This window comes from Lolium rigidum, chromosome 3 (assembly GCF_022539505.1).
Source record: "Lolium rigidum isolate FL_2022 chromosome 3, APGP_CSIRO_Lrig_0.1, whole genome shotgun sequence".
Lineage (NCBI taxonomy): Eukaryota > Viridiplantae > Streptophyta > Magnoliopsida > Poales > Poaceae > Lolium > Lolium rigidum.
In genome coordinates, this window is record NC_061510.1 from 384,396,450 (window position 1) to 384,468,538 (window position 72,089).

At 48.5% G+C, this 72,089-nt stretch overlaps 1 protein-coding gene across 1 annotated transcript; it reads left to right on the forward strand.

Annotated features, from left to right (window-relative positions):
• The first annotated feature begins 35,738 nt into the window (after positions 1-35,738).
• Positions 35,739-36,800, forward strand: LOC124702132. Its single transcript, XM_047234241.1, has one exon. The coding sequence runs from the start codon at positions 35,739-35,741 to the stop codon at positions 36,798-36,800; it is 1,062 nt and encodes a 353-aa protein (XP_047090197.1).
• The last annotated feature ends 35,289 nt before the right edge of the window (positions 36,801-72,089 follow it).

The window sequence follows — 72,089 nt, forward strand, 5'->3', positions numbered from 1 at the left end:
TCAAATTATTCCGGGACTCCCATCTCCGACCATACATATCTGTAGCTCAAAGAACAATTGTGTCGTATGCATGAAAATGGCATCCGATCGGTGGTTCTAATTTCTAAGAGGCCTACAGCGCACCATCATAGAAGGCCAGAGGTCGATCGATACAGACATGGCGGTCCCGCGTTAGGTTTCTATCGTCCAAGCTCGCACGCATGCCACTTTTAGCAATAATAACCAAATTATAGAAACATAAGATCCAGGAAACAAGGCCACCACTGCTTCAAGCGTAACCAGAGCGCATACTTTTTGTATACGGTCGATGCGATCAACGGCGACATGCATCCGTCTTCACACTGTCATCGGCCAAATCAAACCCCCTAGGCGACGGCGACAAGGGCAATAGCCTTTTAGACGCGATTTAGGGCACGCTGAGCGACCGTTTGTGTCCACCGTGATCGAAAATGCGTCGTGCAGCACCTCCAGCGGCGCGACGCAAAGTGACTGGGCCGTCCGCGGAGACGCAAACATGGCCCAAAAATGCGCCAGGTTTGCGTCTCGGCGGACGCTCGGTGGTCGCGGAAAATGTCCGCTCGATCCTCGCACGGAGCCCGCCTGGCAGCGGCACAACTGGTTCGTCTTCCGTGGCATTACTTCCGGGCGGCGCGCTGCAGCCTTTGCAGGGCCGCGTTAATTGCGTGCCTCGGCTTCCGCGAGCGTGCGCAGCGTCGATGCGTCTTCTCCGCCAGTACTGGCACCGAGGCGTCGCTTCGGCAGTCTGCGGCCGCGTTAATGGCGAAGCCTCGCGTGCCGCGCGTAGTAATGGCGATGCCCCGCGTGGCGCGGCCGTCGCCCTATCTCCGACCTATATAAACAGGGGCGCGAGCATCTCATCTCCTCCCCACTAAACCCTAGCCGTCGGTGCCGTAGCGCCGCTTCCGCTCAGCCCTAGCAGATCTGCCATGAGCAGCGCCGGACGTGGCCAGGCTGCCGCGCCTCCACCTCCACCTTCACCTCCCACTTTTATGCATTTTTATGTACTACTTTCAATGTTTTTACTATATGTTGCAATTCAAAAAATGGGTCGCCCCGATGGGAGCACACCCAGACGCAAACGGACGAGCGGACAAAATTGTCCGCGGGGCGACGCAAACGGACGCTCGCGACCACTTTTGGGCGTCTGAAATGCGTCGCGCCGCTGGAGATGCCCTTAGAGGAAGCCGAGAAGGGCCCGCCGACGGCTAGGCTGGGCAAATACAACCGATGGCCAAGGGCGTGGTTTTAGTGGCGTCCATTGAGATTCGTCCACCGATCGATCACATTAAAACTAGACGAATACAGGGAGACAATAAATTTATCATCAAAAATATGCACCGAAAAGTGTCTTTGGTTCCTAGGCACCAATGCTCCTGCTGTTAAAAAAAATAAAAATCATGCATGTTTGTTTTAAAAAAATCTAAAAAGAAATTTGGATATAGTAAATAACGTAACCTACAAGTATGTAAAATTTTAATATGAAACTTTTTATATTGTAGGCTACAGAAAAAAGACAAAATCTGTTAAACTATGAAGATTTGAAATATGCATACACATATTCACATGTTTTTCATTTTTGTGTAGCCCAAAATTCAAACTAACGAAAAGAGACTAGGCGGTATTTATATTCAACGGACTCAACCGAACCTTAAAACACACGGACTAGTATACCTAGTTACCTACACGACCAGGCCTTACCAAAGAGAGCTGACCGACTAGCTATCTTAGGAAGAGGAGGCGTTTTGGCTCATAGGAGCATATGCTCCCATTATACAAAATAATTTTAAAAATAATTTTAAAAATAGCAAAAAATTCTGACATAATTTTTTTGGTGTACATCATGACATTCTATGTTAGTGCACAAGTTTTTGTGGAGAAACAACATTTTATGTGCCGTGTACAAAAAATACAAAAAAAATGTCCTATACGTAGTCATGTTACAGCATCAAAATTTGTCTTTTTTACAGGAGCCACACATTTTTTTAATTTTTTTTGAAAACTTGTGTACGAACATAAAATATGTAGATGTATATGTAAAATTTTATTTTAGAATTTTTTGACACTTCAAAATGTTGATTCACATAATGGGAGCAAATGCTCCTATGAGCCAAAGTGAATATCCCCACAAACCGACTCATACATGATCTCTAGTCTATACTCCTGGTATGGTGCAACAATGAAAACTCATCTAATTAGAAAATCTAAGTAGACTAGATAGGTGATTACTTTAACATTTTTTTCTTAATCTTGAGTTATTGTCTCCTCGTGCTCCTTCTAATCTTGACTCCATGCAGATTCATAACCTGACAAGCTGAGCGCAGTACACGTCAACGGATCACACATCGCGTCCTGTAGAGATAGGTTCTCATTAAAGAGACTCCCCTTCACTGATCATCGTCCTACTATACGCTTGAGCATCTTTGCGCTAAGACACACTTTTTCATGCATGCACTATCACTGACACCCAGCACTGAACAACACTCGACATGACGCGCTTCAACTGCAATAGATCATCATGAAAATAAGCACATGGATACAACGACGACCGACAGACTCAATGCCCAGACACAACATACACAAACGTGCACACACTTGACTCCTTGATCCACACTCTCCCGGACAACGATCTCGACGAGACTCCTGGCACCGCACCTTGGCACCACCCCATCCATCAATGATCATCCACCACTACCGCCTTGCCGACGACAAAATCCGTTGTCTCCTCCTTGTCGCTCCGCTGAGTAGCGATCGCCGAGACTCGTTTACGACGGTGTGTCGCCGTCTCAATCCGATCGCTCCGCCGAGCGACAGTCGCATGCCCTGAGGCGCTAGTAGGGTCAAGTGTTCCTTTAAATCCTCGACCTTGCTTTGATACCAATCGATCACATAAAAAATAGACGAACATACACGGACAACAAAATTCATCGCCAATAGTGTGTATCGCGCCTTGCGTCTTCCGTTGGCACAAGAAGAATATGCTACGTGGTGGTCAAAAGAGCACATGTAGCAGGATCTGCGAACCGTTGGCCATTGATGTTGCACTTTTACATAGGCCTCGTTCCAAAGTTTGCTGCATGTTCAGGTCACATCTGCTTGCATCGATGCATCCTATGGCATATACGAGTCTGTCCGATGAAAACTGAAAATAGCAACACGGGGTAGTCCATGCCAGTTGTCCACGTAACAAAAACGTCCAAAACGAAGGACAAAGGACATAAGCATAAGTTTCTGCGAAACAAGTTGCCGCAGATGCTGTCATACATGCTGTAGTTCGTGGTTCTTCAGGACTACTACAAACTTGTGAGTTGTGAAAACGATCGCGTGCAGCAACAGACAGTACATGGCGCTAGCGCATTGCTTTCAGTCCCCTGAGAACCGAGGCGAATTATTTTTGGCCCATGCATTTTTGCCCCGACATCCAAAGTCAAATCATGGGATTGCTTGTGATTACTGAAGCATATCATATTGTGCTTTCAGTTAGTGTTAATCAAAGATATACTAGCTAATGTCATATTCAGGTTGTTATGCATGACAAATGTTTGACGGTAGGCACTAATTAAGCAGGGACAACGTGCCTACCGCTGACATCACTTTGCATTTCAATGGTTCTGGCGAAACAAAAGGTACTTGACAAGGTTGAGGGATAACATCAAATCAGACAAATATATACACAAAATTACTTGGACCTTTCGAACAGCTTCCTCGCATCTTTCTGACGAATAGACTAATTATGCATGCTTTTGCGAGGATAAATAAACTAATGTAACCATGATGATACACAATCCTACTGAAGAGTGATATGTTCAAGCGCACATGTGATGGCTGCTCCTGATCAAATGGCACTGAATTTTCTGTAGACGGGGTACCGCTAAACCAGCATATCCGCTAGGGATTTGAATACCAAGTCAAATCGATCATGGTACTCTCAGCAAACCCTCATGTTGTCCGTTCCTTGCCGCTTTCGGGTTGAGCCTTTTGGTACACGCAAAAGCAGAAATCGATATCATATATCGGCCGCAACTGACGACAAAATGTGGAGTTGTTTACAGTCTTGAAAACTCTAGCATAGGACATGAGATCAAGTTTCCTCGATCGCAATTTTGAGTCATAAGATACTCCCAATATAAGAATGTAGCATCGATGTCAACCTAATGGAAATCGCAAATTAGTGTACCTTTCTTTTCTTGTGCGGCTTAGCTACTGCCAATATGAATAGCCCCCCTTGCAACAAAAATTGGATAGAAATACCAAGTATTTCTTGTGTATAGAACTGAAATACTACTAAGTATTGACAACAGTCCGAGAGAATCCTCTATGATCCGGCGTATATAAACTTTGAGCTTGTTAGTCAAGAGATTAATGGGGCAACTGTGCGACATGGATGCTTTACGTACTTGTACATCTCAATGCTCATTTTTGTACTTAGCCGCCTGAGAGTCGCGAATTGATTCTTGAACTACTTCACTAAGAATGTGGCGTTGTTTACAGTCTTGGAAACTCTAGTGTAGGACACGAGATCAAGTTTCCTCGACTGCAACTTTGAGTCACACAAGATACTCTCAATAAAAGAATGTAGTGTGCATGTCAACCTAATGGAAATCTCAGATTAGTACCTTTCTTTTCTTGTGCGGCTTAGCTACTGCCAAGTTTTTCTTGTGTATAGAACTGAAATGGTACTAAATATTGACAACAACTCGAAAAACTCATTTATTATCCGGCCGGCGTATAAACTCTGAGCATCAAGACATTAATAGGGAAATTGTGCGACATGGATGCTTTACGTACTTGTACATCTCAATACCTCATTTTAGTACTTGGCCGCCCGATAGTCACGAATTGATTCCTCAACTACTTCACTAAGTCAATACTATTGTACTAAGTTGCTAGTTACTGATCACTAGCTAAGCGTTAACTAGCGGCACCAATTTTCTTCAGCTTTTTTCATACTATAGAAAATCCGTTTCAACTTTACTGTGACTTGAAGTCCTTGATCTTTCGGCGACTATCTTTACATGTTTGAAGGCTTACATTACACTGATACATGGTACAATGCGGCGTGTTTGTTTCACCTGCAAGTGTCGGTCAGGATACGATAATTAAGAGTACTATCGACGCCACGAGGAACAGCAGCATACGAGCCCTCCAAGCTCCAAGTCACTTTCAGATTATTCCATGACTCCCACCTCCGACCATACATATCTGTAGCTCAAACAACAGTCGTGTCGTATGCATCGAGATTTTTAAACAGAAGGCTCAAAGAGCCCGACTTTGAATTAACAAAGCCCTCAACCGGCCAGGAATACAACACCCCTCGAGCACACACACACACGCACACCGCTGGGGTTACCAGCTTACAATACCAGCACAGGGCAGAGTAAAACGACTCCTACACAAGAAGAGAACGACTACACTAAACAGAGAACTTGAAGCCTTGGGGTCGTCGTCTCGAACAAACGAAGAACAGAGGAAGCCGCCGGCGAACACCACCGGAATCCCCACCAACTGACTACCGAAGTGCAGACGCCAGGCACAAGAGACCACAGAATGGAAAGCAAGGGAACGCCAAAGTCTCAGAAGCAACGCCTCTAGGAAGGGGAGTGACACCATGGTGACACCGTTGCTCGATCCATCAAGGGTCAAGGTTTTCACCTAGAGACATACAGCCGTGATGGGGCCAGAGCCGAGGCTCAACGAAGACGCCTCCAAGGAGGAAAATGGCGCCCACGGGCGTCACCGTCATCGGCTCCGGGTAAACCGGCCATGGCTTTCGCCCGAGCCGTCGACTACAAACCCACACCAGCCACTCCACGAGCGGGGACATCAATGCCCACCCACCGTAGTACAACTTCACCGGAGAAGCACCGGAAGCCCGAAAGTTGGGACCTTTTCCTCGCAGGACCAAAGAGAGCCGTATGCAGGCCGAGTGGAGGTTAGGACAGCGCATTCACTCGGCGACACCGGTGAGAGCAGCCATGGAAGAGAAGAGCTGGACCGAGGGAGCCCCTGCTCCGGTCCTGGCGGTAGCGAGTCACCCTAGACTGCGCTGGCACAACCCTTCTTCCCAAACCCTCCCAAGCCAGCGCACAAGGAAGCGGCCGCGCCGCCGGACCTCACAAGAACCCACCACCACAGCACCGTTGGTCCAAGCCGGCCGAACCTACCTCCCATCGGCCCCAGATCTGACCATCTGCGCACGCCGAGGTGGCCTCTCCAGCAGCAGACCGAGCCACACCGGCCGGATCCCGGATGGAGCCGCCAGATCCGCCGTCGTCCTCGCTCCCCTGCCGGCGCCCACGGCCAGGCCGGCCAGCAGCCACCCCCCTGGGCAGGACAAACACACACCACACACAGGGACCCTTACCGCCGGAGCGGCCCATAGAAGCCGACAAGACGCAGCCGACGCCCGTGAGGAGGCGACCGCGCCGCCGAGCTCCGCCGCCTCGACCTCGAGGAAGCGCCTCGTCACGGCGCGCCGGCCCGCCGCACAAGGAGCCGTCGCTTCCTCGTAGAGGATCTCCACCGCGCACGGGAGAGGCCCCGCGCCACCTCCACACGAGCAAGATCCAGGGGGCCCGCCGCCGCCGGCACCACCAGGGCTTTGCCCGGCGGCTGACGCCGGCGGCGGCGGCGGGGGGAGCGGGGAGGAGGGAGCTGGGGCTAGGGTTTGGGGAATCGCCCGCCCGTCGCCCGCGGGGAGCGACGGGTCGGGCCGAACCGTTGTGGGGTCTAGTATAGAAGATTGTATGCATCGAGATCGTAGCCGATCGGTGGCTCAAGAGGCGTACACCGCGCCATCGTAGAAGCCTGAGGTTGATACAGACATCCCGGACTCAGCGTATCGTCCAAAGCTCGCAAGCATGCCACAGTATGACATTAATCAAAGCTGACACAGGATCCGCAAAACAAGATCGCTACTGCTTCACGTGTAACCATAGCGTATGCTTGTATGGTCGATGTGATCAAGGGCGACATCCATGCGTGTTTATACTGCCATAGGCCAGATCACCCCCCCTGGGCGATGGCGACGGCAACAAGGGCGATGGCATCATGTACTCATGGCCTGTGAGACTCGATTCGGAGAAAGCCGACCAGGGCCCGACGGCCAGGCTGCGACAAATACAATCAGTGTGGCCAAGGGCGTGTTTTATCGCCGTGCATGATTATGCATATGCTTCAGCTGTTCAGCAACCAGGTCCATGGGAGTCTGATTCGGCTTGCATAAGTACGGCAGATATGCATAAGGGATAAGGTCATAACCACAACAATACATTAGCTGTTCAAGAGACATAACTGGCAGTTATCACAATGTTCACCAACAACACAAGTTCAACAAAACATACTACATCTTGGTCGTTTAGAAGCACTACTTAACAAGATTACATAAATAATCATCTACGGCGAGGCAACAACATTGGAGTGCGGTGAAACTTAATTCTTAAAATGGAGACAAAAGTTTTGCCTCGTTTCATAAATTAAGAAGAGTTTAAAAACATAGAGAAGGCCATATAAAAGTCTTGCGGCATGGCAGAATTCAAATGTTTGGCCCCAGCGATTGTCTAGTTGGCAGCGTCATTTTTGATCTTGTTGATAATAGAGGTTGGCATGGAGCTAAGAGCATCTCCAGTCACGTCTCCCAAACCGTCCTCCAAACGACGCTGGATTAAGCGTTTGGGGGACGTGTTTCGTTCGTGCCGGTTTGGGGGACGTTACTCCCCAGCCGCGTCCCCTAAACGCCGCCCCCAAACATTAAAATACTTTTTTTTTGTTTTTTTGCATTTTTATTTCAATAAAAAGAAGAAATATTCCACAAACTAATACATAATTATTGGGAGCGTGGTTTACATGAAGATATAGTTTGGAACATGGTTTTCCACAAACTAATACATAGTTTGAACCATGGTTGACACAAATATAAAACATTGCAAAAAACCTAAACCTAACTAGGTCGGGCATCGAAGGTTTCGTGTGTTCGCTGCCAAGAAAGAACACTCGAGGGCACACCCAGTCACCCAAACTGGAAAATCCAGCTGGTGAGGGTGCCTCTGTTGGTTCTTCCGAGGAAGAACATCCAGAAACCTTCGTGCATATATTCGCTGCGAAGAAACAACACTCTCCAGTCATCGTCCTCCTCGGTGTTGTCGCCGTGGTAGTTCCGGCGGCAACGCGTCTCGTCGAACACCTTGACGCTCATGTCCCTGTCGCATAAGTAGGAGAACACGAGCACGAAGCCGGCTTCGAGGCGGTGGTAGCGCGCGAACTTCTCCTAGCCGATGTGGAGGTACATCTTAACGCGCGCGTCGTAGATCACGTCGACGATCCATCGACAGCAGCCGCAGTCATCCTCCCGCAGATGCAACGAGCCGGGGCGCTCGTCGCCGGCGACGAAGTCAGCGAAGGTGTCCGGTAGCCTCTGGATGCCGTGTGGGTCGCCCTTGAGGACGACGATGCACTCGAACAGCACGGGCCCCTCCTCGTCCTGCATGTCCGACGATGAGGATGACGACGGCGTCGCAGGCAACGACGAGCGTGCAGCTCTGCCGTGGCCGCGGCCACGACCACGACCACGGCCGCGAGCACGACCTCCGCCTCTACCAGCCATGGCATCGACTCTTGAGATGGTGGCGGCTAGGGTTGGGGAGAGAGGCACTAGGGTTTGTGTGTGAGAGGGACGATGAGAGGTGGCCCTTTTTATAGGCCGGAGGGAGGCGGGGGAGCGGTGGCGCTCATTAATGCTGACACGCAGAGCTAGGCGTGATGAGACGCTTCGCTGCGCCTCTGCGGGAACTGCACCGTCGCTGCGCGCCAATAACTTCCGTCGCGAGGTAGGTGATGGTTAGGTTAAAATTCAATGTGCCGCTGACGGGTCGGCTCCGCCACTCCCCGCCTCGGTTTTCGGTGTGTCCGGCGTCCCAGGTGCGTCCCCTGTGGAGCGGGATGGGCTCGGGGCGCCGGACACCGTATCGGGACGCGCCCGACAAAAAGCTGCTTTGAGAGACGCGGCTTGGGAATTTTTTTTGTCCAGCGCGCCCCAAATCGCTTTGAGGGACGGTTTAAGGACGCGACTAGAGATGCTCTAACATTCCAAAATAAATGGCTATTGCTCTCATTCCGAAACAACATGGCAAGCGAGGCAATCGCTCTCCTTCTTGCACCATATGTGTTGATGACCGAAAACCGCCACTCTTTGGCCAAGCCAAAAGCAGCCACAATGGATGTATGAGATATCTCGAGATGGAGCCATGTTGAAATGCCATTCCAGATAGGCAAAGTGTACTGGTATTTGAACATGACGTGTGCTGCCATCTATAGTTCCTTTTTGCCAAGCTAGCAAAGGTCGCAATTTGGCAAACCTCGCCGCTTCAAATTGTATGCCATTCACACCTAGTCTTGCAATATTAGCCACCCAAAACGGTTGTATTTCAACGTGCCAAATTTCTCCAAATAATCAACTTCATGATTGTAGATGTCACCCCCTCAAATGGGCATGGTACTGAGGCTATCCGGTATTCCCCCAAGGCGGTGAGGTTCCAAATGATGTAACCCGGCTCCGTTTTACTAAGATGTCGGCGACTGGGACAAGGGGTGGCATTTTGCTCCTCCGGATGCTAATTAAAAACATTAAAACCACTAGTTTTGTTTCTTGGCAATCGTGCACATCATCAACTCTGATGAAGAGTTCAAGATTACCATGGTGTATGGTCCATCCACTTCGAGTAGAAAATATGACTTTTTTCAATGAGCTTCGTGGACAAAAAGACACAAAGTGGATTCAAGTGGTTGGACATTGGAGGTTTTAACCAAATCCACCGAGCTCGCACCAAAAACAAGAGGAATGGTAACCATAACCGCATCAACCGCTTCTAGACCGCTTTGCAAGATTGAGAACTTAAAGAGATCCACCTTCAAATAGTAAGATAATCACTTGGAGCAACAAGAGACTAGAGCTGACCCTTTGCAAGCTAGATTTTTTTTTGTGCAACTCCCAATGGGACTGATAACGTATCGATAATTTCTTATGTTCCATGCCACATTATTGATGATATCTACATGTTTTATGCATACTTTATGTCATATTTATGCATTTTCCGGCACTAACCTATTAACGAGATGCCGAAGAGCCGATTGTCGTTTTCTCGCTGTTTTTGGTTTCAGAAATCCTAGTAAGGAAATATTCTCGGAATTGGACGAAATCAACGCCCAGGGTCCTATTTTTGCACGAAGCTTCCAGAAGTCCGAGGAGTAAACGAAGTGGGGCCACGTGGCGACGACATGCCAGGGCGGCGCGGCCCAGGTGCTGGCCGCGCGGCCCTGTTGTGTGGGTCCCTCGTGACCCTCCCGAGGCTGCCCTTCCGCCTACTTATAGTCTTCGTCGCGAAACCCCCAGTACCGAGAGCCACGATACGGAAAACCTTCCAGAGACGCCGCCGCCGCCAATCCCATCTCGCGGGATTCAGGAGATCGCCTCCGTCACCCTGCCGGAGAGGGGAATCATCTCCCGGAGGACTCTTCACCGCCATGGTCGCCTCCGGAGTGATGAGTGAGTAGTTCACCCCTGGACTATGGGTCCATAGCAGTAGCTAGATGGTCGTCTTCTCCTCATGTGCTTCATTGTCGGATCTTGTGAGCTGCCTAACATGATCAAGATCATCTATCCGTAATGCTATATGTTGTGTTTGTCGGGATCCGATGGATAGAGAATACTATGTTATGTTGATTATCAATCTATTACCTATGTGTTGTTTATGATCTTGCATGCTCTCCGTTATTAGTAGAGGCTCCGGCCAAGTTTTTACTCTTAACTCCAAGAGGGAGTATTTATGCTCGATAGTGGGTTCATGCCTCCATTAAATCTGGGACAGTGACGGAAAGTTCTAAGGTTGTGGATGTGCTGTTGCCACTAGGGATAAAACATTGATGCTATGTCCGAGGATGTAGTTATTGATTACATTACGCACCATACTTAATGCAATTGTCTCGTTGTTTGCAACTTAATACCGGAAGGGGTTCGGATGATAACCTCGAAGGTGGACTTTTAGGCATAGATGCATGCTGGATAGCGGTCTATGTACTTTGTCGTAATTCCCAATTAAATCTCACTATACTTATCATATCATGTATGTGCATTGTTATGCTCTCTCTATTTGTCAATTGCCCGACTGTAATTTGTTCACCCAACATGCTATTTATCTTATGGGAGAGACACCTCTAGTGAACTGTGGACCCCGGTCCATTCTTTTATATTGAATATAATCTACTGCAATACTTGTTCTACTGTTTTCTGCAAACAATCATCATCCGCACTATACATCTAAACCTTTGTTACAGCAAGCCGGTGAGATTGACAACCTCGCTGTTTCGTTGGGGCAAAGTACTTTGGTTGTGTTGTGCAGGTTCCACGTTGGCGTCGGAATCCCTGGTGTTGCGCCGCACTACATCCCGCCGCCATCAACCTTCGACGTGCTTCTTGGCTCCTACTGGTTCGATAAACCTTGGTTTCTTACTGAGGGAAAACTTGCCGCTGTACGCATCACACCTTCCTCTTGGGGTTCCCAACGGACGCGTGATGTACGCGTATCAAGCTCTTTTTCCGGCGCCGTTGCCGGGAGATCAAGACACGCTGCAAGGGGAGTCTCCACAATCCAATCTCTTTACTTTGTTTTTGTCTTGCTTTATTTTATTTACTTACTTTGTTTGCTGCATTATATCAAAACACAAAAAAATTAGTTGCTAGCTTTACTTTATTTACTGTCTTGCACTCTATATTAAAAACACACAAAAATTAGTTACTTGCATTTACTTTATTTAGTTTGCTTTCTTTACTATTGCTAAAATGGCTACTCCTGAAAATACTAAGTTGTGTGACTTCACAACCACAAATAATAATGATTTCTTATGCACACCTATTGCTCCACCTGCTACTACAGCAGAATTCTTTGAAATTAAACCCGCTTTATCGAATCTTGTTATGCGAGAGCAATTTTCTCGGTGTTAGTTCCGATGATGCTCGCTGCCCATCTCAATAATTTTGTTGAATTGTGTGAAATGCAAAAGTATAAAGATGTAGATGGTGACATTATAAAATTAAAATTGTTTCCTTTCTCCTTAAGAGGAAGAGCTAAAGATTGGTTGCTATCTCTCGCCTAAGAATAGTATTGATTCATGGACTAAATGCAAGGATGCTTTTATTGGTAGATATTATCCCCCTGCTAAAATTATATCTTTGAGGAGTAGCATAATGAATTTTAAACAATTGGATAATGAGCATGTTGCACAAGCTTGGGAAAGAATGAAATCTTTGGTTAAAAATTTCCCAACCCATGGACTCGACTACTTGGATGATCATCCAAACCTTTTATGCGAGATCGAACTTTTCTTCGCGAAACCTATTGGATTCAGCTGCTGGAGGTACCTTTATGTCCATCACTCTTGGTGAAGCAACAAAGCTTCTTGATAATATGATGATCAATTACTTTGAATGGCACACGGAAAGAGCTCCACAAGGTAAGAAGGTAACGCTTATCGGAACAATTCTAGTAATAACTATAGGCCATATCCTTATAATAATGGTAACGGTTATGGTAGTTCTTATGGGAATTCTTACAACAATAATAGGAACACACCCCCTGGACTTGAAGCTATGCTTAAAGAATTTATTAGTACACAAACTGCTTTTAACAAATCTGTTGAGGAAAAGCTCAATAAAATTGATATTCTCGCTTCTAAGGTTGATAGTCTTGCCTCTCGATGTTGATCTTTTGAAATCGAAAGTTATGCCTAATAAGGATATTGAAAATAAAATTGTTACTACAGCAAATGCCATCCAAGTTAGAATTAATGAGAATATAAGATTGATGGCCGAATTGCATGCTAGGTGGGAAAGAGAAGAAAATGAAAAACTTGCTAAAGAGAATAATGTAGCTAAAGTTTGGACTATTACCACCACTAGTAATGTTAATGCTCCACATGTTTCTGCACCTCCTACTAATAATGGTAAAATAATTGGTGTTGGCAATGTTATTACTCCTAGTGCAAAGTGTGCAAAACTGCCGGAAACTGCTAAAACTGCTGAAACTGCCTGTGATAAAACTGCTGAAATTTTTTCCAACATTGGGGATGATGATACCATTGCTGTAGATTATAATGGTTTGGATTTTGATGATTGCCACATCTCTGAAGTTATAAAGTTCTTACAAAAGCTTGCTAAAAGTCCCAACGCTAGTGCTATAAATTTGGCATTTACGAAACATATTACAAATGCTCTCATAAAAGCTAGAGAGGAGAAACTAAAACTTGAAACTTCTATTCCTAGAAAGTTAGAAGATGGTTGGGAGCCCATCATTAATATGAAGGTCAATGACTTTGATTGTAATGCTTTATGTGATCTTGGTGCAAGTATTTCCGTTATGCCTAAAAAAATCTATAATATGCTTGACTTGCCACCATTGAAAAATTGTTACTTGGATGTTAATCTTGTTGATAATGCTATAAAGAAACCTTTGGGGAGAATTGATAATGTTCGCATTACCGTTAACAATAACCTTGTCCCCGTTGATTTTGTTGTCTTGGATATTGAATGCAATGCATCTTGTCCCATTATATTGGGAAGACCTTTTCTTCGAACTGTTGGAGCTATCATTGATATGAAGGAAGGTAATATTAAATATCAATTTCCTCTCAAGAAAGGTATTGTTGACGTCAGAAACCCCCTGGCGGGCAGAGACGGGCAACACATTAGAGCCGGGAACAACTAGGGCTGCGGCTGGCCCCAGTCCCTCAGAGCGACGGCCCGCAAAGCCTCCTGGTCGCACGTCCGATGCTATCGCAAGGGCGTGCCACCTGACCTATACCCGGTCGGGAAGGTGTGGATGATGCCTCGCTTAGTTTCCTGCATGGCATACACGTAAACATTAAATACGAGCCTCGATCGGCTCTCAGGTTATCCTATGAATCGGCTCAAAGAGCCGATCCACCCATGATTCGAACGAGGTGTCCGAATATATGGTGGTCCTGCTTGATCAAGATAAAGCTGATTAGATCTACGACGATTTAGGGTTTTCACCGCATAATCGGATCATCCTACTCACGATTGGGCCTCGCGCTCGCGCACGGTGACCGTAAGCTCGATCCTAGACGAGGCCTAAAAACCAACACGAGGTTGATCCCCGAACATCCTTTCTAGGGCTAGCAAACGTCACCCTACACGCCGCCGGATCCTCCAACCCTTTGTAAGGCCTAACTATTGCGGATATTAAACTAATCCTTGATGAACAAGGAGCAACCGTAACGGATCAGATCTACTAAACTATGATCAAGCGGGTGCCGCCCTACACCTAAGATAGGTGTAAGGGCGGCTAGATGTGCAAGGGCTGCATAACGAAAGCATGTAATTCGAAGAACAATGCTAACCCTAACACATCTAAGATAACTACGTTACTCGCCATCAAAAAGGCTTCAGCACGAGCAACGCATGAACAACGTGGGCAGGCTTGTGCTGCCTAGATCGCAAGATGCGATCTAGGCAGCATGGTGCTTACCGGAGAAACCCTCGAGACGAAGGAGTTGGCGATGCGCCGAGATTTGTTTGTGTTGAACGTTGGTTGTTGTTTATTCCATAAACCCTAGATACATATTTATAGTCCAGCGGACTTTCTAACGTGGGAAAAATCCCCACCGTGTACGAGACAAACTCTAACTTTTAATCTAGATACAATCTACTATAATTAAAGATACAAGGGCAAACTAGCCCAAACTTTGCATGTAAGGCCGATTCACGTATTTCTTCTATATATATTCTTCAAGTCCATCTTGATCGCGGCCCACCTCTGACTCGGTCAAATTCTGGTGATAACACATGCCCCCCTGGTTTTGGGAATGACATTTCCAAAATCATTACGCTTTCCTTTCATCGGGTCATGTCGTGGCAGAGCAAAAAACCTCCGCAGAATCCTCATCATGATGCCTTGCCCTCTCCACTTCTCCACGTGGCCGTAAAACTTTCCTCGTTGGGCAACATCTCCTCGAAACCGCTGTGGCATTGAATGTCCCTCATATCCCCTTTATTTAACCGTTCTCAACAGCTTGCGCCTCCTTCGTCCTCCTCGCCTTAGCACCAAAAAACCCTCTGTGCCACCATGTCTTCTTCCTCCTCCTCCGAGCTTTCCTACGGGTCCGACTCCTCCCGCGAGACGCCGCCGGAAATCCGTGCCCCAGAAGAATGGGACGAGGAGAGCCACGCCTCCTCCATTTGGTCCGAGGACGACAAGTCCTTGACCAGCGGGGACGAAGATCTTCAGTTCCTCGCCGATGGAGAACTGGAGTCGGAAAGCAAGGACGACCGGTTCCCCTGGGACGGCTGCCCCACCTCTGAAGAAGAGGAAGAGGAAGACGACGACGACGACGACTCCCTCGAGGGCTACCCGCCGGCGAAACGCCTCCGCATGTGGTGGGACGACGACATCAGCGACGATGAAGACGGGGATGAAGCTCCCGTAGAGGGCTACGGGAGTAGCGACGAGGAACCCATCGGCAGCAGTGCCGATGAGAGTTCTGAGGATGACGACGAGGGCAGTGATGGCCCGTAGATTAGGATCTACTAGTATAGGCCTAGCAGTAGTAGATTGGTCAATAGACCCTTCTTTTGTTCTCCCTTCTTTGAGCAATCGGTTCTTCCTCTGTAAGAAATCCTGTTTATTAATGAAGAAATTTCCCCAATTTGGTATTGCCGATTTCTTTTGAACCGATTCTCAATGAGCCGATGGCAACGTATCGGTCTCTCGTAATCCGCCCTTTATCTCTTCGACCACAGGGTGACTGGAATCTTAGTCAGAACTCAATAAGCCGATGTCAACACATCAAGTCTTCATGAATTATCCTTCATCCTTTCGAATAATGAACTTGAGTTCCGCCAGATCACCACCCTTGACGAAAATCGCGGCGCAGGACTAGCCGATGGCCACCCAATCGGCTTTAAACGGAGCACCCATCAGGCCAGCTGCCCCCCGAGTCTCAGTCAAGGCGAACAGAGATGAGGGCATGCCATTCAGACAGATGGACTTGGGCTAGACCATGCCTGAGAGAACTATCATGCAGAGCTAGCCGATTCCCAGCAAAATCAACTCCCCGGAACAAAGAACCTTTTGGGTGAGTTGCCCCCCGAGCCTTATCCAAGTTGCAATGCAGAGCCAGCCGATTCCAATAAAATCGGCTCCCAAGAGCAGAGAACCTTCAGCGCGAGCTGCCCCCCGAGCTTCTTTAGTTCAATTCTTGCGCCTTGCTGACCAGATCAGCTCCTTTCCTTTGGCGGATCTAATGCAATCCATCCTTGACCTGATCTATACGTCCAGGCTGCTCTTGGCATTGTTTCTTGAAGAGAGGATCCGAGCCATTAAACCACTCCATTGAGGAGTTCTTCCATTAGAGTCTCTCTTCGTGGCCCACTTCCTGCTCCATTGATCCTCTGATTATAACAGTTATACCTCTTGAGTCCTCGGCTTTATATCCTTAAGTCGATGTCTGCTGCATCGGCTGTGCTCAAAATTTTCCGAATTTTTGAGATTTTTTACAGCCGACTTATGCATCGGCCCCCATACTTCAATACCCATCACCAAAGGATGAGACACTTCTACTGCATATCCTCGTGTTTTATCCACCTGGGTGCCCCCCCGAGCCGATTCTGTCAAGAGAATTGATGGTATCGGCTCTGTTGGATAACATGTTGAACCAAGGCAGAATGGATGGTGAGGATAATTTTGGCCGATTGCTGGAATCGGCCTCCACGTTGCTTGCTCGGTGAAGGTTTCGTGATGTCCCTTCATAAATTTTTGGGGCCGATCACAAGGATCAGCCTTGCCACGTTTTCTCATCGACGTGCTCTTGCTACTTGTTCAGGCCGGTAGATAAAACCAGCCCAATCTCTGACTTTATCATGTTGGTGCGCTTGCTCGTCGTCCACCTTGAGTGCATCGTGTATTCGTGGAGCACTAAGCTTCGTCGGAAGAACGAGCACCATGTTTGTGCCGACCGATGTTTCATCATCGGCTTTCCTTGCTTGGGGCGCCACTCCATTTTCCGTGGACGACCCTCTTCATCCGGGGTTCGCTGAACCTTCGCAGCCGCATCGGGCCTTGCCTTCCTCAATGTATGCAAGTATAACCTCTCGGCTTCCTCCGGGCCGCGCAATCGTTGAACCCTCGCGTTTCGGGAACGGCTGAGTCCATCGGGGCACCACCTTGGCCGGTGGTACCTGTCTTCTTCTTCTCCCTCGTCTTCTGAATCTTCGAGATCTTTCAACCGAGGGGACTCAGCGCGTTTGCTTTGTGGCGGGAGAGGCCCTAGGCGCTTGAACACGAACACGTTGGCTGTCTCCTTCTTCTTCTGGTTGCATTCTGGGCAGTTGCCGATTGTGGGCAATCGGCTCATTCCTGAATCCCAGCAGTGTCTGAAGAAGGGACAGTCCCAGTGCCTATCCTCGTCGACTCGCTCCCCCAACTTTTCCTTGGCACGGCGCTCGTGCTCCTCCTCCTCGCGATCATGCCGACGACGTCTCCTGTCGTCCCTAGCCGGACGATCTTCTTCATCATCGTCGTTGTATCGCCGGCGTTGGTCATACTGACTCACATACTTGTTGAGGAGTTGGTCAGAGAGAGGTCGTTGATACCTTATGTTTTTCACCTCTCCCTCTGTGACGTAGCGCTTGCCGTCTTGGCGGAGCCGATCGCGTGGAGCGGCTTCCTCTGTATCTTTGCTATGAGAGCAGCTGCCCTCATCTCCGTCCTTACCGAGTGGTGTCCAGGTCCTACCATGTTGATATTGCACGAGAAATCCGGCTGGCACCCTCCATGGTAAGTATACTCCACCATGTTTACGGCGGGGAAGGGGTGTGTGTCGACCTTCATGGCGTATTGGTTGAAAATCAACCGTCCGTTTTCTATCGCCATTTGGATCTGCTGCCGCCACACCCTGCGGTCGTTGGTGGTGTGGGTGAACGTGTTATGCCACTTGCGGTATGGCTTTCCGTTCAGCTCTTGCACCGTGGGGATCTTGTGGCCTTCGGGTACCTTTATATGCTTCTCCGTGAGTAAGAGATCAAAAATCTGCTCAGTCTTGGTCACGTCGAAGTCGAACCCTTTTGGAGGGCCTTGTGGCTTCACCCATTTGCAGGTCACGGGGCTTGTCGCTCGAGTCCATTCAGCCACTGCTACCTCTCGATCTCCCGCAGCACCTTCATCCTCGTCTGCCTCAACCAGGGTCACCGCACGCTTGAATTTGTCCTGGTAAACATCTGGGTGACGCTGCTCATATGCCGACAGCTTTCGCACCATGTGCGCCAATGAAGGGTAGTCTCGCTTGGGAGGCCACGTCCTTAATCGATGATGAGAGACCCACCACCGCCAACTCGACTCGCTTCTTTTTCACTTACATGAGCCGAAAAGCATCGGTTCCTAATGGTCCTGAAGCGCTGGACGTATTCTCGACACTCGTCTCCCCGCGCTTGTCGTACTTGTGCTAGATCGGCAATACCAACCTCGGAAGCCTCGGAGTGATACTTGCTCATGGAACTCGTTCTTCCAACTGCTTCCGGGTCCGGATGGAGTTCGGTGGCAGCGATGTGTACCACCCGAAAGCCGATCCTGTGAGGGATCGTGCGAAGAACCTCACACGCAACTCGTCCGATGCCGAGATCGTGCCCAGGCTGTGCCAAATATCGGCTCACATGCTCGATGGAGCTGGAACCATCCGATCCACTAAACTTTGTGAAGTCCGGGAGCCGATATTTGGGTGGTAGCGGGATCAGTTCGTAGTCGTTGGGGTACGGCTTGGTGTAGCCGAACGTCTTCCTTTTCGGCATCATGCCGAACCGATCTTTCGAGATTGCACAAATCTGATCCGCTGTGATGGCTGAAGGTGTCGAACACCGAAGATTCGCCGGGTGGCATACTTAACCAGCCATGCTTGCTTTTCCGGTTCTAAGCCAACTGCAGGAGCTGGGCTCTGGAGGTTTGTCGGAGTGGCGTACTTAGCTAGCCACGTTTTCTTCTCAGGATCGGCTCCCGACGTTCCTCCTGCCGTTCCAGAGGCCCCTGACGTTGCAGCCTGGTTCGAGAGTGCCCAGGTGTTGCAGTCTGGTACGTATGCGCACGCGTATCCGTGCGGGATCTCCTTGGGTGCCTCAGGTAGGAATTGGTAGTCACTAGGATCACCACCAATCTTGTAGACGACGTATGCCGATGAATTCCGCAGTTCCGGTGCTACCCATGCGAACGGCTGGGGCTGGAGTGGCATCTCTCCTTTGAAAGTCCCCAGAGCTGGTCCCGACGGAGAATACCGGTGGCTCATGATTTCCTGGACCACGCGCGGAGCGACACGCTCCAAAGTGTTCACCAGGCTCTCGAGTGGCGGTGCAGCGAATGAGCCACCATGTAGTTGATTTCCTGCCGCGGCGACACTGGTGCGTTCTTCTGACGGGGCGGACAGGTCCACTCCATCGAGTGCGCCTTCAGGTGTGAAACCCTTCCACCTGACGCCATGGGAGCGGGTTCGGTGAAAAGAGCCGATGAGTTCGGTTTCGAGGGTTGCCTTGATCTCGTCATGTTTCTTCTCGAGCTCATCAGGCAGATCCTCGTACTTGACCGGAGTGCCTTCCGCCATCTCGGATGTAGATGGCGATGTTGTGGATGTCGAAGGTTGTCCCACCGGGCGTGCCAGAATGTGTTGATGTCAGAAACCCCCTGGCGGGCAGAGACGGGCAACACATTAGAGCCGGGAACAACTAGGGCTGCGGCTGGCCCCAGTCCCTCAGAGCGACGGCCCGCAAAGCCTCCTGGTCGCACGTCCGATGCTATCGCAAGGGCGTGCCACCTGACCTATATCTGGTCGGGGAAGGTGTGGATGATGCCTCGCTTAGTTTCCTGCATGGCATACACGTAAACATTAAATACGAGCCTCGATCGGCTCTCGGGTTATCTCGTGAATCGGCTCAAAGAGCCGATCCACCCATGATTCGAACGAGGTGTCCGAATATATGGTGGTCCTGCTTGATCAAGATAAAGCTGATTAGATCTACGACGATTTAGGGTTTTCACCGCATAATCGGATCATCCTACTCACGATTGGGCCTCGCGCTCGCGCACGGTGACCGTAAGCCGATCCTAGACAGGGCCTAAAAACCAACACGAGGTTGATCCCCGGAACATCCTTTCTAGGGCTAGCAAACGTCACCCTACACGCCGTTGGATCCTCCAACCCTTTGTAAGGCCTAACTATTGCGTATATTAAACTAATCCTTGATGAACAAGGAGCAACCGTAACGGATCAGATCTACTAAACTATGATCAAGCGGGGTGCCGCCCCTACACCTAAGATAGGTGTAAGGGCGGCTAGATGTGCAAGGGCTGCATAACGAAAGCATGTAATTCGAAGAACAATGCTAACCCTAACACATCTAAGATAACTACGTTGCTCGCCATCAAAAAGGCTTCAGCACGAGCAACGCATGAACAACGTGGGCAGGCTTGTCTTGCCTAGATCGCAAGATGCGATCTAGGCAGCATGGTGCTTACCGGAGAAACCCTCGAGACGAAGGAGTTGGTGATGCGCCGAGATTTGTTTGTGTTGAACGTTGGTTGTTGTTTATTCCATAAACCCTAGATACATATTTATAGTCCAGCGGACTTTCTAACGTGGGAAAAATCCCCACCGTGTACGAGATAAACTCTAACTTTTAATCTAGATACAATCTACTATAATTAAAGATACAAGGGCAAACTAGCCCAAACTTTGCATGTAAGGCCGATTCACGTATTTCTTCTATATATATTCTTCAAGTCCATCTTGATCGCGGCCCACCTCTGACTCGGTCAAATTCTGGTGATAACAGGTATGGAACACTTTCCTAGAAAGAGAATGAAGTTACCTTTTGATTCTATTATTAGAACAAGTTATGATGTTGATACTTCGTCTCTTGATAACACTTGATATACACTTTCTGCGCCTAGCTGAAAGACGTTAAAGAAAATCGCTTATGGGAGACAACCCATGTTTTTACTACAGTATTTTTATTTTATATTTGAGTCTTGGAAGTTGTTTACTACTGTAGCAACCTCTCCTTATCTTAGTTTTGTGCATTGTTGTGCCAAGTAAAGTCGTTGATAGTAAGGTTCATACTAGATTTGGATTACTGCGCAGAAACAGATTTCTTTGCTGTCATGAATTTCGACCTGCCTCTTTGTAGGTAGCTCAGAAAAATATGCCAATTTACATGCGTGATCCTCCGATATGTACGCAACTTTCATTAAATTTGGGCATTTTCATTTGAGCAAGTATGGTGCCTAAATAAAATCCGTCTTTACGGACTGTTCTGTTTTGATAGATTCTGCCTTTTATTTCGCATTGCCTCTTTTGCTATGATGGATGAATTTCTTTGTTCCATTAACTTTAAGTAGCTTTGTGCAATGTCCAGAAGTGTTAAGAATGATTATGTCACTTCTGAATATATGAATTATGCACTGACCCTCTAATGAGTTTGTTTTAAGTTTGGTGTGGAGGAAGTTTTCAAGGGTCAAGAGAGGAGGATAATACAATATGATCAAGGAGAGTGAAAGCTCTAAGCTTGGGGATGCCCCGGTGGTTCACCCCTGCATATTTTAAGAAGACTCAAGCGTCTAAGCTTGGGGATGCCCAAGGCATCCCCTTCTTCATCGACAACATTATCAGGTTCCTCTAGTGAAACTATATTTTTATTCCATCACATCTTATGTGCTTTGCTTGGAGCGTCGGTTTGTTTTTGTTTTCTTTTTGTTTGAATAAAATGGATCCTAGCATTCATTGTGTGGGGGAGAGACACGCTCCGCTGTTGCATATGGACAAATATGTCCTTAGGCTTTACTCATAGTATTCATGGAGAAGGTTGAATCTTCTTCGTTAAATTGTTATATGGTTGGAATCGGGAAATGCTACATGTAGTAATTCTAAAATGTCTTGAATAATTTGATACTTGGCAATTGTTGTGCTCATGTTTAAGCTCTTGCATCATATACTTTGCACCCATTAATGAAGAAATACAAAGAGCTTGCTAAAATTTGGTTTGCATATTTGGTCTCTCTAAAGTCTAGATAATTTCTAGTATTGAGTTTGAACAACAAGGAAGACGGTGTAGAGTCTTATAATGTTTACAATATGTCTTTTATGTGAGTTTTGCTGCACCGGTTCATCCTTGTGTTTGTTTCAAATAAACCTTGCTAGCCTAAACCTTGTATCGAGAGGGAATACTTCTCATGCATCCAAAATCCTTGAGCCAACCACTATGCCATTTGTGTCCACCATACCTACCTACTACATGGTATTTCTCCGCCATTCCAAAGTAAATTGCTTGAGTGCTACCTTTAAAATTTCCATTCTTTACCTTTGCAATATATAGCTCATGGGACAAATAGCTAAAAACTATTGTGGTATTGAATATGTACTTATGCACTTTATCTATTATTAAGTTGCTTGTTGTGCGATAACCATGTTCCTGGGGACGTAATCAACTACTCTTTGTTGAATATCATGTGAGTTGCTATGCATGTCCGTCTTGTCTGAAGTAAGGGAGATTTACCACTCATTTAATGGTTAGAGCATGCATAATGTTAGAGAATAACATTGGGCCGCTAACTAAAGCCATGAATCATGGTGGAAGTTTCAGTTTTGGACATATATCCTCAATCTCATTTGAGAACATTAATTGTTGCTACATGCTTATGCATTAAAGAGGAATCCATTATCTGTTGTCTATGTTGTCCCGGTATGGATGTCTAAGTTGAGAATAATCAAAAGCGAGAAATCCAAATGCGAGCTTTCTCCTTAGACCTTTATACAGGCGGCATAGAGGTACCCCTTTGTGACACTTGGTTAAAACATGTGTATTGCGATAATCCCGGTAATCCAAACTAATTAGGACAAGGTGCGGGCACTATTAGTATACTATGCATGAGGCTTGCAACTTGTAAGATATAATTTACATAACACATATGCTTTATTACTACCGTTGACAAAATTGTTTCTTGTTTTCAAAACCAAAGCTCTAGCACAAATATACCAATCAATGCTTCCCTCTGCGAAGGGTCTTTCTTTTACTTTTATGTTGAGTCAGTTCACCTATTTCTCTCCACCTCAAGAAGCAAACACTTGTGTGAACTGTGCATTGATTCCTACATACTTGCATATTGCACTTGTTATATTACTTTACATTGACAATATCCATGAGATATACATGTTATAAGTTGAAAGCAACCGCTGAAACTTAATCTTCCTTTGTCTAGCTTCAATACCTTTACTTTGATTTATTGCTTTATGAGTTAACTCTTATGCAAGACTTATTGATGCTTGTCTTGAAAGTACTATTCATGAAAAGTCTTTGCTTTATGATTCATTTGTTTACTCATGTCATTACCATTGTTTTGATCACTGCATTCATTACATATGCTTACAATAGTATGATCAAGGTTATGATGGCATGTCACTCCAGAAATTATCTTTGTTATCGTTTACCTGCTCGGGACGAGCGAGAACTAAGCTTGGGGATGCTGATACGTCTCCGACGTATCGATAATTTCTTATGTTCCATGCCACATTATTGATGATATCTACATGTTTTATGCATACTTTATGTCATATTTATGCATTTTCTGGCACTAACCTATTAGCGAGATGCCGAAGAGCCAGTTGCTGTTTTCTGCTGTTTTTGGTTTCAGAAATCCTAGTAAGGAAATATTCTCCCAGGGTCCTATTTTTGCACGAAGCTTCCAGAAGTCCGAGGAGTAAACGAAGTGGGGCCACGAGGCGACGACACGCCAGGGCGGCGCGGCCCAGGTGCTGGCCGCGCGGCCCTGTTGTGTGGGTCCCTCGTGACCCTCCCGAGGCTGCCCTTCTGCCTACTTATAGTCTTCGTCGCGAAACCCCCAGTACCGAGAGCCACGATACGGAAAACCTTCCAGAGACGCCGCCGTCGCCAATTCCATCTCGGGGGATTCACGAGATCGCCTCCGGCACCCTGCCGGAGAGGGGAATCATCTCCCGGGGGACTCTTCACCGCCATGGTCGCCTCCGGAGTGATGAGTGAGTAGTTCACCCCTGGACTATGGGTCCATAGCAGTAGCTAGATGGTCGTCTTCTCCTCATGTGCTTCATTGTCGGATCTTGTGAGCTGCCTAACATGATCAAGATCATCTATCCGTAATGCTATATGTTGTGTTTGTCGGGATCCGATGGATAGAGAATACTATGTTATGTTGATTATCAATCTATTACCTATGTGTTGTTTATGATCTTGCATGCTCTCCGTTATTAGTAGAGGCTCGGCCAAGTTTTTACTCTTAACTCCAAGAGGGAGTATTTATGCTCGATAGTGGGTTCATGCCTCCATTAAATCCGGGACGAGTGACGAGAAAGTTCTAAGGTTGTGGATGTGCTTGTTGCCACTAGGGATAAAACATTGATGCTATGTCCGAGGATGTAGTTATTGATTACATTACGCACCATACTTAATGCAATTGTCTGTTGTTTGCAACTTAATACTGGAAGGGGTTCGGATGATAACCTGAAGGTGGACTTTTTAGGCATAGATGCATGTTGGATAGCGGTCTATGTACTTTGTCGTAATTCCCAATTAAATCTCACTATACTTATCATATCATGTATGTGCATTGTTATGCTCTCTCTATTTGTCAATTGCCCGACTGTAATTTGTTCACCCAACATGCTATTTATCTTATGGGAGAGATGTAGGATAACGTTGCATAGAAAACAAAAAATTCCTACCGCGAACACGCAATCCAAGCCAAGATGCAATCTAGAAGACGGTAGCAACGAGGGGGTATCGAGTCTCACCCTTGAAGAGATTCCAAAGCCTACAAGATGAGGCTCTTGTTGCTGCGGTAGACGTTCACTTGCCGCTTGCAAAAGCGCGTAGAAGATCTTGATCACGATCGGTTCCGGCGCCACGAACGGGCAGCACCTCCGTACTCGGTCACACGTTCGGTTGTTGATGAAGACGACGTCCACCTCCCCGTTCCAGCGGGCAGCAGAAGTAGTAGCTCCTCTTGAATCCGATAGCACGACGGCGTGGTGTCGGTGGCGGTGGAGAACTCCGGCGGAGCTTCGCTAAAGCTACGCGGGAGATATGGAGGAGAGGGGGGCGGCTAGGGTTTGGGAGGGGGTGGCCGGCCTCAGGGGGTGCGGCCAACTTGTGGCTTTGTGGTGGCCGGCCCCCTCCCCTATGCCCCTCATTATATAGGTGGAACCCCAAGTGTTGGTATCCAAGTCTTCGAATAAGACCCGAACCAAAAACCTTCCATATGGAGGGGAAACCTAGCCAAGCTAGGACTCCCACTAGAGGTGGGAGTTCCACCTCCCATATGGGGGTGGCTGGCCCCCTAAGGGGAGTCCACTTGGGACTCCTCCCCCACTAGGGTTGGCCGGCCATGGAGGTGGAGTCCCATGTGGACTCCACCTTCCTTGGTGGTTTCTTCCGGACTTTTCTAGAACCTTCTAGAACCTTCCATAGAACCTTCCGCGACATTTTAATTCACATAAAATGACATCCTATATATGAATCTTATTCTCCGGACCATTCCGGAACTCCTCGTGATGTCCGGGATCTCATCCGGGACTCCGAACAAATATTTGAACTCCATTCCATATTCGAGTACTACCATTTCAACATCCAACTTTAAGTGTGTCACCCTACGGTTCGTGAACTATGCGGACATGGTTGAGTACTCACTCCGACCAATAACCAATAGCGGGATCTGGAGATCCATAATGGCTCCCACATATTCAACGATGACTTTAGTGATGAATGAACCATTTACATATAATACCAATTCCCTTTGTCACGCGATATTTTACTTGTCCGAGGTTTGATCTTCGGTATCACTCTATACCTTGTTCAACCTCATCTCCTGACAAGTACTCTTTACTCGTACCGTGGTATGTGGTCTCTTATGAACTTATTCATATGCTTGCAAGACATTAGACGACATTCCACCGAGAGGGCCCAGAGTATATCTATCCGTCATCGGGATGGACAAATCCCACTGTTGATCCATATGCCTCAACTCGTACTTTCCGGATACTTAATCCCACCTTTATAACCACCCATTTACGCAGTGGCGTTTGGTGTAATCAAAGTACCTTTCCGGTATAAGTGATTTACATGATCTCATGGTCATAAGGACTAGGTAACTATGTATCGAAAGCTTATAGCAAATAACTTAATGACGAGATCTTATGCTACGCTTAAATGGGTGTGTCCATTACATCATTCATACAATGATATAACCTTGTCATTAATAACATCCAATGTTCATGATTATGAAACTAATCATCCATTAATCAACAAGCTAGTTAAGAGGCATACTAGGGACTCTTTGTTGTTTACATATCACACATGTATCAATGTTTCGGTTAATACAATTATAGCATGGTATATAAACATTTATCATAAACATAAAGATATATAATAACCACTTTTATTATTGCCTCTTGGGAATATCTCCAACAAGAGACACCTCTAGTGAACTGTGGACCCCGGTCCATTCTTTTACATTGAATACAATCTACTGCAGTACTTGTTCTACTGTTTTCTGCAAACAATCATCATCCACACTATACATCTAATCCTTTGTTACAGCAAGTCGGTGAGATTGACAACCTCGCTGTTTCGTTGGGGCAAAGTACTTTGGTTGTGTTGTGCAGGTTCCACGTTGGCGCCGGAATCCCCGGTGTTGCGCCGCACTACATCCCGCCGCCATCAACCTTCGACGTGCTTCTTGGCTCCTACTGGTTCGATAAACCTTGGTTTCTTACTGAGGGAAAACTTGCCGCTGTACGCATCACACCTTCCTCTTGGGGTTCCCAACGGACGCGTGCTGTACGCGTATCAGGGACCTATGCTTTGACTCGCATGTGCCTCATGCCCTTTCATCTTTTCTCCCGGACAATTTCCCACTTCTCCTCAACGATGCTAGTGGCCCTCGGGGCAAGAGAACGTTCAAGTACGAGAGTTTTTGTTTGAGAGTGCGTGGTTTCGAGGATGATGTCACCAAGGCGTGGAATAAGCCTTGTCAACATGTTGAACCTTACCAAATCATTTTCCGCAAGTTGCAATGAAGAGGAAATTGGACATCACGCAATAATCTAGGCAACTATCCTCCAACTACAAAGAGTTCTGGGCCACCTTAAAAGAAAAGTCATAAGGTTGGTGCTCATCTAGTGTGCCCGCAAGAAGAAATTCTCTAGGATAAGGGACCCTTTTGATGGCTAGGTGGAATCTTTATGCCCCAAACCCTGATTCGAGCGTTTATTTGGTATTGCTCAAGGAGCGGGAGCTAGTGTTCTAACTGTTCTTGGGGGATTCCATGCACAAAAACAAAGACTGTGGCTGACCGATATTGCTTCCAATCATTTAGCTATTGCATTTATTTTTCGCATTGTTGGTCACATGTTTCGAACTAACTTCGAATTGAGCACAATATCAAAGATCTTTTAGAAGGGCATACTCCTCCGGAGGGTCGACGGATGTGGGCATACCGGACTTTACGACATGATCAAACATCAAAGTGGATGATGCGAATACTAAATATTCACATGAAGGACAATTGTAATATCCAAAAATTTCTAATGCCTATAATAATCAAATGTGGATGCAAGATATTTTATTTCATTCTTTAACGAGACAAACATTTATATCAGTACATATACTCTTGTCAGGTAGCAGGATACTCATTTTTCATCATCTAAATGAACTTGAATTTATTACCTGCTATATATTAGTTAAATATTTCCTTTATTCCTTGTTGAGTATGTTTATTATACTCATGGACACATTCTTTTTGCGGGTATGCGCGCCCAGAGTGTGGGCAACATGAAATTGGTGGGGTTGGAGAGGAAGCATAGTAATACCCAACAACTAGGCCAAGGTGTTGGCACTAGGAGTTTTACTCTGATCTTAAATAAAAAAATTTAAATAAGTAGATAGGGGTGCCTCTTCGATGCATGCCCCGGTAGAAATGGCTAGGTTGCTAACTAGTGGTGTTGTATTTCTAAGCTATGTTGTACTACTAAAAAATAAATGAAACCTTGTTCACCGTGTGCTCTAAATTGTTGATTACTACGTGTGCATTATATGCGTATGGTGTATTTTATCTCATTAGGATACGGAAAGTTGTCACATATTATTTCTTCCCTTTTTAGGGCGTGAAAGTTTAGTGGCATTGTCGAGGGTTTCGGTATCCGAGGGGACATAGGTACCTCGTCGAGACCCTTAAGGTTATCGGACGACGGGGCCTGGAAGCAATGTCCCAATCCCACCATCGACATGGCGGAGCAAGGCCGGCGTCAGTACGAGCGAGGGCGGCGCGAGAACACCACGACAGAGAGAGACACTGTTTTACCCAGGTTGAGGGCCATCATGGTGAGGTAAAACCCCTACGTCCTGCCTTGGAGTGGTATTGATCTTGCTGAGACGGGTATGGTGTACAAGGTGGTGGAGTTCTTCCTCCCGGATCTCGATCCGATCTCGCTCTAGGTTGAAAACGATGGCATCTACAGAGCATCTAAATGGGATCCACGGGAGAGAAGCATAATGGAACCAATCGAACCCCTCACACTACACGGCATTGTCCCTTCCTTTTATAGTGGCCTTTAGACCTCCTTCCCACACTACTAGGAAAAGGGCTAGCTGTAAAAAACTACTAGTGGCGCACACCATTTTTCGTGCGCCACTGCTAGTTACCAGTGGCGCACCGAAAAGTGGTGCTCCACTGATAGAAAAATAGCAGTGGCGTACCAAAAAAGGTGTGCACCACCACTAAAGATCTGCCAAATCCCACCCCTCCCCAAAACTTACCAGTGGAGCACCCCTTAGAGGTCGCCATTGCTATCTCACATACCAGTGGCGCACCAAGAAGGGGTGCGCCACTGGTAAGTGTGGGGAAGGGGTACAGATAGGTTTAGGGTTGGCAGTGGCACACCACAAATAGGTGCGCCATTACTACCTCAAATAGTAGTGGCGCACCTATATGTGGTGCGCCACTGGTAACTCATGGCCGAAATTCTCACCACCCCCCCCCCTCCCCGGACCGCCTTCTCAATTTCAATAAATAAAATCCTTCGAGAAGTCTTGTTTCGGTAAAACTGGATTTCTGGTTGCATACGACCCCCCAATGAAAATATTTTTTATAAGAAAATGTATCTACGCGAAATTTCCTATCCGATTTCAACCACCTACGGTCGTTTAGCCAAAAATTGGATTCGGCAAATTCAAAATAAAAAACAGGACTTTTTTAGGTTTTAGATTCCGGGCAGAAAAATCAAAAGAAAAAGAAAAAAATAGCAGTGGCGCACCCAAGCCTTGGTGTGCCACTGGTAAGCTTCCCGCCCACGAAATTTGAATTTTGGCCGGCCACTTACCACCCTCCACCACTCATTCAATTCTCCTCGTCTCCTCTCCTCTTCTCTTCCTCTTCATATCCTCTCATCCTCCTCTCCTCTCCTCTTCTCTTCCTCTTCATATCCTCTCCTCTCCTCCTCCTCCTCTCTTTTCCTCCTTTCCTTCAACTCCTCCATCCACTCTGAAGACCCTCCGGCCTCCCTCCTCTCCGGTGACCTCGGATGACCCTCCTTTCCGATGACCCTCCGGCCTCCCTCCTCCTGCCCGACGACCTGCGGCCTCTATTAGCTCCGGCCTTCCTCCTCTCCTCCATCATCACCTCTCCTCCCTCCATCCTCACATCTCCTCCCTCTATCATACATCCATCCTTACCGGCGGCAAGGTTATGAAAAATGAGAATGAGCACGGGACAAATAATTCAGGCAAACAAAACGAGAAAAAATAACGAGCAAAAAAATTCAAAAAAATGTCCCAGATCCAGATCCAGATCCAGAAATTTCAAATTTTAGCAGTGGCGCACCACACGCGTGCGCCACTGCTAAGCCAAATAGCAATGGCGCACCACTGGTGCGCCACTGCTAACCGTTAGTAGTGGCGTGATAGCAGTAGCGCACCTAGGTGCGCCACTAGTAGCCAATTTAGGTGCGCCACTGATTAGCTATTTCCTAGTAGTGCAAAGTAAACTTGGCTGAGGGAAAACCAGAACGAGCGGCCCAGGGAAGCGGACAACTGTCCCCATGGCTGCACCAGCTGGCCTGGCTCACAGGGGTGGTTGTGGACGATGTCGACACCCCCTACTGTACTTGCACCGTCCATCCCGCACCTTTTGGTAAAGTGGGCAACGACCAGCTAACTTTATACATGTAAACTTGGACCTTCACTCCTCCTCCGTGTGCGCCATGGCTTGCGTCATCCTTCAGTGGCGTTGCTCCTACGCCACCGGCTCGCCATGGCATCTTGATGGCATCTTCTGAGATACCTCTCGCGGAGGGAAGCTCCGCTAGGCCTTCTGGTTGTCTTGAAACGACTAAGTCCTAGACCCTCGTGAGGCATCCCTTGGCGAGGTATCCCACCTCTCGTGGAGACCTCCTGTCTCTTGGAGAGGTGCTCCTTGTCTTTTTTGGTGGGCCGACGCGAGGGCCCAACAGCAGGTGTACAACGTACCCTAGGTTACATAACACCGACATGCATCAAAGCCAAGGCTCCAGAAAACTTACTTAATAACAACTTAATTAACCAAACATTAGGGCAGGAAGCATATAAAACTAGAAATCCAATAGCAAACTAGAATAGCATGGGTATGTCAGACCAAGCTAGGCTTGTCTTACTAATGTTGGAGAGGTATGTTGTCAAATCAAGCATGTTGTAAGTTGAGATTCTAGCCAAGTTTTTCCTGGAGCAGTTTGGGAGCTCCAGTCGTCAGCTAGAGGCCTCATTTTGAAGGGATGTACATCGTAGGTGTCCAGGTCAACATGGGACCAAGTGACATTGTCCCATTCCTGTACTTTGAGGCTACTAGAGAGATCATGCATGAGGTTGAGCAGGTTGCTTCACTTTTGGTTACCTATGCGTTAGCAGCTAAGCGTCAGGTGGAGATTAGTGATATGAACTACCCTTTGGTGGCGTACCAGCGCCAACAGCTGGGCGATGTTGGCAAGAAGCTAGCGGAGACTAAGCACCTGTGTGTTGAACTTATGTATGCTCTCCTCTCAAGGAAGTATCGTTTCTGAAGTGCCTTGTTCACATGTTTTATCGCCGCAATCGCTGCCTGAAGGACACAATTGTTGCCCTACAACATGGGGCAGAGGTGGAGATGGAAGCTCCAACAGGAGCTCCTGAGAGAGGGGTGTGTCAGCACCCTAGCATCACCCTTATACATCTATAAAACAGTATGCTAGAAATAAAATCTTGCAGAGTGTAGGGTATGGGTGGTACAGGCATTTAGGCTGCAAAGACTGCAAGAGAAAGTTAAAGTATGGTGGAGATGACACTTCCATCTTTCTTGGGGCCTTGGAATGGAAAATGACATGTAGAACTAGTACCATGATTTTCATATTATGTAAGAACCTAAGCTATATGCTCTTTCTTTGCATGTGATGTAAGAACCTAAAAGCTATGGGTCTGAATGCTACTAGCGGTGTCTGTTACCTTAGTGTCATTTCTCTTCTAGGATTTAGACATTGATCTAGATGAAGTTAAAACATAAATGCATGTTGTGTGATTGTTAATGCTGCTCATTCTTGGAAAAAAATATTGAAATCTCCCATAAATATCTTATTTACTTGACATCTATTCCAAAAAAAATCACCTGATGCAGATACCTAATATTTTAGAGAATCTGTGAGAGATAGAAGTATATTGTGGCACGTCTCGATGAATTTTGTTGAATATTTGACCCCAACCTGGTACAAGACATTGGTCTTCACTTCGCCGACCTCGACCTTAGGCGAATGGTGCTCTCAATCCACGACTAGTGGAAATTCATGTGAAAGCGCAAATATTTGGATTCCTTCACCCTCCTTGCATCGTGGGTAATTAGGGATGAAGGAAAATGCAAGGGTCTTCAAGAACAAGCATGTGCTGCCTTCGGTTATTTTAGAGAAGTTAAAACACGAATGCAAACTTTGGATCTTGGCGGGGGCCAAGCATGTGAGTAACTTAGTGCCGGGAGAGTATAGTATGATGTATTTACTTTTTTGTAAAACTCCTATGCCTAATTACTTGAATAGCGCAAAGCTTTTGCCCTCGCTTAAAAGAAGTTAAGATGCACCTACTAGAGCATGACCCAAAGGCCATAGAACTCGTTGATGTGTTGGACTGAAAGAACGGAGGTGGTGTCAATGTTATTGATCTAGAAATCTTGGTTGAGGCCTTTGTTGACACAAAACATTTTCCGCTTGAAGAGATCAATGATTAATGGAGCAATATATTTTGGCCTACGACCAAGCAGCCATGGAGTTTGGAACAAAAGTAGAGGTCTTACCATTTCGTTCGTACCTAATTGCGGTGAGCGCGTAGAAGAGGTCCATATCCAAATCATCGCAAGGGAGCCCCAAACCTGACTAAACCCTCCGCCTCTCTTTGTCATCGCATTGTAACCATGGCCATCCACTTCGTAGGAAGAGTAATCAAAGAACTCCATCTACGTGACATTTGGCTCTAGCATCTTGAAGACTAGGAAGTGTCGCATATTTGGGTCATGAGCAATGCCAAATGTTATCTATGGTGCTAAGTGCTTTTGTTCACCACACTGTAGAATAACTCCACATCCCAAGGTAGTATTAATTAGGGAGTTCTTAGTGCAATTGATTTTGTGGTAAAAGGGCGATGATGAGATGCAACACAGATGGAGGGAGAGGAGGTCGTGGTCCATAACATCGAATTTTGTGGCTATCGGTGAAGCAGTCGATGTATTGGTACTTTGGTTGTGGCCATGGGTGGAATCGTTGAGGATCTGAGGTGACCGATGTTGAAGTGTATAAGTAGATTGCCTAGCTCTTTCTATTAGTTCGGACTTTTGGTTCAAGTGGCTAGTGCATGAAGCTTAACATGGTACCAGAGTCCCAGATCTCGAGTTCAAATCCCCGCTAGAGACGATTGTGGGTGGTGAGACGAGTTATTCCTTGTGTTTGGCCGCGTGATCTCTCATGTGCTTGTGTGGGTGTCTAGCCAAAATGTGCTTTAATCGTTGCGCTAGTTTAGACATGCACCTAATCATTGGATTTATGTATTCCACGGGATTTAGTTGGAGAGATCATGCAAACAACCAACCAAGTCTGAAGTGAATTGAGTTTTTAACGAGTCAGACCACCTTTACGAGTGTATTGACAGAATGGACAACATAAATGGCAGAACTACCATGTGAGTTGGTAAAATCCAGGGTCGTGTACTTTGGAAAGTACAAGTGCAAGCTTATTCCAGATCAATTGATGGGTCCAAATGATCTAGAACCGAAGACACAAGGACCATTTTTAAATAGTTGCCAAACCTCTTCCGCCGTCATTTTGAAGTTGTCATTAGGCATAATTTACAAAATCAGAAACGGAAGAATGCGATGCAAAGTTTATTTTATGACTTGCCGCCACATTAGTTTTGGCATTTACAGTGGGAGGTGGTCCATTTTATAATCATAAAAATTCAAGTTAAGTTGCTCAACATGATAGGTACTCCGTCCATCCTCAAGTAAGTGTCTAAATTTTTTTTTTCTAGGCATGGTTTAATAACTAAAATATGTCTAGTTACATCTGTATCTAGACGAAGGTAAGACACTTATTACACAAGGAACGTAGTATAAGATATCATCAAATACTACCTCCGTCCATAAAATAATATCTTAGATTTGTCTAAAGTTGTGTCACCCATCTATAAAAATAGATCTTAGACTTATGCAATGTTGGATTTCTTTTATAGACGGAGGGAGTATATCCAATTTTGGTGTGTTGCAATGTTTCAGAGCATCCCCAGCCATCACCCCGAGAAGCCCCCCACGACCATTTTTTTTCATCCGGACGGCGAAAAACGGCCAGTCACGCCCCCGGTTCCTCGTTTTGGTCCGGATTTGAGCCTATTTTCATCCGAACTCCCCATGCCATCCTCGGTTTCCCGGGGATCTCCCGGGGACTCCTGATGGATGAAAACAAGTCATCTGGCCCATGCGTCAGTGGCTATCAGCCAAATAATTGCTGGTCCCCCACCTTCTCTCTCCCCAACCTTCTCTGTCCCCCAGCGCGCTCGAGGCGGGCATGGCCAGATCGTCCATGTCGGGGCGGAGCTCAGCGCAGCTGGCCGGAGAGGCCGACGTTGTTGGCGAGGATGAGCACCTTGAGGCTGGGCGAGGACGGGAGGAGCAGGCCGGAGGGGATGGCGCCCTCGAGCCGGTTCCTGCCGAGGTCGAGCGTGTGCAGGTCGGGGAGACGGCCGGTGAGCCGGTTCCCGGAGAGCGAGAGGAGCCTGAGGCGGCGGAGGCTGGAGCGGATGTCGGCCGGGATGCACCCGCCAACGCGGCCCGGGTAGAGGACGAGGTCGGTGAGCGCGGTGAGGCTGGCGAGCGAGGCGGCCAGCATGGCCGGCCAGGCCGGGGGAGTCCGAGAGGCCGCTGCCGAGCGTGAGGACGAACACGCGGAGGAGCGCGCCAGGCGGGTCCTCCTCGCCGGGCGCGCACACGACGCCGGCGTAGGCGCACGGGGTGGCGGCGGCGTCATCCCAGGATTCGAAGAAGCGCGAGCCCGGCAGGTCCCGCAGGCTGGCGCGCACGTCCCGGAGCGCCGCCGCGTCGCGCTCGTGCAGCGCGCCCGGGCGCAGGCGGCGCGCGAGGCGAGGAGGAGGAGCAGGAGGAGGAGAGGGGGTAGCGCCATGTGGAGACGAGCTCGGCAGTGGAGCGAGCTAGACAAGCCCGGCGAGTCCATGCGCGTGGCGTCGAGGTGAGCTCGGAGGAGGACGACGTGTGGCGGCGAAGAGGAGGCTTGGGCGAGGCACGGCTGGGAAAACACTCCTCCCAAGTGCAAAAATTCATCCGGCTTAGGTTTATCCGGACGAAAATTTGACCCCGGGGAGCTCCAGCGAGTGAAGATGCTCTCATAACATATGAAGAAGCAAGAAAATAGTACAATGTTCCATGATATATGAAGCGGTTGCTCCTTTTACGTTTTTTTTTGTATTTTTGGTTAAGAACACCACAGATGCCCCAACACGCACCGCGTCACCGACACAGATACCTCACGCTTGGTCGTCGTGATGCATGGGCGGCACCGCGAACAGAGTGGAGCGGCGCACTGCCAAAGTGCACGATGGATGCCATTTCGAGCCACGGAGCCGGACGAGGCGACACTCCGTGGCGAAATGGCTGCCACTCCGCCGATCACGGAACCGGCGCGCGCTTCCCCAGAAATCGATCAGATCCACCACACCCACCGACGAGTGGCCCCCGCTCCACGACACTACTGGAGTACAAAGAGAAAGAAAAGAAAAAAGTTGAACGTAATAACGGCAATGTGCGCGCCGTGACTGCCGGCCGCTGCAACGCACGGGGCACTCAATGTGGCGCTACCACAACGCACGCACGACTGACCGACGACCCTGAGCTCGCCCGGAATCGGCACTCCCCCAGTCGCCACCGCTCTGACCTGTATAAAACACGCGACCTCGGCGCGGCCATGGCGAACCACCAGTCCACTCTACACACGCACGCCTTCCTTCCTCGCGCGTTCCTTCTAGGCGTAGGCCCCCGCCGGCGATCCCCCAGCTTTTTAAACTCGCCACCGCGAAACAAAGCGCACGCCAGCGACACACCATGGCCGGGTACCGCCGCACCATCTCCTTCCCGACCCCGAGGGCCAGGACGGACGCCGCCGCCAACGGCAAGCTCGCCGCCGCCTACCGCGTCCGCTCCGCCAGCCTCCCCTGCCGCTTCCACCCGCTCGTCCTCCACCTCGACGACGACGTCGCCGCCCTGCGCCTCATCATCAGCCCCTCCTCCGCCGCCACCAGCACCACCGCGTCCGCCGTCTCCGCCGCCGCCGCGCAGGTCGTGCGCGTGCTGGCCTCGCTCTCCGACCTACTCCACCACCCGCAGGCGCAGGACCCACTCCGCCGCCTCGCCACCACCTCCACCCCATCCCCGCTCGCCGACCGCCTGCTCGACGACTTCCTCCGCCTGGCCGACGCGCACGGCACCTTCCGCGAGTCCCTCGCCTCCCTCGCCACACTCCAGTCCGAGACGCGCGCGGCGCTGCGCCGCGGCGACCCGGCCCGACTCGCCTCCGCGGCGCGCGCGCAGCGCCGCGCCGCCCGCGGCCTCCCGCGCCTCGCCGCCGCCGCCCGCACCGTGGCCACAAAACCCCCCGCAGCGCTCCCGGCGGACCTGCAGCCCGAGACGGCGGCCCTCGCGGCCGCGGTGGCCGACTCGGCCGTGGCCGTCGCGTCCGCCTCCGCCGCCGTCTTCTCCGGCGTCTCCGCGCTCTCCAACGCCGCCGCCGCCGCCCGCGTCCAGGTCGCCTCCACGCCCTGCTGGATCACCGCCACCACCCCCTCGCCGAAAACATCTTCCCACCAGCGCGTCTGGTGGGTCGCCGACCTCGTGCGCTGGATGTCGCGCGCCAAGCGCCGGTCCGCCGGGAAGCACTCCAGCGCCAACTACGACGATGACGCGTCAATCTCGTCTACCTCGTCCACGGCGCGGCTCCGGCCCGAGGCCCGCGTTGAGCCGGAGGAGCGGGCGCGGAAGGCGGCGCTCGAGCTGCACGATAACCTGGAGCTCTGCATCGCCAGCGTCGACGCCAGCGGCGACAAGGTCTTCCGGGCCCTCGTCAACACCAGAGTCTCCCTGCTCAACATCCTCAGCCCGACATTCTGACCGCTCAACCAAAATTATTTGACATCTTTTTGGTTTTAGCTTTCATGTTTGGACAAAATTTGTATATAGTAGTACTGCTAGTATAGTATTGTCCCCCGGAAATGGATGCCGCCTCTGCGTGCGTTCCCCTGCATCTTTCAACGAAGAGCTTTGGATCCTGGCGTTACGAATTGCAAGATCTCCATCTTTTGTCACGGTTCTTGACAGCAACCCTTGAGGAATTCAGATACCGCATATTCGGACAGGGATTCAGTGACATTGAAACAGCATGGCACGTTGTGCCATGACCTCCCATCCACCCTACATTTTTCATCTAACGGCTGCAATCAAGCGATCTGAAAATTTTGCTAAATTTGTCTTTTTTGCTGCGCCCAAAATACAAAGTATTTTTTATTGAAACTTTCCGTAGTTACAACATGATTCGTTGGTAATACATACATTTTTTGTTTTGAATTTTTTGATGATTTTTAATTTTTTTTTGAAAATCATCAAAAAAATTCAAAATAAAAAATATACATGTTGCCAACGAATCATGTTGTAAGTACGGAAAGTTTCAATTAAAAATATTTTGTATTTTGGGCGCAGCAAAAAAGACAAATTTGGCAAAATTTTCAGATCGGTTGATAGCAGCCGTTAGATGAAGAGTGTAGGGTGGATAGGAGATCATGGCACAGCGTGCCATGCTGTTTGAATGTCACTGAATCCCTGTCCCGCATATTCCATCTCCTCTACATTACCTCGAGAACTTTCTAGATTGAGCGGAAATTTGGCTTGTGTTGTGTTGGTCGCAAACAGAATATGCCTGGGGAGCTCCTTGATCCAATACACGAATTCATCGCCCAGATAGATGACACCGAGCATTATAGTACCTTGTTTCTATAGATCATCAGCGTCAAAAAAGAAAGTTGGACTATGTGGATGCTGATGGAGTATCTATGCCTGCTTCTCCTCATACACCTGAGTCGATCGTGTCCGTGGCTGCACCCTGAAACCAAGAAAAGCTAAAGCTTGTCTTTTCCGACCCCAAAGTGGTTAAGCTAGGTGAACTGAACCACAAGATCCCGTCCGATCGGCAACGCTATGAATTTGATGATCGTGTATCCCTATGCACAGTAATATTTCCTTTTCAGAGAAAAGTGAGACTGTAACACCAGCACTAAGGCTAGTCATAGTGGGGAGTAACTTGTCTAGTAACATGAGATATGTTACTACTCTAAGTTACTACCTCCATAGTGGGTGGTAACTTATATGTGGGGTTATGCATTGTGTCATTTACACTCAACTTGTATTGGGGTGTGTGATGTTAGACTATCCACAATGAAAGTATCATAGGTAGTATCATGCATTCCATGCATGCAAAATGCTGATGTGACAGTGCAATTATGGATGAGAGAGAGTGTACTAGTATCATAGGTAGATACTGTATCATAGCACATACTACTAAAAAAATTAATGTCAGGTAAATCTTGTACATATATTTGCATTGAGATTCTACAAAATAATTAATATATGGAGACTATGATACTAGTATATGATACAATGCATTGTGGAGATAGTAATATGTAGTAGTATCATACGCATGATACTTCTATATGATACTATGCATTGTGACTAGTCTTATGGTAACATAGCTAGTTACCACCTCACTCTCTTTCTTCATTCATTGCCATGTCATGTCACCAAAATGCCTTGGGTTATGTGATGTTACTAGCTAAGTTACTCCCACTATGAGCAGTCTAACACAAACTGCTCAACCACAGTACCCTCGTGCTGACCCTGTCACCAACACGGTACCGTCGGCATTGGGCGGCATTGGAGTCATCTCCAACAGCCCAATGTAAAGGGACCGAGGCAATCATTTTGGTTCAAGGATAGGAAAAAACCTAACCTAGTGACCCAATGTAGACACATCTAAATTCAAGTTGAAAGTGTGTTGGCAAGGATGCGCCACGGACAATGCATGTGTCCTCCCGCCTTCCAAGTGAGGCCCACCTGGTAGCGGCTGGTTCGCCCTTTGCACGCGTTGCTTTATGCGCCGCCATCATTGCTCTGCTTTGTTTTCAGCAGCTGTCCACACCGCCCCATCATTGCCACTCTCGTCCCCTTATGTCTCCATAGCACGAGCAGCACCCCTCGATAGGACCATGGGCAAGGGCTGGCCGTGGAAGATGGAGCAGGACATCTCAAGGTGGGAAGACATCCACCTCCCTGGTGACTAGCACCTCAACACCTGGAGGGTGCTTGTGCCATCGGTACCACGAAAAGGGCGGGCGTGACACGGCAAGATGCGCCGCCGGGCACCCTGCCTCCTGATCTGTTGGACGGCCCTGCCTTCGGCGCCAACTCGTTGTTGTGGTAAGACCAACTGCAATCGGACGTGGGAACCTCGGCGCTATGCCGAGTTCCTCGGCTACGGTGTTTCCCCGGTCGTGATGACGGAGAAGGAGGAGGAGGAGGAGGAGGAGGAGGAGGAGGAGGAGGAGGAGGATGTGATATCGGTCGAACGAGAGCTTTCTTATCGGCGAGGAGGTATATAAGTTTATTACTCTCTCCGTCCATAAATGAATGTCGAAGACTTTTTTAAATTCGGATGTCTCTATACATTAAAAAATCTCTAGATATATTCAAATTTATAGAGAAAGGTAGTATTACAAAATAAATATGTCGAACCGCCGGAGATGTTTCAAAACTAGGACGAGAATGTCCCATGCTGTCGAGTTCCAGCTCGGGCTCGTGTCATATCTCCGCCTGCTGCCGGGGACATGCCTAACTGGCGGCGCAAGTGGCGCGTCTAGCTGTGCGTGTGTGCAGTGCAGTGCAGGTAGCGGGCACCGCCGGCCTCGACAGCTCCGATCCACGGTGCTCGGGCACTGCACCCCACGCATAATGCGTTCGGTGATCACTCATCGGTCGGTGCGGATGCCCCTACACCTTTTCTGCTCGTCCTGCCCAGCCGCCCCTCAATTCAGAAAGACCTTCAGTTCAGGTGCCACGGCTTCCCACCGGTGACGGCAAAGTATCATGTGAGCTCGTCATGTGATAATCTGGACTCACCATTCTCGGCAAAAACAATAGCAGGATCATGTGATGAGATGCAGACACGTAATGCGTGTGATGATCATTTGAGGGGCATGTGAGGCGTCATGTGATGAAACTGGATGCAACAGAGGTACTATGCCGTTTCCCAGGGCCGGCCGGCGAGGCCGCGACACATGCATGACCGCGCAGGCTCATAGCGCATTCGTCGCCGTGGAAAGAAAATTATTTTCGATGCCTTTCTGTAGCGAGCAGCCAGATGGCGTCGCTCACGCACGCACGACGATGAAAGTCTCGATCACGATCAGGTTAACGCCATTGCAAACCGATCCGAAGTTTTCAGCACGAAACAGTCATGGCCGGCAGACGGGCATGGGCGTGGAGCTACAGTCGGTCATCAAGACCCCGTCGCGCGCTCGCAGGCAGCTGCGACGAACTAGCTCGATCGACGGACGCGCTTTCGCACGTTACATGCCCAGCTTGACCAGCCAGGCTCGCTCGCCATTAATCTCCCCTCGCCCTCTGTACAGATCGATCAAAGCGTCGAGCTAGCTGCCACATGCGGGAGGAAGACGGTTGACGATATTTCTTTGTTTATTCAAGCAGAAGGTAGCCAAGGATAGGATGGATGCTCTCCATCGCCCTGGCAATGGCGAATATGAAACGGTGTCGTGCCGGCTTGGTTCCCGACACGATGCTCCCCGGGGCCTGCACGTGAACCTAGGCTTACAAGCACGTTGCTGCAGCAGCCTAGCAGGCTCGTCGCTCGGACGACGTCGGCTGGCTGTCCCGTGTCGCCCGGCTGGCCTGCTCGATCCAACAGCCGCAGACTTGGCGCGTCAGGGAGTGTCTGCTCTGAGCCGAGATGGGACGGGTCCGCTCCTGCTAGTGCTGCACTTTTTCGAGAATACACCCTGGAAGGTATACTAATCATATAGAAGAAAGGGCAAGAAAGCCCGAACCACGAGTGCTACTGCCAACAGGGGGTGGCAGCTCCCCTACAAAAACGAAAGCCTAATCTCCGTCCCGCCACGAAAAAGGAAAAGGCTCGGGAAATCCGAAGGACTCCGAGCGAAAAAGCCTAGCTACACGCCACCTCTGAAACTCCTCCCTAATCCTATGCCGAATGGTCTCCACCGCCGGGGTGGCGCCATTGAACACCACGTCATTCCTATGCCTCCAGATACACCAGAAAACAAGGATGACCGCCGTCCACAAGTCCCTGCGCACGGCACCGGGGCAATGAAGCGAGGTCCACCAGGTGCACTATCTCGCAGCCCGCACCGGGCATCCACTCCAACCCTGTTCCACCGCGTCAACGCCCACGCCCGCACCTCACGGGCAACCACGCAACCAAGCGAGGAGGTGTTGGAGCGTCTCCCGCTCCCGGTCGCGGAGGGGGCAGCCGCCGGCCGCGGCAGGCCACGCCTCCGGAGCCTATCCGCCGTCCAACATCCGTTACGGGACACAAGCCAAGCAAAGAACTTGCGGCTGTATGGCGCCCTCGAGCGCCAAATCTCCGAAGCAACCGGCGCCACCGTAGTACCCGCAAAGAAGGCCGCGTAAGCCGACCTCGCGGAGAAATTCCGGTCCGCCGACCACCGCCACACGAAGGAGTCCTCTCGCTCCGGGTCCAGGGTGACACCAGCGAGGATGCCCCATAGGTGGAAGAACTCCGCCACCGCTCGCAGGACTCGGGTCCGGCCCACAATCGCGCGGCCACTCCTCGGCGAGGCCATCCTTGACCGAGCGAGCCTTGGCCTTCCGGATCGGAACCAAAGCCGCCAAATTGGGTGCGTGGTCCGCCACCCTAGCGCCCTGCAGCCAGCGATCCTTCCAGAATAAAGCTCTTGCCCCGTTGCCAACCACCACCGCCGTGGCGGAATCGAAGAGGGCCCGGGCCAGGGGGGGGGAACCTTGAGATCAAACTCCGCCAAAGCCTTGGTCGCGTCCACTCTCTGTAGCCACGCCCACCGGCAACGTAGCGCCAGATTGAGGAACTGAAGGTTGGGAAGGCCCAGACCCCCACAGGATTTAGGAGAGGTCACCTTGTCCCAGGCCACCAGGCAGTGGCCGCCACTCACGTCCGCCCTAGCCTTCCACATGAAGCCCCGGCAAATCTTCCTGAGAGCCTCGCATCGTCTTGGGGGGATGTCCAGGCGACATCATCGCGTGAACCGGAATGGCGCCGAGGGTGGTCTCGCACCGAATCGTCCGCCCCCACGGTTGAGCAATCGGGCACTCCACGGGGGCAGCCGGCTTGCCGCCCTTTCCACCACGGGTTGCGGCCGAGCCGCGGTAACCTTGCGCAGCCCAAGGGGTAGGCCCGGATACTTGCGGGGCCAACCCTCTACCGAGCACCTGCAAAATCGACCGAGCCAACTCCACTTGCTCCACGGTGCAACGAATAGGGTGGAGGGAGCACTTGGTTCGGTTGGTGCGGAGGCCCGAGGCCTCCCCAAAGTCCTCCACCACCGCCGCACGAGCCAGCAAATCCGCCCTCTCCGGTTTGATGAAGGTCACCACGTCGTCCGCGTACATAGAGGTACGGTGGAGGAGACCACGTGGGGCGAGCCGCGAGAGCAACCCCTCAGAAGTGGCCTTTTGAAGGAGGAGGTGAAGTGCCTCCATCACCGAATCGAAGAGCAGGGGGGGAGAGGGGATCCCCTTGCCGCAGTCCACGCCTGTTGTAGATCAAGTCACCCGCGGCACCATTCACCAGGACCCTGGTAGAAGCCGTGCTAAGTAACCCCACCACCATCGCAGTCCAACGTGGGCCAAACCCCAACTTGATCATAATCTGAAGGAGAAAGGCCCAATCCACAGTGTCAAAGGCCTTGGTGATATCCAACTTGAACATCAAGGCCGGTGATTTGAGGGCGTTCGGCCGCCTCGCCGTGCACTCGGACCAACCGGAAGTTGTCGTGCGGGCATCTACCTCCGATGAACGCGCTTTGGTGAGGCCCGATGAGCTGCGGCATACGCGGCGCCGAGCGCACCGAGAGGACCTTCGCCAATAACTTGGCCACACTATGAATGAGGCTGATCGGCCTGAAGTCTTTAACCTCCACCGCCTCGGCGTGCTTGGGGAGCAGCGTGATCAACGCCTGATTAGCCACATGCAGCCCACGGTAGTCCCCAAGCCACATGGCCCGGAAGGCCTCCATCACATCATGCTTGATGATCTCCCAACATGACGTGTAGAATCGACCAGTGAAGCCGTCGGGCCCGGGCGCCTTGTCGAGCTCCCCGAGCCTTGACCACGTTCCACACCTCCTCCTCCGAGAAGGGAGCGTCCAACTCCACAAGGTCGTGCGACCGCATGCCCAAGTAATCGAGGTCGAGGGAGAAACCGCGATCAGGGGAGGAGCCAAGTAATTGCTCATAGAAGGCGTCCGCCGCCTTGGCCTTGCCTTCCTGATCCGTCACAAGAGACCCATCCACTTTGAAGTGAGCGATGAAGTTTTTCCTCCGCCGATGGTTGGCGTGGAGGTGGAAGAAGCGGGTGCACGCATCCCCCTCGCTCAACCACGTGATCCCGGATCGCCGGCGTGCGATCGTCCTCTCAAGCGATGCAAGACCCAACAACTTCCTCTTAAGGAGCTTCCGCAACCCACGCTCGCCGCGGGAAAGCGCCCGCGACTCCATAGCCACATCCGGTCGCGAGGATCAACTCGTTCGCCACCGGAATCGTAGCCTAACATTACCGATGAAGCGGTCGTTCCAGCCTAGTCAAGGCCTTGGCGGTCGCGGACAGCTTGGCGGCCAAACGCTTGAAAGGGTTGGCCTCCACGGTCGTCGATGCCCACGCCGCCTCCACAATCTCCCGGAAACCCTCCGCCTTGGGCCGAAGGCCTCGAAGCGGAAGCGCTTGCCCGTAGGAAAATCCGCCGCCAAGTTCAACAGGAGCGGGCAGTGGTCCGAGGTGGAAGAGCTCGGCGCCGAGAGGGTGGAGGAAGGGAAAGCAGCCTCCCGAGTCCACGGTGGAGAAGACCCGATCTAACCTCTCCAGGGTCGCGCGCTCCCTCTCATTAGACCACGTGTAGCGCCTCCCGTTGAGGTATAGCTCCTTGAGCTCCAAATCGCCAAGCAGCCTACGAAACTTGCCCATCATGCGGCGGTTGAGGTTAGCATTGCTCTTATCCTGAGCATCCACGATGAGGTTGAAATCCCTGCCACCGCCCACGGGCCGGGATGGAGATCTCTAATGTCCCTAAGCTCCCGAAGGAAGAGCACTTTGTCGGGGTCGCTTTGTGGGCCATACACTCCGGTGAACCACCATCCACTATCGCCCGCTCCTCCCACCCGCGCCGTAATGGCGTTTGGGGAGTAGTGAGGGTTGGAGAGGGCAACCACCGCCGATTTCCACGCAAGAAGAATACCACCCCGGGTGCCATCCGCGAGGAGGAAGAAGAACCGGTCGAAATCGCGGCCCATGCATCTATCCACGACTTCCCGAGAGACCACCTGTAACTTGGTCTCCTGGAAGCAAACCACACTCGCACCCGAAAGCAAAACGATCTGGTAAATAGAGTCACAACGGGCCAAAGAGTTCAGGCCCCTCACATTCCACACCAACCAGGAAACAAACTCAGACATTGAGAAAGCTAAAGCAACTCCACAGACCACTAAACCACTATGTCCTCCTCTACGTCAGCCAGTGGAAGGGCCGAAGGCAACCAACCAAAGAGAGCCAAGCACGCAGTTAAGTCTTCCTCCGACATGGTCTTGTCAAAGTAGCTCAGGTAGGCATCCAACGCCTCATCTCCAATCACCTCGCCCTCGCGAGCGATCCCCAGCTGCAGCATGAGCGCCTTTTGCTGCTCGCTTGATGGGAGTGCCTGCAGCCGAAGCGGCCGGCCACTCTCCGCTGCGGCGGACCACGGAAGGCGGGGCCCTCTTTTGCGCGGGCGCTTGGGTGCCGGCTTCGGCAGCAAAGCCGTACGACGCTGGGCGACATCCGTCGCGGAAGGACTCCAGACGCATGTCGAGGCTGGTTGAAGTAGAGGAAGCAGGAACCGGACCTCCAGCCACCGGTGTGGCAGCCACAGCCTGCGAGGTTGCAGCGAGCAACGCCCGGAGAGCCGTCCACAGAAACCACCGGCAACACGGCAGCGGTGCGAGGTGCCGTCTGCACAAACTCCCCCTCCTCAAGCTCCTCAAGTGCAGCCCCAGCGGCGGCGGCCTGGGACAGCTCGACGGTGAAGTATGAGAGAGGTGAGCCGAAGCCACCTGATCCACGGGAGCTAACAGAAGAAGCCGGCGAGAGAGGCCCGCTAGGGGACAACGGCCCTCTCGGCGAGTGTGGCTCGTCGTCAATGGCCCAAAGAACTGGGCTCCCCTTGGGCCAGCGCGAACCCACGCCAGTCGACTGGATTGAAGAAGAGCTCGTAGCACACGGCGAGGTAGCAGCTGGCAGCGACGCTGGCCGGAACAGCGGCGGGCCAGAGCTGCCGCGGCTGCCACACAACCCCAAGCCTGGAGGAACTAGCCGGAGAGGCGCTCCGCCCGGCGCCACCCGGAGGCCAACGCACCGGGCTCGGCAGAACGCCCCGCGCTGCCGCTTCCGAGAAGCTAGTTCCAGGACGCGCCGCTTCCACATGAGGGCTGTTGCCGCGCGCAACAAGCCACATGTTGATGCCGGCAACCAGCTGCAGGTGCGTCCTCCTCGCAATCCACATGCAGCCGCTCGCCGACCAGCCGCGGAAGTGTCCTCTGCGAGCTGCTGCTGAAACCGCCCTCGCCGTCGTCGTCGACGTCACCCGGCGGAGGCCAAGGTCGAACGGTGGCGGAGAAACCCACCGCCACCCTGCGCTCCGCGCCTCCGCGCCACCGCCGCGCTAGCGCCTGCCTTCCCGGAGGACGAGCGTCACGGTCCGGGCCGGGAGGGCCTCTCGCGGGGTGGGTGCGCCCCACCGGAGTCTCTAGGACGGCCAAAGCCGCCACCACCTTCGCCATGGTCGTCACCACGGCCGTTTCCACGATCGTCCCCGGGAGAAGGGCCGCCTGCCTCCCCAACCGGATCCTCCACACGCATGAGGTGCACCGTAGCCTCATGTCCGAGCAAGGCGACCTCCTCCGGAATCAGCGCCTCCACAGGGAGAAGGAGGTCGTCGTCCTCATCCCCAAAGAGGAGAGGCTCCGCCACCCAAATCTCCTTGGTCTTCGGAATCGACGCCGGGTCATCTGTCCACGCCGTGATCCTGAAACTCGCCATATCCTCCCTGCTGGCCGTCTCCGTTCCTAGCCGCTCCACCCAAGCAGAGGAGCCTAGGATCATCCTGGCCGTGGCCAGGTTCCACGCCACCGCCGGCACCCCAACCACTTCCAGGTGCACTCTATAGCGCATCGTGCGCCTAGTGGCCTGGAGCTGCCGGTTCCACACGCCGAAGCGCAAGGAGAAGTCGCGCCCGTCGAAAGGGTCCGCCGCCAACAGGGTGTCGCGCTTGGCCCTCGAGTCGAAGACGAACAGCAGGTCCGCCGGCCAAAACCTGTGCACCGAGAAGTGGCCCTCGAGAGCCGGGAACCGTACTCGTACCAGTCTTCAAATTGGCACCTACGGTAGTGAAACAAAAGCGCAAAATGCGAGTAGTACAAGCTAGCAGCACCTGACCACGCGAGCAGAGACTCACGGCGTGTAAAGGTCGTTTGGGACAGAGATTTAGTGTACATGGACACCGGTGATACTTATTTTAAAAAGTAATTAGAACTATATTTTAAAGTTTTAGAAAAATCTGAGAATAAATTATGATGTAGCCAGTAATGTGTTCCACCAACGTGTAAATATTCAGCTGAAAATAATTTATATTTTGAGCTACACAAAAATAACAAATGTGTGATCTAACTATAGTGATTCAAATCTTAAAAAAAAATCAAACTTTGTCATTTTTTTTGTAGCTCGGGATACATCATCAGCTCCTTCTTGAATTTTGTTACATAATTTTTTTAAACACATAAATCTGATTTTTGAAATTTTTTTTAGTACAATGAGAGCACTCGTGCCCAGGATTCAAAATGACTTTTTTGGTTTGGCGCAAAACGATTTCCGGGTGATTGCGGTTTTGCCTATTGGGTCCTTGGATTCGTGGGATTTAGTACTCCATCTGTCCCCAAAAATGCTGCTCAACTTTTTGTAGATACGAATGTATCCACACACTAAAAACACATATAGATACAATTGTAAATGGACAAATCGTGAACTTTTTTTTTTAGGGGAGGGGGTTCTGCCATCCATACAATTTGTAAGAAATTTTGCATTTCTTTCATTATTTTGTGGGGCAATCAAACAAACTGAAGAACTCTACTGACTCAAAAGAGCATTAAATTCCAATCATTATTCTTGTATCTCTAGAATCCTTATGATAAAAGATGCCCTTGATTAATCTTATGGTATTATCAGTATATAGTTCTACTCTACTCTTACTCACTATTGGAACTATGAAGCCAAGCAACTAAAGATCACCACCGCTACTCATTCTTCTCCTACACCGCGGCTCCTTCCACCGACGCCCGCCCCGCTAGCACCAACGTCAGTCTACGGACAGGGGGGTTTCAAAACACGAAATAGCTGATGAGAGAAGTTGTTGTTGAGAAATAGAAAAGTGGAATGAAAGATAGTCTTAGTCAAATATTTAATATCTCTTCTTCTCCAAGAAAAAGGAAAGTGATGAGGAAAATTGGGCAGAGAAGATTACTGAGTTGTTTCGTTGTTCCTCCTGTGGTTTCTAGAATTCTGTTAATACAAGATGTCCTAGGCAAATCTTATGGTACTTCGATACATAGTTGTAGTTTTTTCTTAGTCATTGGCGAAGCTATGAAGGAATCGCCCCACCCCCTCCCCCAGCTTTTTGACAATCACTAAAGAACGTGAATTTCATTCTGCAAGCCTTAAATTAGGAAAATTATAGCATCTTGGCCCATCAGGAAATATATGCGGACATCGGGAAAAAATGTAGACTTTTGTTGCCAATAAATCAAGGTGTGAGGGGCGATGGAGCATGTGGAGGAAGTGAGTAGGAGATGAAGAAGGTGGCAATTGAACAACAATTGTGATGACGGACATTAGGGCACCACAATCATCAGTGAGTTTGTCTTTGTAAGGTTCACAAACGGCTAAACTAGTAATTCTAGGAAACAAAAAGCTTTGATGTAAATGCTAATTCGAGTGCGACTTTGACGTGTCTGCGTAAGAAATAACTATGGCATGGTTAATTAACGGAAGAGGGGGTGTGAACGAGGAAACAAAAACAGAGCATGTAATGGTGCAAAGGAAAATGGAGGTGGAGGGATGAGGAAGGGGGGAGAAGGTAGCAACAAGAAAGAAAAAAAATTCAGAAAGGAATGGAGATATGAACTTATATGTGGCAAAAAGCCATTATAGCCAAAAACAAATAAATATAAAACTTACAAAAGGAATACATACAAATCACATGCCGTAGATGTACTATGCTCATAGTTTCTTAGAGAGTTTTACTCATTTTTGAGACAATTGTAGAGTTTTCATGCTTGGGGAATATCAACTTTTTTTTGAGAACTTTCAAGAATATCATATCAATTTGATATGGGAAGAGAAAACTAGGAAGATAGGCTTTAAATCATGGCAGCCATCCTTTTCTTAGTCTAAGGGAAAGGTTTCCCGAAAATCACGAGCTCCTGGGCTCCAGGGATCTCCCTTTTTTAATAGTAAAGAAAATTATTTTTACATCTCCAAATATTTTAAAAACCAACATACGGGTACACACACTTGACGAATTTGTACGACCAAAGTTTCATTGAATTTTATTTTCATATGAGATCTGCACAAAAAAGAAAGATAAATTTGGGAAGAAAATGATATTTTTAATCTTTTAAGAACCACGATTTTGTGAAGCCTGTAATAACTACTATACTAAACCTTAATAAACATCTTTTTTCTCCTAATTTTGGATTTGTTTTCAGATTAACCTGCAGCTGCCACGTATGTATTTTTCTGGTTGATTTCCGTCGCTATTTTCCTGTGTGCAATTTCGGTGCTTTCTTGGATTTTTTATTGTCTCTTTCCTTTGGTGTGTGGTGTGCTTTGGTCTGGGTGGACGTAACAGTTTTGGTGAACCGCTTTGACCAGCCCATATCACTCCCTCGATTTCCTCCCCGCACTCTCCTCTCCCCATTATCTCCACCGCCCTTGCACCAGGGCCGCCGCTCTCCTCCCCCGGCCACGTCCGGCGCCGCCACCTCCTCCTTGGGCTTGATCGCCCTCACCCTGGGCTTGATCTCCGGCAGGGTACGTGAGGAGGATGCGCCTCCTAGCGCCATGAGGCCCGTCCTGGAGGCTCTGCCAGGACGCCTTCATCGTGCTTGAGGAGGCGGTCATGGGGAGGGATGTGCTAGGCCGCCTTCGAATCCGCCAAATGAACCATGAGGAGGAGGCGCGTTGCGTGGAGGATTCCGCCAGGACGCCGACGACTCGACCCCTCCATGCCACCGAGCTCGAGGAGGAGGCACGACATCGGTCACAAGTCCGCCGGCGAGACCGTTTAGTGGCTGCTGCAGCAAGCGGAGCCGACCATCGTTGCTTCCACATCGATGGACACCATCCTGCGTCCACGCTCTCATCCATCGCGCCTCCCGTAGATGGGACTCTCCGCCGGGATTGACCTTCCTGGTGGCGTGATGAACGCGCCCGGCTCCGGCCCTGATGGCGGGGTTATTGGTGGGATCATGCGACAGTTGGGTCTCTCCACTGGGATCAATCTGCCGGGCGGCGACCCGCCCGCCTCCGGGATCGATCTGCCGGGCGGCGGCGCGGCGGTGCGCCCGCTGCAGTATGCCGTCGACCCAGCGCTGGAGCGCAGCCTAGCAAGCATACGACGCGAGGGCTGGCCTGACTATAGCAGTGATGCGAGTGGGGCAGCAGGACCGCGAGGGTAACTTCAGATTTTATTCCTCTTAGTTCATTCATATTTCAGCTGCATTCACATGACGGATTATAAGTATAGCAGATTAGCACGTTAGCAGTATCTGATTAGCACTATAGCTGTTTAAAAGGGTAGTACACTACTAACTACCGCTAGCAGTAGTAGATCTAATTTTCTATATGCCATATTAATTACTGCTACATGCAAGTTTCAACTGACTAATTTCTTGAATTTTCCCTTGTTTTCCTTGTAATGTAGATGAAGAATAGTGCTGCTCAAAGTAGCTTATTTGCATTGTGGGAAAAAGCTTCAAAAGTAGAAAATAAAGACCTAAAAAGATGAATATCTAGCGTCTAAAACCCCGCGCCGCCAGTGGTACCATGTTGCAAGGATAAGAAGACAACCATAGTGTTGACTGTAGCTCGAAGACTATGGGAACTCGAGAGCGGAGAAGGCAGGACTAGGAATAGGGTGCGGTCGCAGACGGTCTGGCCATGCCCTCTTGCTCCACTCCACGACATCTATCTACAAGTGATCTGGTGAGATTTGTCGAGCTCTAGATGACTATAATTGCTTCTTTATGGACTTAAGAAAGTTTTTTTTTGGTGATTACATATGTGGGTAGTTGTCTGGAGTATGCATACCAGCGACTCCTTACACTTCAACGGTTGGATCCGAGAGTCCTGGTAGATTTTCGTTTGGCTCACCATAATCAGCGAGAGCGGCTATGTGCCTGCGTGTGCTCTGTGGTGTGTTGAGCCCCCGTAGGTGTCTGCATAATTGAGGAAGACTTCTGTAGTTGTTGCCGCAATTGAGGGTGAGCAGATTGGGTTCTTTATTGGTTAACTCACAATGAACATGAACAATTGACTATTGATTACCGGATGTGTTAGTTCTTCCTGCTGTCTTCGATGGATTTTATCCACAATATGTTATTTGAGCAGGAGATTAGCTGATGGACACCTTTTCCATCTCAGAATATGTTATCCTACTTTAGGATTAGTAGGATCAGCAAGAACAGTGATAGCAACACATGCACACACTAATTGGATATTGGTTTCTGTTTTCTAGAATGTATCTTTCCTGCAAGCAAAAAACGAACATGATAAGGGATTCTTTTCGCTCTTCGTAGATACGCGATGCAGCGCTGCACTTGTAGTTCGTACTTTGTACTTTATTAATTACGACCTTAGGGCTAGCAGGAGCTTAGTTATTACTTACAGTTTTGAACTTGTGTCCATATAGTACATAAAAATATAAGTATATCTGGTTCTTAATCTAAGCAGTATGTTTATTTGAGAATTTTACATAGCCTCAACTATGCAAATTTGTAGAAGCATATGTATGTATGCACTTAAATTTTGTTTGGATTTTTTCAAACTTCAACTCACCATTTTGGACTTTCTTTAAAGTACCGAGTTGGAGCTCCGCAGCCGAAACACCTACTGGATTACTGGAAGGTTTACACCACTGCATCTGGGCTGCTATCAAGCCAGTTAAATCCTCTGCATGTACTGACTGATGGGCTTAAACTTTGGGAACTTCTAAAGCTAGATTTGGCTCGCCTTGTGGGGTCCTTAAATTCAACCTAGCCCGAAGCATCACTGGGGCTTCAAAGAAATCCAATCACTTTGTCTAAAAAAAAACAAACCCACTCACTCTAACACTAAATAAAATGAAACCACTCACTCCTGAAAAATAATTCCACCCACTCGTGTGAAAAAAAAAAATACTCCGTAGTCGTCCAGAGACCTAGCTGCAATTTCACTAGGCAAGTAAATCTTCATAAAAAAGATGGTCGAAGATTCTTCAATGTGGTAATCTGGGGATCCAATGCAAAAGAAAAAAAAACATTCCCATATTTCCACATTCCCCATTGCAAGCCTATACGAGTGATGATTCATTGGGTCCACACACAGCAGGGACACCCTGGGAACCATTGATCTATGCATCCATGATTACAAACCGTAGCAAAAAAGAGTGGATTTTAGTTGTTACAATCTCTTACGCATATGCACCAACTCAGTACACATCATTGTTCTTGAACGGCACGTCTTCCGGCCGTGGGGATAGCAGGGCATCCATCCTCTCATGGCCTTATTACAGTTCAGTTTCCCTGATGATCGTGAAGTACTGAAGGCTCCTCGTACACATCATTTCTTCTGTGGCCCAAACTGCTGCTCTTGGCTCTCATCCTTGCTTTGATTTTCAGTCATTTAGAGAATCTTTGCTAGCCTTTTCAGGCAACCAACCCCAAACCAGGCATGTAAGAACACATGCATGGATGCTGACTGAAGACGAAACGAACTAATTGTACTGGCAGGAAGGTTTAATCTGATGGTCATTCTTGGATTGTGAATACGATGTGTGTAGAGTACTAGCAAGGTCTAGCTGCTGTCCTAACCAAAGAGGCACCAGCGCAATATTAGACAAAATGTATGTGTGTCCGAGCCAATTCACTGACACTCTGCCTAGATTTTGACCAATGTAAGCAGGCGCGATTTTGAATAAACCATGTAAGAGTCCCCACAGCAACACAGGGTTCCTTCTACTATACAACATATGGGCTTTAGAAATAACCATCTCATCCACAGAACTGTAATGGACAGACAACCCAGGTCTTTACAAATCTTTAATCAATCCACAGAACTGTACCGGGCGACCTCTATAGGCAGTTATTTAATTTGACGAACAAATTTAGGTTCTGGAGGCACACGGGTCCTATCTTTCACATGTTCGGAGTGATCCATACCTCCGAAGGGTAAATGATGCTCAAAGAATTACACATACCTCCGAAGGGGAAAACCCGCTTGAACGTCCTTGTTTTGGGGTTGTAGGCCCTTACACCTCCCCAGTCACGAATTCGGCCGAACAAATCAATTGTCCGTAGCATCCAAGGAGCAGAGAAATAGATGAAACGAGGTTGCACACCAGGGAGCCTCTCCGTGGGCAAACATGCCGAGTGGTTCAGTCCAATGAAAATAGCATGATCTCCAAAGTCCTTGATCGACACATTTCTCGATCCTTCAAGATCAACCTTGCGAATCTGGAACTTGACATTATCTGGGTACCTACTCTTCGCGTTTGTATAAATCACACGGACTTGCAAGAGATCACCCCAGGGTGTAGATACCAGCTTTCTAGTAATAACAGGCGCATAGTGCCTATGCTCAATAATCGCCTCCTTTGTTGGTCCATCCGGTGCATTGAGATCCCACTTATCCACTTTTCCTTGCAATGTCACGCTGTAGAACCTCCCACTGTGGTATGCACAGTCAGTGTACCGATCATGCTTGCTCAGATCTAACATTGAAGCAGTTCGCCACTTGCTTTCTCCTGCCCTAACGAAAGAGAGCCAATCACTATCTCGGTGGATGATCATCGCAACATAGTCACCACCATTAGACGGGCTGCACGACAATACAGCCTTCTGATAAAACCATGCTCCTAGATAATTTGTCTGATAGACTGTGTCACCCATAAAAAGGTAATGTTCCAAGTTTCCTCCGCTGTCGTAAACTGCCGTCACACACGAGAAATCGGTGATTGGCGGGAGAGGGATCATGCATGAGTTGAAAGGGTTGTACAGAACAAGATTGGAGAGGTCGTTTACCAGAAACAGCCATCCGTGGGAGGCTCCACAACATGCAACGAAGCAACCCTTGGGAAAATTAACATTGTAAACCTTGTCCGCGTCAAGGAGATGGCGGAACTTGCAGGTTGCTGCTGCCGGGACCCATGTCATCTTGGATTTCAGCTGTAATTCCCTTTGCTCGAGGAAGTCGGCCCAAGACACGAGCCATGGCGTGCGAGAACATGGGATGCCGGCTGCGGTGGCCGCCGAGCGCCATGACGTGCAGACGGCTGCAAATGCAAGGGCTTGTGGGAGCTCAAGGCGGCGCAGGATGCTGAGAAGGAGATCCATCGGGAGGTCCGACCAACCGCATGGTGCTGCCATAGTAATTGAATACTTTAGGATATGTGCTTGCAGTCAACTTTTTTTTATAACATAGCAAACAAACTATCCAATTTATACATATCAAGATTATATCCGTATCCCAAAGGGATCCGGAAAACCAAGTGGAAAGCTGAATAGAACACGGAAATGCTCATAGTCGGGTTGCACTCATACACGGATTTTGAAAGGAAAATCGAAGCATTAAGAAAAGTAACTGAGGGAAAAAAAAACATGCATCTCCCTACAAATCAATAAACCGAGCTAATTCGCTGCATCCTTGTACAACAACAGCTCCCTCCCGCCGGGTTGAAATTGAAACAGAGTGTATTTTTCTACGCTACCCATAGCAGCCCCGGACAACTCATCGCCGGGGGAGGAGCCGACGCCAGCAGGAGTCCCTCGCATACTGTTCCCCAGTGAATCAAAATGGCGACGCGGAAGGACGGAGGGAGATGGAGAAATCGCCAGTGTCATCAGATCCCACGGACGAACAGGAAAGCTGGAACGGGGGCCTTCGCCCTTGCAGGTGAAGGAGGTTGTCAGCAAACAACAGGATTTGTCACCGGAATCGCGCCACGGGGAGTTGTCGTCGACTCGTCGAGGCTGCGCTCGCCGGACATGGGGGACTGAAGACTATACACGATTGGGGAATTGCATGATTTTAAATGGGCTTCAAGTTTGTTTTAACTGAAAACCTCGACCACCTTTATCTTGGCCGCTGTCTGTCTGGGCTATATAATGGGCTCTAACATTCATTACTTCTAAAGATAAATTTGGCCCATCTTGCAGGGCCCTTTAATTCAACCTAGCCCGATGCATCATTTGGGCTTCAAAACAATGTACTCACTCGATGCTCCAAAAAAAATCAAATACTCTACCACCAAGAATAAGAAATTCCACTCGCTCTCTCCTAAATAAAGGTGGAAGATGAATAGATCTTTGTAAGCATGGCCGTACGAAGATCCATCAGATTTTTCAGTATGCACACAGATCTTCATAAAAGAGTTGGTCCAAGATTCTTCATTTTAAGCTTCGGTTGAAGATTCTTCAATGTGGTAATCTAGGGGATCCAAAGCAAAAAAAAAAAAAAAAAATCAATCTTTCACCGGTCCCGATTGCTAGCCTACGTGAGTGATGATTCACTAATTCAACACACAGCAGGGACCTGGCAACCATTGATCAATGCATCCATGATTACAAATTGTAGCAAAATAGAGTGGCTTTTAGTGGTGACACTCTTAGTAACAAAACCACTAACTGAGTACACATCACTGTTCTTGCACGGCACCGTCTTCCCATCGTTTGGATAGCAGTGCATGCTCTCATGGCCTTGTCACAGCTCTCTTCCCCTTATGATTGTGAAGGACTGAAGGCTCCTGGTACGCATCATTTCTGCGGTGGCCAATCTACTATTCTTAGCTCTCCTTCTTGCTTTGATTTCCAGTCATTCAGAGAATCTTTGCAAGTCTTTTCAGGCACCAACCGCGAACCAGGCACGCATGAACGGATGATGACTGAAGATGATGAGCACGCGAGATGAAAACGAACGAATAGTACGGGCAGCAAGTTTTCATCTGATATGATGGCCATTCTTGGCTTGTGGATACCATATGTGTAGAGAAGCAAGGTTTGCTATTATAACCAGAGACAATAGCAATCAGATGTGTGATACTTGGCATATATTTGGACCATTGCATTTCGAAAAAAAAATTGGACCATTGTTGCAGGCGCTATTTTCAGGAACCGTCTCTGCGCATGTTAATTGGCTTGCTGTCCTGGCAACCTGGTTGCTAGTGTGTCAATATCACATGCTTGTCCGATGCTGTCATTGTCGTTTGGTACATATACGGGGATATGGAGGGGTGTTCTCCTTTCAGAGCGCGCGCGAGGTGGATCATGTTTCTAACATGGCTGCTTAAAGACGAAGCTGATTAGGTAGTACTTCTCCGGTTGGGTTTAATTGATATCGGGCATGCAGACATGCTTTACTAGCTAGCTTGTACTCCGGGTCGATCAAACTAAAAAAAAAAAACGAGACCCATGGGCACTAGCACCCAGGGCTTTGGGTCGATCAAACCAGAACAGAGGTATTTACGTTTACATGTAGGCAACGGTGTGCACCATAAACGTATATGATGCACACCGTCGGCTACATGCAAAATTATATTTGCATGTAGCAGACGGTGTGCACCATACATTTATGGTGCACACCGTCGGCTACATGCAAATATAATTTTTTGAACTTCTTTTATAGTTTATTTGAAAATAGGGAAGACAACGGTACAGAGATTTGGTGCACATGGATACTAGTGATCTCTCTTTTCAAATAAATTTAAAATCATATTTTTGAGTTTCAAAAAATTCTGAAAACAAATCTGCATATAGCTAATAATATTTCCCACAAACGTGTAAAATATCAATTTCAAATACTTTATATTTTAAGCTACATAAAAAGACAAAAGTGCAGATGAGTAGTCATTTTCAAATCTACAAAAACATGTCAGATTTTGTTTTTTTTTGTCTAGCACAACGCAAAAAAAAGGTCGAGATTTTGCAGGATTGTGAGATGTATCGCTAACATTTTACAGAATTATTTTTCAGATTTTTTGATAACTAAATAAATTTTTTAATTTATTTTTAAATAACGAGACCACTAGAGCTCGGGAGCTAAAAGCACTTTTCGAGACAAAGGTATGTTTATCTCTATATGCCACCCTCAAACAGACCGAAATGAGGGCCGTTGTTGGAGATGTCCGAATATTACTCATGAGCAAGCACAAATGCACCAAAAGCGTAAACCTAAATACATATTTATCAATGGTAAGGAAATAGGTATTTTTTAACTACTCGATTCGCTTGGGAGTAGCGACCAACCAGAATTTGGTCGTTTAAATGATTTAATCAGTTAGCTATTAATCGTTAAAACCTACATAAATTGAACTTAAAAGTTAAAAAACATGTATATATAAAAGAAATAATGTGTGGTCTTCCAAATGTACGTCCATATTTTCTTGAACCCAAAAACCCATTAAAACATGTATGCTTTTCCTTCCTAACTTAATCTTTAAGGTCACGAGCGCACTGAGGATCCACCATCCATCACCATATTCCTTCCTTCCGCTTCTCCTCCTTTGATCTCTTAAGTTTTTCTTCTCTCACAACCTTCGCATGATATGTCTCCTCTTGCACCTCAACCTCCTACCCCAAAAAAGATGGCCTCGAGCTCCTGAACGAGCTCCACAAGGTGGCCGAGCTCCTATATATGAGGTCTGGTCGGCAACAACGAGGAACTAGTTGGCAACGCTGGTAATCGAGCTACTGGAGGTGGAATCGAGAGGGAACTTCGCAAACCTACTTGATTTGGGCGAGGTATCGGCTGGACGGGCGATTTTGCGTTGAAATATTTCTAACTCTTTTGACCCAAGTGTAGTAGTTAATACCTACTAATCGGGCTATCAGAGCGATTTTGTCGGGCTAAACGATTAACACGGTACAACCCCCTCTTGAACCTCAACCACCTGAAGGCACCCTCGAGCTCCTGGACGAGCTCCTCAAGATTGTCGAGCTCCAATATCTGAGGTCTGGTCAGCAACGGCTAGGAATTGGTCGGCGACGGTGAGAATCGAGCTCCTGGAGGCGAGAATAGAGAGGGAGCTTCGCAAACCTACTCGATTGGGGCGGTGTAGCGGCTGGACAAGCGATTTGCGTTGAAAATTTTGCAACGTTTTTCACCCAAGTGTATTAGTTAATTGTGAACATATATACCTAATAGTGATTAGTGAGGCTAAATGACTAACACAGCTGATTAGAGGTATTCGACACGGTCAGATCCAAATTAGCGATTAATCGGCCTACTGGTGCAGATTCGGCCAACTGTTTGAACAATGATATTTATATATATTCATTATTTGGGCAATTATTGTTCTACTATCTGAATCTATATGCAGTGACACACACAGCATATGGTCATCCTTTCCCAATTTCCTTTCTACTGCTTTGTACCGTACAATGTTGATGAGCTGCGTGCATGGAAGAGAATATTCTACTTTTACCCCACTTTTTCAACGTCCTAAAATTGGCAAGGGGAAAAGGGTGCAAAGCCAAAAGGAATTGTGGAAAGCGAGTAAACCCTCCTGAAAGTCTGCAAGAGATTCAAGATGGATCGAGAGCAAGGCAGCAAAGCGTAGCATGTGGCCTGCACGCACAGACTTTAATTCGGACCGGATTTGACCAACTATGGCTTGCACCTCCTTTGCCATGAGTATATGCATCTTTATTGAGGTGAACATAAAAGCTGCTTCGGGGTCCCTGAAAGATCGTACGAGTGGACCAACGCAGAGAGATATGGAACATTATGGTCCATGCTGGCCACAATGCAGATCGATTCATCCCTACATGTTTACATTACATTTTGAATCCATGGAAGGGATGATTGACTTTGTTCGATCGAGGGGAATCAGTTACGCAGTAGGAGTATAATCTATACCTAGCTTTCAATCAGAAACGAGGTCGTGCATTAACCAGGGCTTGACTTCTTGACACGAAAGAGAAAACAAGTGCTGAAGCGAGTTGTTAAGTGCGTGCAGTTATTATGGCCTAATTCGCTTTGCTAGCCAGGTCCAACACGAGAGCTACCAGTAGTAGTAGTACAGTATATTTGATTCCATTAGCAGGGATATGTACAGTTTTATACTATCTGAATATCACAAATTGGTGTGCTGCTGCAAGTTACAGAGAGAATTTTGGTTCGACAGTTATGCACAGTCCCCATGTGTTTTTGCAGGTTGCTGATCTAAAACCCCTGCGCATCATCACGCCACGATCATGGTAGGGTCTTAGCCACATGAGAGAAGACTGACATGCCTCTGCAGAGTAATCATGCTTTGATGCAAATTAGGTGGTTCATGGCCCCTCTAATTCTTCCAGCGGGGTGCCATAATTAAAACGTCAGTGGCCTAACAGATGCAGATCACTCTCGTCAGCAATGTTCCAGAACACGATGATCCGGGCATTATACTTACCTCTTTGGCGAGACATACAGACGAGGACGAATTCAGTGGAAGATACCAAGTGCTAGCTAGACTGTCGCGTCTTGTGAAAATTTTAAGTTAGCGAAGCCTCCACCACCCACATGTTGGACTCTGGTATTCACAGTTGAATACTCGCTTAAATTAGGAGTGGGATTTACAGCTTGTTTAATAGTCGGGCCATTTGAACTGATGGCAAGCATGATGCATCGCTCAACGATTACTATAATGGGGCACTAACCTGCACGGAGTATGATAGCATATCCTCTTCGATTTGCAATCACGTGAAGGACTCGAATAGATCAAGTGGACACTGGACAGTAGGATTAGCCACTTCTAATCCTGCTTCTTACGTTTGTAAATCCGACATTGTAGTTGGTACCACAACAGAGGTTCTAAACGGGGTTTTCTTTTGTTAGCTGCGAAAAAGGCCAGGGGATCGGACAAAACGAAAGTGATTATTCCAACGAGAATCCGTTCCTTTCTTTTTGCCGTCGCTTCGGCTCACGTGGTGTTATTGTCTACACCGTGTTTATTCAATCGACCGTGAATGAGTGTGAGTGAGTTGCGCGTAGCTAGGTTTGTGTCACTCTCTAGCCGTACGGCTACTCTACAGTGGGCGCCATGCTGAGCTGCTCAACAATATGATGGATTGATGGATACGGTTCCTTCCATCGGTGGACCGTCCAAAAGTTTCAGCTCCTTATCCGGTGCTTAACTACGGCAATCAGGAGCTAGCCAAGCCAGCTAGAACTAGAGGTTGGTTAACTAACGTACGTGCACTTCCGATGGAAGGAACCGTATGTCCGTATCCATCATAGTATTGTCAACAATACTATGATGGATACGGACATACGGTTCCTTCCATCGGTGGACCGTCCAAAAGTTTCAGCTCCTTATCCGGTGCTTAACTACGGCAATCAGGAGCTAGCCAAGCCCAGCTAGAACTAGAGGTTGGTTAACTAACGTACGTGCACTTCCTTTTCGTTCCCATCCCAAATTGTCGGCAACACGAGGTAATGGCCAGTAAGGCAGGACAATGAAAATGGCTTGAATTGAGCCTTTTCAAAACTTAGCCCCCGTTTGGAATGCAGGAACTTAAAAATGCAGGAACCGGAAAAAATGCAGGATCCTGGATTCTTATAGGAAACAAAATCACGCGAGAACTTCAAAAACGTTGTTTGGATGTCACACAGGAAAAACAACAAAAACCGTAGACACAATGAGATGAAAAACATTAAAAAAATGACGCCTACAGGGGAAAAACATTCAATCGAGGAGTAGAAGATTTAGTGAGTAGAACCTGAGTTGCGAGTGCGGAGACTCGAACCCAGACCCACAGGTACATGAGTAAGAGCTCATGTTAGTTTTCCTCCAAAATTCTTGTGAAGTAGCCTATGCCATACGAATTTTAAAGGAATGCTGGATTCATATTCCTTTGTTCCAAACGACCCCGTAGAATTTTTCCTATAAGAATCCTATCCTCCGAAATTCCTATTTTTCCATTTGTTCCAAATAGGGCCTTAAACATGAATTAAACCAGAGTTATAATAAAAATCCAAACCTTGGCCTTTTCACATGGTGTCCGCCCGCGGGCATCATGGTTACATTGCATGGCGCCATAGGGCGCCATCAATCAAACCGTGAAACTTTCACAAATGTACTACTCCCTCCAACCTGGAAACAACATCGGATCGTACATTTTCCAAAAAAAAAACGCTCATGATTTTTGTTACATCAACCAGAGCTCCACCTGCTTCTCCACGGCATCATCGCCCTAGCCCGCACCCCGCTCACTTCGTCATGCTCTCCCCGCCCCCCCCCCCCTCTCTCCTCTTCCTCTGCCGCCGGAACCATAGCCCCAACATAAGATCCTCCTCCTCTACCGATTCCATGGCACAGAACCCCCGAAACGCCGCCCTTACAACAAGTCCTAGATTCCCAAGATCCCAGCAAGGGGCGTCGCGTGGTTCCCTCCTGCGCTGGTTGGTACTCCTCCTCTAGCTGAATCTCCGGCTGGCCGTCCTTCGAAACTCCATCTCCAAGGCCAGCCTCTAGTTCTACCCACGACTACAGATCGAGATGCATGATTGTACTGCACGCAGACAATGCCAAAGTGGAGGCCTTCTCTAATTTTAAAAGGGCTTATTTGTGAAACATAATTATAATACCGGTGGGACACTTTTCCGATCGGAGGGGGTACTACTTATGTTAAAGTTTTAGAAAATGGTCAGTTACATGAAACGAATTTTTGAAACATGGGTAATCCTGAACTCGATTAAACTTACTCCAGTAGTAGATTACATAGTTATCCAAACACCAAGTTACAGAAAATTTGGGAGGGGAAGTGTTCTTTAGACTGTTCATTTGAAACTTGTCATTTTTTTTGCCTAAGCTACATACTTGTCATTTGAAGTGTTGAACGAATTTTTCTACACTTACGAATTTGGCATGAAAATTGGCACACCCATACATACATGGTGTCCTTTACCGGCAAAAAGTAAAATTCAAAATTTTCAAGAGTTAGAAATGCGAATTTTGAGGCCGATAAGTTTTGTTTTCAGGTAATACATGTCTCATTTATATAATAAATATCAAATTACAAGCCACGTAAACACCGATGTGATAAAACTGAAAAGATATGAGAATCATAGTTTTTGTAAAAAGGAACCTCAGCCAAAAAAAAAAGTAAGTTGTAGGGTTTATGAGTACCCATGTACCAAGGGGTATAACCGTATAAGCCATTTTTAAGGCAGGACATGGTACATGCCTGAACTCGATGTACGGATCACTCTACGGGAGTGGTGCCTTGATTGTGTGATTGAACATGGCAGTGGAGAAGCGGCATGCAGGTGACTGTATGCCACTGTAGGGAGAAGCGCAGGAGCCTGGAATGAGCAGTGCAGGTACACGGCTAGAGCCTCAGCCTATGCATAGGGCTGGCATTGAAGGTTGATGAGCCGAGAAGGCAGGGCAAGTCACGAGGCGCGGGATGAATGCCCGTCGCCAGTAGCAGTAGTGGTTGCACGGTGTTGAAGCCATGCCAGAGGTCGCTGGGCCACAGGTAGGGAAAACATGGACGGTTTGTTCGGAGGTCCCAGGAAGTAAATTCTCCTGCAGTTTGCAGTGCGATCTCATCTCCCCGCAGCGTTGCACTGAGATACTGTCGCCACGCTTCACTGGTCGTCGGATTTTTGCCCGGTTACGCAAGGGATTGGACCGGACCGGTCCACATCCCGCATTTGGAACAGTGGGAAACATGAATGTGGAGATCGATTGGAAGAAAACAGGGATAAACAAGGACGCAAATATTTATGGATGTACTACTACAGCGCTGACGGAGCTTTACCCTGTTTTTGTAATCTTCTTTTTTGTAACCATGGATGTTGTACAATGTTTGTGAAAATGATATGTTTGTGAAGATGAAAACCATGTCTCTTTCCCCCGACCCCCTCCCGTCTCCTCGAGGCGGTAGGACGTAACCCTAGCTTCCGCCGTCGGAGACCCCGTCCCACCAACCCCCGCTCCTTGCTACCGATGGCAAGTGTCGTCGGGCGAAGCATGTGCGATGCGTCGGTGCTCCGCCATAGAAGCCAGATCGCCGTCCTGGTGACTCAGCTACCATGGGCGCCATGGTTGCGAACCAGATCATGGGGTGGCTACTACATCGGGTTTGCTAGTGGGCATGGATCTGCTTGGTTGGCGATGATGCAATCTTCAAGGGCTATTACTAGTCTGATGTATAAGAATTGGATGCTGGATGGAGGTTTATGGAGCAAGATCCGAGTGAATGTTCTGTTTTTGGCTAGTGGCTGAAATTGGTGATGGAAGACATTGCCGAGGTGCCTCTAGGAAAACCCTAGATTCATGGATTTCCCCTTGGGGCATCAATCTTAGATGATGTTGTTTGTTAAAACGATAATTCCTCGGTCCCATTGAAGTTATCTTAACTTTGTCTAATTAAAATGTATCTACTCCATTCCGGGGCATTTTAATCTTAAGTTTCCTGTTTATCAAAGAAAAATTCCATCATCAGCTCATTCTTCATCAATCCCTACGGATCGATCCAATAGTTATGGAATCTATATTTTGTTTACTGAATCACATGAAATTCTAGGGAACTCCACATACTTATGTATTTCATACATATGAAGAGAGCATTTTTTACGAAAATTCGAGTTTGCTAGGGGTACAAATGGAATGAAAGTGAATTGATAAAACATTCCTAGAAAAAAAATTATGCCAATTATACTTTCATGATATTCTAATCAGATTGGATGGCAAAGATTTCTCATTTTATCTCCTTCATTACATTTAAACTTAGATAAAGTTTAGACATGGTTTCGTGGAACGGAGGGAGTATATTTGTTTTTCTATGTACATGTACTATCATAGTGTAGGAGGGAGTATATTTGTTTTTCTATGTACATGTACTATCATAGTGTAGGGTAGACAATCCCACTGTAGCCCGAAATAGCATTTGTGCAACCGAAGAAGGGTCTAGCATCCAGCAACCGTGTTAGCCACGAAACGGTAGCTCGAAATAGCAGAAGAAGTAGTTACACAGGCCTTTGATGTTTTCTTGTCAGCTCCGGCGCCGTACGTGTGTCACCACTGTTCCAGCCGTCCCTGCCTACTGTGCATTACATGCGTGATTTATGTACGGTGCAGTAGGCACCCCGGCCTAGAGAAGCAACGTGGGTCGAGCCGGAGGCCGGAGCAGCACGTCAATGCTGTAAGCGTAGTTATGTTGATGTAACAAGGCCAGGAAGTTAATACTCTACGCCACCCTACACTGTGTTAATTCGGCGACATGACGCGCGGCCGTGCTCCATGAATTGGGCGAGTATACTTGTTTGGAGAGCAGCGTCCCACGGTTGAATGCCTCCATCCTCCATGCACACAAAGCTCAATCGTTTACATTTTTAAAAAACGTTTACAAAATGCAATTCTCGTTGCCAAAATAAAAGAGGCCCGCAGGCAGACCTGTCGGCTTCCTTGCGTGAAAAAATGAAACGAAAGCACCATTCTTCCTCGGTTGAATGACCATGGAGGGAAGAGAAGAACATGTGTTTGTGAAGAGCGAGAGCTAGAATGCAGAGGTAGCAAAGAGGCGGCAGGTCGGGACATGCATGCTGGCTACAGCGGCTGTGCGCCCCAGCCAGCCGGCACGGGCCAGCCAGTTAACACCTGGTTGATCCGCTGCAGGCCGCAGTACAGTGCCAAACAGGTCAATGCACCTCACGCACCCACACGAACCCAAATTTATCTAGAGGAGAAAAGGTCGAAATGAATTGTGCGTCGGGCCGCTGGCCGGTCCGAGACGCATGTTTCGACCGCGTGAACATAAACTATCCCTCAACGTCCGTTTGTGTTATCCCGTTGAAGATGTCCTACAAGCTATCCATTCGTTCCTCAAATCTCACCCCCATTATGCGAAGTTTTCGTTCTCCTTGCCCCTTTGACACCGTTCGACTCCGTCGTCATGGATGCCTCGCCACGATAAGCATACCAGAGCAGCCGCATCTCTGTCCTCCATCGATCTACCACTCCAGCTTCGTCCTCCATCGATCAACCTGTCTTTTGATGCCTCGCCACACCGGCGAAGAACACCTCCTAGACAAGGATGAAATTGACCGAATCATTTGTGTCTTCTTCACTTTCGGCTGACTGTTATAAAAAACGACTAGATAATAACGAAGAATGAAAAGGAAATCGGAATGGCGACACAAGATTTAACGTGGAGCCCCTAACACCCCCTTTTGGCCCAAGCCTACCCGGCGACGGCCTTCGCTCCGCTCGTCGGAAGTTACCCTCCCTTTAGAATGAATTCTAATGAAAATATAACACTGACTGCCGCACCGCACATCATGTTTATCCCCGCGCGTCCCCGGGCAACTAGCCACCCCTACCATGACCCCTTGAGCGAACATACCTGTCGCGTAACTCCTTGCTCTCACGGGCCCTCTCTGTTGTCGTGCAGCTATGGCGCCGTCGCCTAAGAGATTGGAGGTATGTGGTTGACTCGGGAGAGAAATCAGAGGTGGGAGATGGGTATGACATGTGGGTCACCTTTAACAGTGGGTGCACCTAATTATTCAGTATGAGATCTTTTTGTTTCACTTTTTTTACCTGCAAATACTATGCGCGGTTTGGCTTAGACTGGAATCTGTAATTTCAAGGTGCGGTGCGGAAGATATGAATTTAAAACTAAACCTTGTTCATTTTGCCGAATCTCTACAAGTTCAGGGTTTGAAATAGTGTTACCACCAGAATTTAACCAAGTCTGGAGATGGGCCATGATTAAATGGGCTTAGAAGATATACATGGAAAATATTCCCGAACCGGCCTTGTACAAGAAGTTTGGGCAAGATTGCCCGTGTATCTGTAAATTATAGTAGGATACGTGTCGGTTAGAATTAAGAGATAGAGTTTAGCTCGTACCCGGTTGGGTTTGTTCCCAAGTTAGAAAGTCTACGGACTATAAATATGTACCTAGGGTTATTGAGAAAAGAAGAAATCACGTTCACAACAAATCAATCTAGGCGCATCGCCACCCCTTGTTTCGAGGGTTTCTCCCGGGTAAGCAACATGCTGCCTAGATCGCATCTTGCGATCTAGGCAGTATCAATTTATTCGTTGTTGGTGTTGCTCGTCGTTGAAGCCTTTTTGATGGCGAGCAACACCCTTATCTTAGGTGTTTTGGGGTTGATGACAATGCTTTCACGATGTATTTGTTTAGCTACGCTACCCCTCGATACCTAGCTGCCCTTACACCTATTTTAGGTGTAAGGGCAGCGTCTTGCTTGTTCGTTATTTAGTAGATCTAATCTGTTATAGTTGCTCCTTGTTTCTTCAAAGATTGGTTTGATATCCGTATGGTTAGGCCTTATAAACGGGTTGAAGGATCCGGTAGTGCGTAAGGTGTGGTTCATTAAGCTCTAGAGGGATTGTTCCGGGGATCAACTTCACGTTGGTTTTTAGGCCTCTTTAGGGCTGGTTTTCCATCATCTTACGTATCTCGCTAGGCTCAATTACGCATAGGATGTTCCGATTATACGGTGAAAACCCTAGACTATCGTAGATTAGTTTAGCTTGATATTGATAAAGCATGATCCCCATGTCCTTATAAATCTAACATGAACCATGGGGCAATCGGCTCTTTGAGCCGATCCACGGAACAACTTAAGAGCCGATCGGGGCTCGTATTTAATGTTTACGTGTTTGCCATGCAAGAAACTAGTCGAAGCAATCCATCACCTTCCTGACCAGGTATAGGTCAGGTGGCACGCCCTCGTAAGCACCAGGACGTGTGCCAGAAGGCATTGCGGGCCGTCGCCCGAGGGACCAGGGTCTACCGCAATCCTGGGAGCCTCCCGACTCTACTATGTTGCCCGTCGATACTCGCCGGTGGGTGTTTGACCGCAACACATTCTGGCACGCTCGGTGGGACCTTCTGCAACAACAACAACATCGACATCTGCAGCAACCATGTCAAAAGCTGCGGATGAGGTGGTTGGCGAACCAGTCACGTACGCAGATCTGCCGGAAGAGCAAAAGAAGAAGTATGATGAGATGAAAGCCATCTTGGAAGCCGATCTCATCGGCTCCTTCGTGAGGACCCGTTCACATGGCGTAAGGTGGAAGGGGTTCTCCCCTGAAGGTGTTCTTGACGGGGTGGACCTGTCTACCCCTTCGGAGGAACGTACCAGAGCTCTGCGCCAGGAAATCAATTACATGGCAGCTCATTCTCTACACCGCTATTCTGAGAGCCTGGTGAATACTCTCGAGCGCGTCGCGGTCCGTGTGGTGCAGGAAATCATGAAGAATCAGTACTCCCCGTCAGGACCTACCCTAGGGACTCACCAGGGAGAGGTCCCGCTCCAGATCAGACCGCCGCTACCATTCGCGCTTGCAGCGCCGGAGCCGCTGGGTTCACCGGCGTACGTTGTCTACAAGGTTGGAGGCGATCCTAGCGATTGTCAGTTCCTATATGAGCCGCCTAAGGAGATCCCACATGGATACGTGTGCACATATGTGCCGGACTGCAATGCCTTGGCACGAACAAACCAGATTGCACCAACAGGGATTCTGGAGACGACGCTGACAAACAAGCATGGCTAGCTAAATATGCTACTGGAACGAGTCATGAGGGCTCGGTCCCTACAGCTAATACCATGGAGCAGATCAGCACCATCTTGAGAGACCAGTTCGGCATCTTGCGGAAGAGGAAAACAATCGGCTATTCCAAGCCGTACCCCGACGAGTACGATCTGATCCCGCTGCCACCCAAATATCGGCTCCCTGAATTCTCAAAATTCAACGAAGTAGAGGGATCTAGCTCAATAGAGCACGTAAGCCGATATTTGGCGCAGCTGGGCTTGATTTCAGTATCAGACCCGTTACGTGTGAGGTTTTTCGCACAATCTCTTACGGGATCAGCCTTTGGGTGGTACACGTCGTTGCCACCAAACTTAGTCCGGACGTGGAAGCAAATGGAGTAGAAGTTTCACGTGCAATATCACTCAGAAGCTACCGAGGCCGGCATTGCCGATCTAACACAGGTGCGGCAGAAGCGAGGAGAAACAGAATACATCCAACGTTTCAGGACTGTCAGGAACCGATGTTATTCGGTTCGTTTGTCTGAGAAGGAAGCAATCGAGTGGCGATGCTGGGCCTCGCAACGCCGATCAAGGATCTGACTTCCCAAGCAGAGTACAGTTCATTGTCGCACATGGTGCAGAAACTCACATCGTATGAGCAGCGGCACCCTGAATTGTACCAAGACAAGTTCAAACATCCGGTAGGCCTGGTTGAGATGGAAGAAGCTGAAGATCCTGCACCAGACCTAGAGGTGGCTGTAGCTGAATGGGCTCGGGGGGCAAATCCCGTGTCCTGTAAATGGGTAAAACCACAAGGGCCTGCAAGAGGGTTTGACTTCGATTTGAGCAAAGGCGAGCAGATTTTCGATCTATTGCTTAAGGAGAAACAGCTGAAGTTACCCGAAGGCCATAAAACCCCTACAGCACAAGAATTGAACGGGAGGCCGTACTGCAAATGGCATCACTCGTTCACCCATACCACCAATGACTGTAAGGTGTTTCGTCAACAGATCCAAATGGCGATAGAACAAGGCCGATTGCTCTTCGAACAGTTTGCCATGAAAGTTGACACACATCCGTTCCCTGGCGTCAACATGGTGGAACCAAACCACTCCGGGAGGCGTCGACTGGATTTCTCGTTCGATGTCAACATGGCAGGGCCTGTACGCCACCACGGCAAGGATAAGGAAGAAAGCAGTCACTCCCGCGGAAAGGAAAAGGAGGAGGCCGATCCACGCGACCGGCCCCAATATGATGATAAGCGGTACCTCACCAAGGAACAAGTGAGAAGCGTGCGATACCAAAAACCACTTTCCACGCATCTCCTCAACAAATACGAATATCAGTATGACCGACGTCGGCAGTACGACAGAAGCGATGAGAGATACAATCGGTCTGATGAGGACAAAGGGAGGTACCGTCGGCATGACAGAGACGACAAAGGACATGAACACCGCGCTAAGGAGAGGTCAAGGGAGCATGAAGACATGGATAGACAGTGGGACTGTCCCTTCTTTAAACACTGCTGGGACTCAGGGATGAGCCGATTGCCTACAATCGACAACTGCCCAGAGTGTAGACGCCGGAAGAAGGATGCAGGGGAAGTTTCAGTATTCAAGCATCTAGGACCGATCCTGCCACAGAACAAACGTGCTGAGTCCTCTCAAGATGAAGACTTTGAGGAGTCAGAAGATGAAGAAGAGGATAGGTACCACCGGCCAAGGTGGTGCCCCGATGGACTCATCCACTCCCAAAAGCGTAGGGTTCAGCGGCTACGTAGCTTGGAGCAAGCCGAAGCGCGATACTTGCACACATTGAGGAAAGCGCGGCCCGATCTGGCCGTGAAAATTCAGCAGACTTTGGACGAAGAGACTCGTCCACCAAAGAAAGTTTGGCGTCCCAAGCAAGAAAAAGCCGATGTGGGTACATCGGCTGGCACAAACATGGTGTTCTTCCTTCCATCAGAGTTTCGTGCCCCAGGAACTGAGGAAGTGCCGATAGCACAGTTTTGTAGGAAAACGTTGCATAGAAAACAAAAAAATTCCTACCGCGAACACGCTATCCAAGCCAAGATGCAATCTAGAAGACGATAGCAACGAGGGGGGGTATCGAGTCTCACCCTTGAAGAGATTCCAAAGCCTACAAGATGAGGCTCTTGTTGCTGCGGTAGACGTTCACTTGCCGCTTGAAAAAGCGCGTAGAAGATCTTGATCACGATCGGTTCCGGCGCCACGAGCAGGCAGCACCTCCGTACTCGGTCACACGTTCGGTTGTTGATGAAGACGACGTCCACCTCCCGTTCCGGCGGGCAGCGGAAGTAGTAGCTCCTCTTGAATCCGACGGCGACGACGGCGTGGTGTCGGTGGCGGTGGAGAACTCCGGCGGAGCTTCGCTAAAGCTACGCGGAAGATATGGAGGAGAGGGGGCGGCTAGGGTTTGGGAGGGGGTGGCCGGCCACTTCAAGGGGGGCGGCCAGCTTGTGGTCTTGGGGTGGCCGGACCCCTCCCTTGGCCCCTCATTATATAGGTGGATCCCCAAGAGTTGGTCTCCAAGTCTTCGAATAAGACCCGAACCAAAAACCTTCCAAAAGGAGGGGAAACCTAGCCAAGCTAGGACTCCCACCAAAGGTGGGAGTTCCACCTCCCATATGGGGGGTGGCCGGCCCCTAAGGGGAGTCCACTTGGGACTCCTCCCCCACTAGGGTTGGCCGGCCATGGAGGTGGAGTCCCATGTGGACTCCACCTTCCTTGGTGGTTTCTTCCGGACTTTTCTAGAACCTTCTAGAACCTTCCATAGAACCTTCCGCGACATTTTAATTCACATAAAATGACATCCTATATATGAATCTTATTCTCCGGACCATTCGGAACTCCTCGTGATGTCCGGGATCTCATCCGGGACTCCAGAACAAATATTCGAACTCCATTCCATATTCAAGTACTACCATTTCAACATTCAACTTTAAGTGTGTCACCCTACGGTTCGTGAACTATGCGGACATGGTTGAGTGCTCACTCCGACCAATAACCAATAGCGGGATCTGGAGATCCATAATGACTCCCACATATTCAACGATGACTTTAGTGATCGAATGAACCATTCACATACAATACCAATTCCCTTTGTCACGCGATATTTTACTTGTCCGAGGTTTGATCTTCGGTATCACTCCATACCTTGTTCAACCTCGTCTCCGACAAGTACTCTTTACTCAGTACCGTGGTATGTGGTCTCTTATGAACTTATTCATATGCTTGCAAGACATTAGACGACATTCCACCGAGAGGGCCCGAGTATATCTATCACGTCATCGGGATGGACAAATCCCATTGTTGATCCATATGCCTCAACTCATACTTTCCGGATACTTAATCCCACCTTTATAGCCACCCATTTACGCAGTGGTGTTTGATGTAATCAAAGTACCTTTCCGGTATAAGTGATTTATATGATCTCATGGTCATAAGGACTAGGTAATTATGTATCGAAAGCTTATAGCAAATAACTTAATGACGAGATCTTATGCTACGCTTAATTTGGGTGTATCCATTACATCATTCATACAATGATATAACCTTGTTATTAATAACATCCAATGTTCATGATTATGAAACTAATCATCCATTAATCAACAAGCTAGTTAAGAGGCATACTAGGGACTCTTTGTTGTTTACATATCACACATGTATCAATGTTTCGGTTAATACAATTATAGCATGGTATATAAACATTTATCATAAACATAAAGATATATATAATAACCACTTTTATTATTGCCTCTTGGGCATATCTCCAATGAGTCTCCCACTTGCACTAGAGTCAATAATCTAGATTACATTGTAAGGAACCTAACACCCATGGCATTCCGGTGTTGGTCATGCTTTGCCCTAGGGAGAGCTTTAGTCAACGGATCTGCTACATTCGGATCGGTGTGTACTTTGCAAATCTTTACTTCTCCATCTTCGATGTACTCGCGAATCGAGTGGTAACGCAGCTTGATATGCTTCAGCCTCTTGTGTGACCTTGGTTCTTGTGCATTGGCGATGGCACCCATGTTGTCACGAGTATATGACTAGTGGGTCCAATGCACTAGGAACCACACCGAGCTCTACAATGAACCTCTTCATCCATACCGCTTCTGATGAAGCCTCTGAAGCCGCTATGTACTCCGATTCTGTTGAAGACTTCGCCACCGTGCACTTGCTTCGAGCTTGCCCAGCTTACTTGCAGCACCATTCAATATAAACACGTACCCGGATCGTGACTTAGAGTCATCGGGATCGGTGTTCCAACTTGCATCGGTGTAACTTGTTACAACGAGCTCTTGGTCACCTCCATAACAAAGAAACATATCCTTAGTTCTTTTCAAGTACTTCAGGATATTCTTGACCGTTGTCCAGATGTTCCATTCCTGGATCACTTTGATATCTCGCTAGTCAAACTAACGGCATGCGCTATATCCGGTCTTGTACATAGCATGGCATACATAATAGAGCCTCATCGCCGAAGCATAGGGGATCTGACTCATCCTTTCTCTTTCTTCTGCCGTAGCCGGTCCTTGAGTCTTACTCAAGACCTTGCACAGTAACATAGGTAAAAACCCTTTCTTACTTTCGTCCATTCTAAACTTCTTTAGAATCTTGTCCAGGTATGTACTCTGTGATAGCCCTATTAGGTGTCTTGATCTATCTCTATAAATCTTGATGCCTTATATATACGATGCTTCACCAAGGTCTTTCATTGAAAAACTGTTATTCAAATAACCTTTTACCTTGCTTAATAGTTCTATATCATTCCCAATCAATAATATGTCATCTACATATAATATCGGGAATGCTACTGAGCTCCCACTCACTTTCTTGTAAATACGAGGCCTCTCCATGACACCGTATAAACCCGAAGTCTTTGATCACCTTATCAAAGCGTCGGTTCCAACTTCTTGATGCTTGCTTCGGTCCACAGATTGAACGTCTGAAGTTTGCATACTTTGTCGGCATTTTTAGGATCGACAAAACCTTTGGGTTGTACCATATACAACTCTTCCTCAATGTCTCCATTAAGGAACGCCGTTTTGACATCCATCCGCCAAATCTCATAATCGAAAAATGCAGCTATTGCTAACAAAATCCTCACGATTTTAGCTTCGCTACGGGTGAGAAAGTCTCATCGTAGTCAACTCCTTGAATTTGTCGGAAACCCTTTGCGACAAGTCGAGCTTTATAGACGGTAATATTACCATCGGCATCTGTTTTCTCTTGAAGATCCATTTA

Excerpts from the sequence above, each read along its gene's own strand:
- LOC124702132 (XM_047234241.1), top strand. The coding sequence starts at position 35,739 with ATGGCCGGGTACCGCCGCACCATCTCCTTCCCGACCCCGAGGGCCAGG.